This window comes from Onychomys torridus, chromosome 15 (assembly GCF_903995425.1).
Source record: "Onychomys torridus chromosome 15, mOncTor1.1, whole genome shotgun sequence".
Taxonomy (NCBI): domain Eukaryota; kingdom Metazoa; phylum Chordata; class Mammalia; order Rodentia; family Cricetidae; genus Onychomys; species Onychomys torridus.
The window spans coordinates 7,019,271-7,091,359 of NC_050457.1; positions in this window are offsets into that span (position 1 = coordinate 7,019,271).

Sequence of the window (72,089 nt, forward strand, 5' to 3'; positions counted from 1 at the left end):
GGAAAGGCGACCTACCCACAGCTAGAAAGTGGAAGTCACACTGTTTCCTATCAAATGACAAATTTTGGTATAATATTGAGAAGAGAAAAGTCATTTTTGGATCTAGAAGTTTATATGGACATGAGCTCTGTAAAGACAAACAAGAAGAACACAGTTCCTCATTGGGAAGAACTATGGGGGACCCAGACAAAGATGAATAGCTCCCCTTGGAAAGGTTAGCCTTGGTGAGGGCCAGAGCAACTTCACAGGGCAAGGATGATGTCACAAGGATGATAAATGATGAATCCTGGCCATGGTAGTGAATAATACAAGGAGTCCTGTTAATTGGAGCTCACATGAAGAATGAATCTTTGAATATATGTTTGCTGTTTTCTTATATCTAGTCATCTCTTCTATTAATCATCCAAGGAATTATTAGATATGGTAGAATCTATTACTTATGAGCCCTATATTGTGAGTAAAGAAAATACAGCTTCAACTCCACGGTGCAGTACTCTGTTCCTAGAGGACTTGTCAAATGGGAAAGTCTGATTCTGTCAGGATACAGTGGAGTGAGAGACTGCATCATTTCTAACATGACTAGTTCCTGCTCTTCTAACAAAGAAACTACCCCACATGTAAGGGAAATTAGAAAGAACAATCCATTGCCAACATAAAATAATTTCTGACTGATCCTTCTAAAATACTCAAGACAAATATTTTTTCTAGCTTTTGAAATTTATACTTAATTATGCATATAGATGGCATTGAGTAAATGCCACCAAGTGTTTAGAAGGCTCAGTCTGTGGAGTGACCATATTCTGAAACATTTTGAAGATGCCACCTAGCCATGTAAGATGCTGAGTTATTGGACGCTGTCACTGTTCTTTTGACCACTTCATATAATTAGCTCAAGATCCTCACAGATAGTCAGATAAACATCACCTTTCACCTACGGTATTCCCAGGCGAAAGTTAATAGAAACACTGAGTGGAGGAGTTATTTGTAGCAAACACATTTCTAGCAACTCAGAGTTTATGTCTTTATGTCATCATATATTTGAGGCAAAACATGAGCAAATGTTTGTAGGAGAGATAGCTTTTGTTGTATGTTGTATTGAAGGAAGTTTTACGTCTCCTGAGCTTTCGTGCAAACTTCATGTGATTCTGAAGAAGTAAATCTTGCAGCAGAAAGAGAAGGGCAAAGGTATACCAAAGTAACACCCGTGTATGCTTATCCCACCTTTCTCTGTGATCAATTCCAGGTGACATTGTAAAAATGAATTGGGGTTTCTTAAATAAGCGATTAAGTAAAGTGACTCTGTAAAGTTGTATTTCAGATGCCCATTTCTTCCTTTAGGAAACATGTTCCTAGTTTTTCCATATGAATGAGTCACTGATGTCCATGATGTATAGTCAGTTCAGTACTACTTGGAATTACTAACATGTATGAGATATATACCACCTTAGCATTCTGGGTTTTTCTCTGTCTCTACATGAATGTTTATGAACTTTTTCAATTTGTTTTTATTATTATGTTAGATCTATATTGGTCATTGTTTTCCATTACAGAGAAAAATCATTTCATTATTTACATATGCATATGTTTTGAAAGTGATGATTAAAAATACTCCCCTTAATTCATCAAATAGCATTTCTTTCATATGTGAATGGCTATATCTCATTAATGTATTCTGTCATGTAACTATTTAATTAATATTTATGTATTAGCTACAATATGTATTCTTATGGTAAAAAGAATTGTATATTATAAAACTGAATGCTTTAAAGCATTCAAGTAAACCAAAAATATTTCCCCAAAAATGTGTTGAAAGGATGTAACAATCCAGCATGTGATTTTAATTAATGTCCAAGTAACTAAAAATGTATTTAGTTCATAAAGAAAACATATTGACATCTAATTATGGATCATAGAATTTGGTGCAGCAAAACTGTAGTGCATCTGTTCAGTGAAAACATAATCATGGGGAACACAAAATGGCACAAAATATAATGAAAAACTAAATAACGCACAAATAAGAGCATTAAAAAGCACAGTGTGAAACTGAAGAGTCTGGATTTAGTAAGTCAGACCGAAGGCAGCCGTGGACTGTTGTCATCTCAAGGGTGATGCAAGGGAATATGCTTGTTTCAGTTGATGGAATTCAGCTGTGGAAAGGAGAAAGGGGGGCACTGATGATCAGTCCAGCTTTGCATTTTTACACCATGAGTACTAGAGATTGCAAGCTTTGAGGTAGATTTTTTTTTTAATTAGTAATGTCTATGACCACACAGCTAAGAGCACTGACTGCTTCCTACCACTTATGTGAACCACTTTCCTCTGTCCACACTAAAGTAGTTCAGCCCTGGAGCACGTGGGACTTCCGCATCCTACCCTTGGTTTCCTGTCTGCTTCACTAAGCTCCTGATGGATCTCAGACCTGTTTTTTGTCCCCTCCAACCATTGTCTACTTTGTAGCGGGAGGGAAGACTTGAACTTGCATTGGGATCACTTGGGCAACTTATAAAGCTTAGCGTACTGGGTCCCCAAGGGTTCTGACTCAGCTTATCTGACGAGAGTAATATGACAAAATTGAACATGTTATATTTGGGAATATATATATATACACACACACACACACATATATATATATGTATACATGTCCATGTCCATATATGCATATAAAAATAGTTAGTGAAAAAGAGGCCATGGATTTGAAAGGAGGGGTATATGGGAGGGTTTGCAGAAAGGAAAAGGAAGGGAGAAATTATTTAATCATACTATAATGTCAAAAAATAAAAGGAATAGTTTTAAAAAATGTAATCAAAGTTGAGAACCTCCAACAAGTATTCATGGCCAAATGTAAATGGTTGTACATAAAGAAAGATTATGTTATCAGGATCATAATAAAGATTTCCAAATAAGGAAAGAATAAACAAAGGAAGCCTACAAATTTGCATTTCTATAGGGCTGGAGTTGATGCTGATATACAGGGGTACAAAGATCACAGTTTGAGGAACACTGCCCTGATGTCTTAAAAATGGCCATAAGAGCAGTCTTAACCCAGCACTTCCACTTCCAAAGGCCTTCTTAGCTTTCCCTGGATTTTAGAGCATCTACTTAAGATATGTAGGGTCTGATAACATGTGCCCCTTTCATCTGTCTTTACCGGGGCACTTGATAGTTTAGCATGTAGGAAAACTCAGTAAATATTCTATACATTACCAATAGTCATCTCTTTTCTTATACCCTTTAAATTCACTTGGAATGTCATTTTACTTATCTCTGTGTGTTAGCACAGATACTGCCCTCTGTTGGGAACGGTTTTCTCATTAGCATAGGGTAGAGGTAATCTCATTTCTCTGAGCCCTTTGCATTTCATTTCTTGTACATTAATTTCTGCTTTGTGTACCTTTTATTATTTTTACTTCATTACACAACAAAAATCTTATTAGTTTGTAATACATTTCAGAGCAGGTTTTAAGTTTTATAATTTTTTTAGAATAATGTTTTTGAAATTCACAAAAATATACTAATTATTATGCAAGGGTTTCTGTCATTAAGTTGGTCATAAAATGGTAATTACAGAAATGATAAGCAATTAAATATTTATCATTCTGTCACTGTTATTTTAGCTGCATACTTTGTTATATTGAACCTCATCCTAATCCTTATTCCCATTTTATAGGTGCAGAAACTGAGGGCAAAAGTGATATGAATTCACAACATGCCCCCGCGGTAACTTGATTGTCTCTTGTGGAGGGGAGTAGCTCAGGAATGACCCCAGACAATACATTTTCAGAGTGGAGATTATTTTTCTGATTTCTTGGATAGCAAAGACTCTACAAAACAGAAATACATCAAATATGCACAAAGAACAATGAAAGTTATATGTGAAATACCTGACGTTGTAGATTTAAAAACTGACTAAAAACCAACTACCATTAAATCATATGCAGGAGCAGGGTAGCCCCAAATGTTTTTCCGTTTGTAACTCAATCCATTGATATGATATTTTATGTATATGACAAAACCACAAGAGACCCCACACACTCAGTGACAAGTGTTTTTAAGTTCTCACTCTCTGCGTCAGCACCTGAATGATTGTCCAAGAATTAAGCAAAATCAACTCTATATATGTTTCTCAAGCACCAGGTAAAGGTATACCACGGCTTTCACTCTCTCCTTAAATTTATGATGTTTTATAAGTTTACTAGAGTGAAACAGAAGATACTGAAGCAGGTCATACTGATGGCCAGCCAGAGTTAGCATTTTTTCAATAGAATCTTTTGAGACACTATGTGAAAACTTTATACACATATTCAACTCATTTTGATTATATTAAATATATTAAAATTCCTCCCCTACTCCCTATGTCAATCCCAGATCAACTCCTAGTGCAAGCCCCACCAGTCACTTCCCAAATGTTTTCTTTTCCTGTTTAAAATAGACCACGGAATCACATTTGTATTGGCCCTATTGTATACTCACGCATGTGGGGCCATTCACTGTGGAGTGGCTTATCTACCAGATGCCACATCTTTGAAGAAAACTGACCTTCCCTTGGCAGAATCAATCCACTGTCAATAGCTCCTCCTTTGGGTGGAGGCTTGTGAAGCCTCTTGGCCTTCCAAGCTAGAATGTTGGCTGGAATGGTCTTGTACAGGTCTCCTGCAGGAAACCACAGCTGTTGTGAGGTCATGAGTGCAGTGCTCCTGTTATGTTCAGAGGGCACTGTTTGTTCCAAACCTCTGGTCTTCCTACCTTTCTATGTTCTCTTTTGCAATGATCCCCAAGCCTTGGTGGAAATTCTGTGATTGACATGTCTCATTTGTGGATGAGCTCTGTGAACACTTATTCCTGTACTTTGACTAATTGTGTTTTCTTTATGAGGTGCACAAAGAAATTTGTCTGATAAGATCTGAAGGCTGAACTAGTCCAGGAGTCTAGAGATAATGGTTTAGAGAGCAATTTGATACCCTATCTACTTAGCAAAATAATAGTGGTAGCTTCCCTGCTGGAGCTCTCAAATGCGTTCTTGGCAGTACCAGACATGCATTTTCTCCATTATATCGGGCCTTACATTCAAGCAGAAGATGGCTGGATACCACCTGTGGTGGTTTGAATGAGATGCTCCCAGGAAGTTTCAGGGAACTGGATGCTTGCTCCCTAGGAGCTGGCTCTTCAGGGAGGATTAGGAGATGTGGCCTTGCTGGAGGAAGTATGCACTGACTTTGAGATTTCAAAAACCTCTTGCCATCACCATTCCCAGTTTGTTTTCTTTTCTTCCTGTTTGTGGATCAAGATGTGAGCTCTAGGCTGCTGCTTCAGCCACTCACTAGTTGCTGCCTCTGCTCTGCCATCAAAAGTTGTAACCTTTTGGAACCTTCTTCGGTAAGTTGCCTGAGTCATGCCATGATGGCACAATGATAGAAAAATAACAAATCCAGTCCTGTAGCCATCTTGCCACCACTGCACACACGAGCTTTCCTTGCCATGATGGTCATCACATCTCACAAGGATCACAGCTGTGTAAGACTATTGCTGTTCTCCCATCCTGCAGCAGCATGCACAGCAACTTCCAGCACTACTCGAACTAGCCAGCAAGTAGGGTGGTTCCTGATCAGTACGATTTTATTTCTCCATGTCCTATGACCAAAATGTGTGTTGTCGTCTGCAATACAGTCTTAGGAATAATTTTAATATGGTAGGAAGGCACACAACAACAAGGCCTTAACAATAATGATAACTTCTTTGAAAGTTAATAAAGAATATTTTAATTCAGTAACCAAATCTCTTTTCTTTGAAGAGATATAGAGGTATGTCCTAAAGGTGTTTCTTTGAGATAATGTGCTATGTCTTTAAAGGAAGAAAATGCAACATACCTCAGAGACTTCTCAAAGTTAGCAAGTAAATATGTGTTAAAACTGTAAAAGCATAAGTAAAGTATACATTTTACATAATTATAACATTAAAGCCTAAAACAAAGAAGTTAAAGAATATAAAATTCCATTTACAAACATTAAACTGAGAAAAGATCCTTATTGAAACTAAATTTCAGCCAATAAATTTAAATGCAACATACATGTATACACACACATACACACACACACACACACGTACACACATACACACATGTATATGTATATATAAATCTTTGTTTACTGTGTTGATTGTCATCTTAATAATCTTAACTTTTATGTTTTTGGACACACAACATTATATTCTGATTCTGTGAAGGCAATACAGACCCCATCTTAGGGTATGGCCACCATCTTAGACCACCAGCTTTAGTTAGTTCCAGGAAGGACCTCAGGAATGTGCCATGACAACTTGTACAGATAGACAGCAGTATCCTCCTGCAGACCTTTGTGGTTTCAGGCCCTTGAAGCTATCTAGATAATCCTGCTCAGCAAGTTGTGGTACTCTGCCAAAAATTCTAACCCAATGGTTTCAAAAGTGGTTTCACACCCAAAGTCTAGACCAATAGTTTCAAAAAATCACCTTGCCCCATATCCCTTCTGCCCAATCCCAAATTGTTAAAGCATGTAATTCCCAGCTTGTGGATTTTCCGTATAAAAACCCTAAACCTGGGCTCACAGCCTCTGCTGCCACATTTCCCTCCATCTGCCTAATGGTGGCCCAGGTTGAATCTGACAATAAAAGGACCCTTATGTGCTTGCATGAGAAACCAGATCTTTGGTGGTCTCTGGGGGTTTCATGAAATGGGTACAACAGTTCACCATTAGTATAATAATTTCTCCATTTTAATGAATTATTTTCCCTTAACTACTATTGAAACAACAATTTGAGAAAATGTACAAAATTGAAAATAGAATAATAAAAATGACAATTAAATGAAAAATCTCCAGAGCGTAGTCTTTTTTGTGTACTGATAGTGGATTCTTTACAGCATGACTCATAGTCAGATGAGCATCCTCAGGCTACCCTACAGTGTACACAGGGAATGTTCTTTCTAGTTATTATGTTTCCATAGCTATGAGCTTTTAAATAACTTGTTTCATAATAATGCTGTATGATATTCTGCCTTCAGCCATAAGTTATCTACACAAATGTGAAGTAATTACTCTAGTTTCTCAGTGTCCACAGAGCATTGGTGTTAGAAGCCCAAAGCCTGTGAATATATATCTTATATAAAACAGTGTCTAGTATGTGCAGATAACATAAGCATTTGTGTTTGATTCATGAATGGGTTATGATACCTAATATAATTTGAATTCTAGTATAGTGTATTATTATTATTTTTCTTCCTTTTTCCAGAGCTGAGGACTGAACCCAGGGCCTTGCGCTTGCTAGGCAAGTGCTCTACCACTGAGCTAAATCCCCAACCCCTATAGTATATTATTTAGGAAATGTTAATGAGGGAAAATATTTGTACATTTAGTGTACACACAGTTTAAAAGTATTTATGGTGTGCAGTTATTTGAATATAACTTTGAATATTGCTTCAAAGGATTGGCTGTACCAGGTCGAGGTTTGTCATGAGATGCGATGAGAAATGCTCTATCTGTGTCTTTTAGAAAATAAGATGCAAAAAGGAAATAAAGCTTTCAGAGCTTTAAACGAATGCACTTAGCTGAGAGGTAGTTTATGAAAACTGTCCACCACTTTTTGGGTCACTGGTTTGGCTTGAAGTGAATTGTACCTGGAGAACTTGATGTAAGAGAAGAAAAATTTGGATCACAAACACTTTAGAAGGTTGGAGCTTTACTACATACACACACACACACACACACACACACACACACACACACACACACACAAATACATAAATAAAAATCACACCTGTTTCTTCTGTGGATAAATTTAGAGAAAAGAGCAATTGGCCCTGTTCCCTCTTACTTTGTGCTTCCTGTTACTCTCCTTGCAGACCTGGAGATGTTCTTCAGTCAGACAGCTCCATGACATGCCCTGCACTGCTCTGTGTGATGTCGATGAAGAGAACAGCCTAGAGGCTCAAACTGACTTCACTTCTGTCTCTGGTCTCTGCGATCGCATGCACAAATAATCCTGTGCAAGACACATGCCCGATAATGTCACCCTGGATTTCTAATGGTAAAGTTCTTTGGAATGTTGTTATTTAATACATCAAATTAATGTCACATCCAGTAATAAAAAAAGCTTCATTTCCCTGATTTCATAACAAAAACCCTGCTCAAACATTTTAAGAAACAAATGTGAATTAATTCTAAAAAGTTCCACATTAAAAGTTTGAAGTTAGTTCGTTCTCAAAGCTTGTCTTGCTGTGTAACAACTTGCTTTCCTGTGTAGGCATCCTTCCTCAGAGCTAATCTAAACCCGCTGCACTACATTTTATTCTTTTCCTTTTGTTCTGGCTCTAGCAATGTGAAGAACAGATGGCCATCTTCTGTCAGTACTTGACTTTTTCTAAGAAGCAGTAAGCTTCCATCATGCCTTGCTAGTTAATGTAAAAATCCTTCTCAGGACAGAAGCTGGGGCACTCTGAAGTCATTTCATATCTTCTCTTCCAAACCTATGAAACTAGATTCAAATAGATAACTTTATTTGCTTTGAAATTAATTGAATACTAATTGAATACTAAAAAGTGGGCCATTGGGTAGATGTCTTAATTTTAGCTCAGTTGCTCAGTCTTTTTTTTTTTTTTACATTTGTGCTCTGATGTAGAACCACATACATATAAATTATGGTTACCACAGAGAATCACTATCCACATGTCTAAAGTCACCCCCTGTAGGTGATCAGTCCAAATGTCCCAAATACAGTGGTTCTCTTTAATTGTGATTGTTTTAAGCATTTTTGTATGAGAATTGAGTATTTGTAGTTTGATAAATGAAGTAATGGATTAGACAATATATTCAAGAAGTTATATTGTGGTTATAAACACAATAAATAATCATTCTGGACAAGGTATCAGAAACAATGCAGAGAATTAGAACACAGTGGGGAGACAGGAGAGTACCAAGCTACTTATTTCAATTTTGAGAATCAGAAAAGATTCCTGGGGGAAGTTGGCACTAAAATTGAGGTGTGAACAATAAAGTAGAGTTAGCCATAGGCAATGTTGCAAAATCAAGCTGGTAGGAGGAACATTAGTATGGACAATACCTGGATGGCTGGGGATCTATTTGGCACTGCAGCGGCTGGATCTTACTCAATGGGGGGAGACTGTAGAAAGGGTGATAGGGAAGGACCATGCAAAGTAGGACATTGGTATACTAGTGTAGGAACTTAAAACTTTATTCTCCATAAAATGGGAAGCTAGTGTGTGTGTGTGTGTGTGTGTGTGTGTGTGTGTGTGTGTGTACACGCACATGTGTGTGTAGGTGTGCTTGACCGTGTTGGTGTGTAGACTCTAGGTGTGTAGGTGTGTAGGTTGACATCTCTAAGCTTTGGGCTTGACTAGTTAAAGCTAGGTGGTTTATTTTTCATCATTTCATCAAGGGAAGAAGAAATGTGTCTAGAGACGAAATCACATATGGGAAATCATTGTTAGAGACACAGGCTTTGAGGGGTAGGCATACCTTGTTGAAAGCTTGGTGTAGGCACTTTCTAGTACTGTGATCTTGAGCATAGATGGTGATTAGTGTAGCTGTGCAATTTTGAAAATTGAGAAAAAATGATTAGAAAACTTAAAGAGAACATTTGGGTTAGAGTATTGTAGATCAATATTAACTTTGAAAGGAGAATTTGAAGTTTCCTTTTCACTGTTTTCTACTGTTCACTAATATTTGACATTATAACCCCAGGTATCAGCTCACAATCTAGGTTTCAAAATGAAGAAAAAGAGACATTACTGCTGACAGATTACTAAATTATTAAGTTATATTCTTTAAATATTCCACAGTGCTTTTATTTCGACCAGAGTAGTATGTTGTTGTTTGCTAATGACAAGGTCACATATGAAGATCTAGAAGATATGTATGGTATTATGCAGTACAAATACTGGCTATTTCTAAATCTTTCTTAGTCTATGTTATTTTCCTTAAAAACATTAAGAATCAGAAATTGTCTACATTTTTTCAAATAAAGTGACTCCATAGGTTTTATTTTTTAAATATAATATCTGAAATTTTATGTATTAAAGTTACCTTTTGCAATTTTGTTAATGGAAATGCTGCTGAAAAAACAATCACAAAAGAAAGATAAATCTTATATAACTCTGCCTCTCAATAATTATACTCTTAGTTATAATCCATTTATTTTGAATCAACTACCTGTATTGATAATGTAATTCCACTCTGAGAGTAGCCTTTGCATTCCACATATTTTAGTCATTAACATTCAACTCATTTAATAAGATCTACTTATGAATATGAATGAGACCATCAGAAAGCCAACTATAGAAATATGCATACTTCAATGCCTAGTGCATATTCCTTTCAGATGAAGTGGAAAGTGATTTTGATGGACGAACTAAGAATTTCAAAATGAAGGTAGGAAGTAAAAATTCCCCTAATAAACAGGAAATAATTGTGGTTGAAAGCATTAGAGGTCCAAGATTCTGAGGAGAGCAATAATTTTACATTTGCTTCAGAGAGACACTATTTATCTCTGTTGGCCAACACACATTGAAGTAACTGTTTGATTTTAATGGATATATATCTTGCCATTCTGCCATGAGTAATTTGAACAGCTTGACATACTTTATGTCATCTTGTGTTGCTTTCTGTTTGTAGCAGACACAATCGTTGGATTGTTTTAATTGATTTAAACACACTAACTTGTTGAAGTATTTGTGTGCATCTACGCATAACTCTTATCTCCTCTTCCTCAGCAAAGTCTGTGATAATTCTTTGGACTTTAAGCAGGTGTCATGCATCAGATCCAAGTGCTTAATAAATGCAAAAGGAGTGTATTTTTCTTAAGGTCTCATATTCATCCCATTTCCATTTGTCTCGTGGTATCTTTAATGCTTTTCTAAATCCTGGGAGAGAGCAGTTATAACATTCCTACTTAGCTAGCAGAGCTGTATATACAAGGTTCCCAACTTGTTTAGACCTCAACTAACTTAGTGATCGCTAGCCTATATGCTATAGAAGACTTGAAGAGTAACAGAGCTATTAGTAAGCAGCCATCTACAAATAGTACACCAGGTATCTTTATTTTGTAATACAAATAACTATATCTACATTTAAAAGTAGAGTTTCATTTCTAACTGCATATAAATGCTTCTGCAATCAATGAAACACACATACATAGAAAGTGATTCTTACATGCTGACTGGTTTTTTGTTAACTCAAACCACATAAAAAATTATGGGTAGTCCTATTGTGGTTATTTTATTTGTTGTAATGTAATTGACAAGAAGATTGTTGTTGTTGTTGTTGTTTTGTTTTTGTTTTTTGAGACAAAGTTGCACTGCAGCTCTGGCTGGGCTGGCCTTGAACTCACAAAGACTGGTCTGCTTCTGACTTCTGATTTGTGCCACTCTGCCCGGTCTATCAAATATACTTTTAAGATTTATTAAATCTTTAGTTATAAAGAACTTCAAATAAAAAATCACACATCAAAACCAGATCCCAAGTCTATATATTTCAATGAATTTGTATACATTTAGAGTAGTCATGCTGAAACTGTGGAATTTCACATTGGATTTTACACTTTCACTATTAAATACACCTTTATGTACTTATTTACCACCAAAAAATTAAAAAAAATTATGTCAGAGTTAAAACCAGATAAACAATTAGCTTTATTTGCTCTTTTATGACTCGTGTCCATTACCTACACTCAATGTTTCTTCCTCATCTATTATTACTCTTCTTATCCTCCTTTCTGCATGCAATATCACACACACACACTCACATACAACATACACACACACTCACACACACACTCATGCACTCACACACACTCACACATACACTCAGACACTCACACACTCATGCACATACTTACACACACACCATACACACACACTCACACACACACATACACCCTCACACACACTTTTGCTAGAATCTGTATATATATTCTGCATATATGTGGAGAACATTAATTTCCTTTCTTTTTTAATTGGGTGACAGTACTTAATATTACACATTCTAAGTTCATCCATTTTCCTGGACATTTTGTGATTTTATTTTTCTTTAGAGCTGAATAGTATTCATACATACATATATATATGTGTATGTATATATATATATATATATATATATACATATATACATATATACATATATACATATATATATATACAGCTATTCATATATATTCTGGTATGTATATAAATAAATATATATATGTATATATATGTGTATGTATTCTATACACCAGATTTTTATCCACTTATCTTTTGACAGAAGAGTATGTTAGTTACATTTCCTTGTTATAGTGATTAAGTCAGCAATAAATATAATAAATATAGGGGCACAAATATTTCTATGAGTTCTCTGCTTATATACCCAGGAGTGAAATAGCTGGATTAATGGGAGCTCTGCTTTTGATAATTTGAGGAAACTCCAAGGTTATTTCCAAAATTTGTGCAAAAGTCATTTCAACATGGATCAGTAACCTCTATTTAAATCCAGAAGCAATGAAGAGAACATGAGGACTCTCTTCAAGACCTGAGGGTGGGCAATAACTTTCCAGATTACTCAAGAATTAGCCCCCAGTATTAGCAGATGGGACTCCATGAAAAAACAAAAAGTTTCTATACAGGAAAGGAAAACACAGCAGAGCTAACAGTGAGATACCAAAAGGTGAGACCACTTCATCAGCTATACTTCTGAAACAAAGCTGGTATCCATAACTTACAAAGAGTTACACAAGTTAAATTCCAAGGAACCAAAGCTGCCAATCAACAAATGGTCCCATTAATTAAATAGACAGTTTTCAAATAAGAAACACAAATAGCCAATAATTTTTTAAAAAGTGTTCAGTATCACTAGCCATGAAAGAAATGCAAATTAAAACTACTCTGAGATTCCACTCCATCCCAGTCATTATGTCTAGTTCAAGAAATCTCACAAGTATTGAAAAGATGTGGAGAGAAAGGACTCATAGTTCACTATGCAATTACTAAGCCAAATAAATTCTTTTGATCATACTATTGTGAATTGGTTATCAGTAAGTTAATATTCACTTTGATAGCATACTAATAAATTAATTATATGACTAACAGTAATAGCTTTTGTATTGCATATTGGAAGTTATTTGCTCTTATAATATATAAGGCACATATCATCAGTTATTATTATTATTATCATTGCCATTTGTCTAAGAGGAAGCTAGGACTCCCAGAATTCAAGGATAATGTCTTAGGACCCACAGTCAGCTGGAAACAAGGTTTATTGGTCCTCTATTGACCACTTGGATAATTTATTCCTCTGCTGATGCTACTGAGCGGCAGCATACAACATAGGCATATTGCTGTTGAGCTTGATTCCAGAAGGCATGATTCATATAGATGCTCTGACTAGAACGTCCTTAAACTGTATTGAATCTAACCGACTGTGGTTCTTCAAGATAGTCAGTCTAGAAGACCTATTTGAAAAATCCATGGAAATGTGAATGCTATGCAAAGCAGGCAATGTGCAGTTTTCCCTTACTACAACTCAGCATCAACCCACTGAACTTGTCTAGTTTTCACCTATTGGTCCAAATAAAAGGCCAGGAAAAGAGGAGGTCTGGAAATTAAGAGGACAGGAAAGGAAATGAAGAAAGGACTACAATGAGTTTGTGAAGTTGAGGCACTATCTGTTGAGTTCTAGAGTAGCTGGGAGTTTCTAGCTGATTTTCAACCCCCACCCCATTCTTCTGGTGAATTAATGGCTAGCTTTAGTTCCTCCATATCTTCTCACTATCACCCCTCCACTGTGGAAAATCCTACTGTTTGTTTACAATCCATAGTTTTAAAGAGACTGAACTAAAATTGGCTGCTTCTGGGACATCCCTGCCAATGGACGGGATCCAAATTGGCTCTGCCGTGAGAGGCAGCTCTGCCCACATAAGGAGATTCTGGCTTTGTGCTTCCGTCATCTTGGAGCCAGGCAGACAATCATCCAGGAGTAGGAACATCCAGCCAGGGCAAATGGTTACGTCAAGAGTGGTCAGCTGGTTGAACACCAGTCTGAAGGAAAGGCTATCTGAACACCATGTTTAGCTCTTCATGAAAGGCAGTTATCAACACTGGGAAAAATCGTTTTAACCTCTTAGTTCCTATTTCATGAACAATGACCATAGTCCATATACTGTTTCTCTGTCCAGGCATATATATATAGTTATAAAGTGTATATTAAAGTATTTGGTTTGTTTTTTTCATCACTAGGTATAGTGGAGAACTTTCTGATCTAGAACAGAAAAACTGCAGCTTCTCAAATGGTATAGTTCTGGGGAAAGCATAATTTTCTGGGCTCTAGAAAAACATTCCCCTTCAGGTATTTGTCAGCAGCTCACATGTTACCTGAAGACAGGAAGGCATGGTGTGTACAAAAATCACATGGTAAAGCATATGTGTTAAAGTGGGATACACTCTGTATTTATGTAAAAATGTCTTTATCTAGACATCACAGCATGGCTTCTTGCTAAGCCACAGCTATTATGGCAGGAAAGCAAATCAGATTGGTTGACAATGGCTGTCTAAGTGGAGCAGCCACACAGATGGGAAAGAGGCATAGACAAATCACTTTGGCTCTGCTCTCCTTCATAACAACGCAGGTATTTTTAGTTCCTTTTTCTTTTCATGTGTTGTGCATGCTTCTGCCTCATATAGAAAGTCACTGCACATTGTCTCTGACCAGCTTTACCACCCTTCCTCTGCTATATCTTTTACCTTTAGGGTTCCTGAGTTCTAAAAGTGTAGCTTCAAAGTCCATTCTTCGGACCTAGATGATGGGCAGATAGCAAATAATTAGTATTGTGAAAGCATTTCTTCACAGAAAGGCAATTTTATATTAGGATCTAAATGTGGAAGAATGTTGTTTGTTAAAGGTAAATATCTAAACTCAATCATATCTCAGTTGCCTGAATAAGAATAAATATTTTCTATGACAGACATTGCGTCAACACAATGAACTTAACTTTATGCATCATTCACATGAGCCTCTCACAAGCTGACTACTTTATTGTCACCATCTTGAATTTCCATACAAATGCAAAGAGTTGCTGTTTTCCTATCGAGGGTCTAGTTAATTTAGTTACAGTGTCAGGGTGGAATGAAATAAGTAACATACTGATTTCATCAAGTATGCCAGCAGTCTGTCTAGCTACCATTATTCAGGAAGACTGACCTCTGGTCAAGGAACTAACAACTATATAATTCAAACTGTAGATAATTTAAAAATTATTCATAACAATCAATATACGGTTGGCCAAATACATTTATTCCTAGGTATTTAAAATTTGTGTCCATATAGGTACTTATTTGTTAATGCTTGTAGCATCATTATGCTGAGTGGGCCAAAGTTGAAACATTGCCAATGTCTACCAGTGAGTGCATGAATACAGAGAGTGGACTATCTGTGTCCAATGGAGCATAGCTTAGCAGCAAAGAGTGGCAAAAATACACAGGAGAAAAGAACATAATAGCCACAAAAACCTACCTAATGAAAGAAAACAAAAACTCAAAGCACACACTGTACCATGAAATTCAGATGATATTGCTAGAAATCAAATCTACTCTTAATCTCAATAAAGAGTTGTAATTTGGAGCTCAATTGAAAAGCATGTGTGGCACCTTGTTGGCTTCATGGGGCGTGGTGGGGGAGATGGAAAGATTTGATAGGTTTTGAGTTCAGCCTCATGTAATACAGGCTGACTGTGTAACTGAGGGTGACTTTAAACTCCTAAGTGTCTTCTTCCTCTGCATTCCGAGTGCTGGAATGATAGGTTGCAACACCACACTGTGCTTTGCTGGGAATGTTTTAAATTAAATGTTGATGAGAGTTACACACACACACATGATACACATACACTTACACATAAGCACATACACTCATTAGCTTAGTGTTATTGTTTGTAAACTAATAGATTCTGATGCTTATTTTCTCTTCCACCTCAGTCAAATTGTTCTTGTTATTCAGAGAAACTGGGGAATGCAGATGGGGACCATTATCTTCTTCCATAACTTGTTTTTAATACATGTTTTTTACATTAACCCAATTTTCTGTACCTACTATAACCTCTCTGGAATGTTCTTTCCTACACATTTCTTTCCTCTGAAGATAGCTTCTTTCAGGTGCTGCTAGTCTAACCTCCTCAGAGATCTTTGCTGAATTTTCAAAGAAAAATCTCACCTCCTATAGTTTTCAGTCCCTGTGGTGATCTGAATAAGAATGACCCCTACAGACTCATATATTTGAATACTTTGTGCCCCTCAATTGAGGAACTGGTAGGGAAAGAATGGGAGGTATGACCTAGTCAGAATGTGTTGGGAGAAGGGTATGGGCTTGGAGATTTCAGAAGCCTACACCATTCCCAGTTAGCTCTCTGCCTCACACTTGAGGATCAAGACATAAGCTCTCAGCTACTGCTCCAGTGCCATGCTTTGCCTGCTGGGTGACATGATTCCTACAATGACAGTCATGGATAGTCACCCTCAGAAACCAAAAAAAACCCAAACAAAGTCTTTCTTTGATAAGTTGTCTTGGTCATGCTGTCTTATCACAATAGAAATGTAACTTAGGCATTCCCTTATAAATTTCTTTCATTGAATTTAACCTGAGTTAAATTCATTTGTGTGCATGTACATTCAAGTTTATAGGTATATATTAGCATATTCCTTGATAAAATATAAATCTCTTATATACATATACACATATAAACACAAAAAATGTATAGGTAACCCCCCACATATATGGTAATATATGTGTGTGTGTGTGTGTGTGTGTGTGTGTGTGCGCGCGCGCGCGCGCGCGTGTGTGCACGTATGAACACATATCACCATTCCTACTACTATGTGGGTGCAGCTGAAATTTTCTTGTGTCTCACCTGGCCCATGTTCAGGACAAATCTTCCTCACCCTCTAGTCCTGCAGCCACTTGGACCCAAGTAAACACACAGAGGTTTATATTAATTAAAACTGCTTGACTATTAGCTCAGGCCTACCACTGACTAGCTCTTACATTTAAACTCAGCCCATTTCTGTTAATCCATATGATGGCAAATGTTCTGTGGCCTTACCTGTGCACTATATATTACATGCTGCTCCCTGGATGGCAGGCTGGCATCTCCTGACACCTTCCAGCCTTCCCACAATTCTTGTTTGCTTATCCCACCTATACTTCCTGCCTGGCTACTGGCCAATCAGCATTTGATTTATCAACCAGTCAGAGCAACACATTCACAGTATTGACATTCCCATCATGTGGGTATTTAATATTTTGTGGTTTATTAATATATGACTCCATATGACTCTTTTCCATAATAAGCCATGGGAAATTAAGAAAATTCTGGCTATATTAAGTGACCCAGTATCCTAGTTGTTCATATAAGTTCTAAATCATGATTTGGATTGCTTCATCTAGCATATACGGGCACTCCGGGGAGTATTGTGAGGTTGTGTGGCATTCTGGGAATCTTTGAGCAGAGAAAATTCTCAGAATCTATCTGGGACACCTAAAGCTTGCAAACTTTTCCTCCTGTAATCTTGCATGTTTATGCTACAAATAGAGACTCTAGATTTATTTACTGACCTTAAATTTCCAGTTGCTAAATATTGTTTTTGGACACCTCATCAAACACTTTTAAAATCCTATTTTTACAATTGAATCAGACCTCCCAATGTGCAAAGAATAATTCAGAACTAATGTACAGTAAACTATGGCCTAAATAATGAGGCTTCTTTCAAACCTAATCTTCCTCCCTCTCAGGAAGTAGCTTAAGCTCTGGAAAAATCTCGCTCATTACATAATCTGACAAAAGAATATAATATAGCTTTAATAGCACCAGTTAATACATTAAACATATGGTTTCTTCAATAATTACTAATTTTTACATTTCTCACTACTAATTATGGTATTAAATTGTTCACTTCTTAATTTGTTCTGTCATAAGTTTTTATTTATTCCATCCTGAATGGTTACAGAGCTGAGATTTCTGCACTTCTCACATTGGCTTAGCATCATGATATAAAGCTGCAATGTGTTGCAATGGTTTATTATCATATTATTTTTGGTGATTTAATTTTCCTGTGAAGATTGCCTCAATTTAGCCCTTCCAGATGTGAAATAGCTTCAATGGATATTTAAAAATCTTATCAAGACTGTTTCTATATCATTTCAACATCATTTTGGTAAGTACCAGTGGCAAACGTAAACCTTTCCTAACAGAACAAAGGATAATTTCACTAATCTGGTAGAATGGACATTGTGGTAGTAGAGAGCTGTCATGGGTTCCAAGACCCCCAGGAAATATTTAGATGGAAATAAGCAACTTTTCATTATTTTTTAGTGTGTGTGTATATATGAGATTCATGTGTCTCTGTACTTAGCACTGCAAGATTTATGGGGGATATGGCAGCTGTCTACATCCTTGTGGCTGTAAAGTTGCATATATTCAATATCTTCAACTTGGTGAAATGATGAAATCATCCACATGCAACCAAACCCATTAACCCATCTGTTATTTCACATATTTGTTTATTGTGTGATGAACAGAGTTATGATTTGCCCTGCTAGAGAATTTCAGGTATGGTAAGGTACCATTATTATTATTATCATCCTCATTCTGCTGTGTACTAAAGCTGCAGAATGCTTGTTCTCTGCTACTGATTCCCTGCACTCCTGGATCAGTCTCTCCTGTGTCTCATCTGTCATGGCTCTTGGTAACCACCTTTCTACTTTTTGCTTCCACAATTTAGCTGTTTTAGCTCTTCTATATTAAATAAGGTTACAAATTACTTGTCTTTCTTTATCTGACTTTTTTTACTCAATAATTATATCCTTCAGATTCACTCATGTGCCAAGTGACAAGGTGTCCTTCCTTTTAATAAACAGACACCATTCACATGTTTATATGAGTATATGCAAGATGAAGTATATAAAAAGCTTATCATTATATGAATAATAAATCTGTTACAATGTCTATTCCCCTTATTTCTCTGTTTGGCACTTAGGATATCTCCATATTTTAACTAAGCAATGCAAATACCTCATAAGATTTTTACTTTAATCCACTTAAATAAACATGCAGAAGTGGGAATATCAAGTAGTAGGAACCACTTCTATTATTATCTTTTCCCTTTCTTTTTGGTTGACTGTTTAAGTAATGAGTTTCAGTCGAGAAGAGTGGGCCTGTGTCTATAGCTCCAGTACTTGGTAAGCAGAATCAGGAAATGGCAAGAAGTCTGTGGCCACTCTGGCCTACTTGGAGACTTTCAGGCCACTCAGGCCTGTGTACTGAGAACTGGTCTCGGAAAAACGATGCCAGTGACACCACTAAATTATTTTTTGAAGTCCTAGTGTAACTCTCCAGTGAATCTAACTGGTCCTGGGCTTATATGAGTTAGAAAATGTTCATTGCTGCTTTAATCTTGTTGGTGGTATCTGGTTAGAATAGTGGTTCTCAACCTTCCCGATGCTGTGACCTTTAATACAGTTCTTAACATTGTGCTGACCCCAACCATAAAATTATTTTGTTGCTACTTCATAACTATAATTTTGGTACTGTTATGAGTCATAATATTAAAATCTGATATCAGAATATCTGATATGCAACCCTCAAAGGGGCACAACCCTCCAACCCTCAGGCCAAGAACCACTGTCCTAAATTATGTTTTCCTTCATGGTTTAAATTTGATAGGAATATCATATGTATCTAGAAATTCATCTGTTTCTTTTAGAGTTTCCAACTTAGTGGAATAGAGTTTTCTAAAATATGCCCCTACAGTTTTCTGAATCTTATTGGTATCTGTTGTAATATCTCTCCTTTCATTTCTAGTTTTATTAATTTTGGTATTCTCTTGGTTTTTTTTTTTTATAATTGCTTAGAGATTGTCAACATTGTCTGTCTTTTCAAAAATCAACTTTTTGAGTTTCTTGTTTCATTTATTCTTTGTATTTTTGGTTCCTATTTGATTAATGTCTGCCCTGATTTTGAATATTTCTTTTCATTTATTGCATGAGGTTTGGTTTGCCCTGGTTTTCCCAAAGACTTAAGGTCAGTCACTGATTGATCATGTTTAGAGCTCAAATTTTTACATGTTGGCACTTAAAGCTATAAGCTTTCCACCTTTGTTCAGTTCTTGGAATATATATATATATATATATATATATATATATATATATATATACACATATATCTTGATTTCCTTAGTGACTCAATTTTAACTTAATACTATATTACTTACTTTCCATGAATTGTATGTTTTCTGTAGTTTCTACATCTGTTTATATTTACCAGTGTTCCACTGTGGTCAGGTAGAACACAGGAAATCATTTAAATTGCCCTATCTTTCTGAGAGTTCTTTTATTTCTTAATATGTGGTCAGTTTTTGAGAAGCTTCATGTGCTGCAAAGAAGGCTGTGCTTTCTTTAAAATTCTGTCATTTTTATAAGAACTCTTTTAAATATGATAGTATTGTAGTGTATTTTAAATCCAGACCACATATTAAAACTATATTTCTTCTTTCTCAGTTACTTTGACTGTTAGAAGTATTTGTGGAGTCTTAAAAATTTAGAATTTCTTTATCTATTTTTGTTGTTGTTGCTGTTTTTCAAGACTGGGTTCCTCTGTGTAGCTCTGTCTGTCCTGAAACTCACTTTGTAGAACATGCCTTGAAGTCACAGAGATCTGCCTGCCACTACTTCCTGAGTGCTGAGTTTAAGGGCATGCACTACCATGCCCAGGTGTTTTGTCTATTTTTGTGACAAATATGTTGTTACTTTTCCTGCTATGTTAAGCTACAAGATTTTAAAATGTTTTATTTTGTTTATACTTTCTTGTATCATAGTGATTAATAAAAAAGCAAACAAATGATAATAAGAAAACAATACATGAGGAAAATTAAAAATCCAATAGTGAACTAGAATCCAACTTAAAATCAAAGCAGATAACCTGCAGCTAAAAATTCAATGACTATGGCGATATTTTGTGTATGCTCCAACAAATAAAGCTTTTCTGAAGATCAGAAGGCAAAGCCAGCCACAGAGTTAGCCATAGAGGCCACACAGTGGCGACACATACTTTTGCCCCAGTACTTAGGTATTGGTGAAATTATTAAGGCCACTCCATGCAGTTAAAAGGGAGGTTTATTTTGTGGGGTAACTTACAAATGAAGGGATAGGTTGTAGGGTCTGGCAAAGGTATGGCGCAGTCCAGTGGTGTTCTCTGGAGAACTCTGCTCAATCTACCTCCAGTGTCCAGGGTCCCAGAACCAAGAGAGACCTCTCCTCTCAATCCTGGGTCTTCAGCTTCCTCCCTCAGCCCCGCCTTGTGGGCGTGACCTCAATGGGGGTTGGAACTTCCAGGCCAATGCTGGGATGGCTACCCACTACACTTAGGAGCCACATGCCTTTAATCCCAACACTAGGAAGGTTGAGACAGGAAGTGATATGGCTGGGCAAAGAAAGGAATATAAGATAGGAAGAAACAGAAGTTCTGCCCCCTTTCAGCTGAGGACTCATGCATTCAGTCTGAGGATTCAAGTAGACAGGATCACCTCTTTCAGGTTGAGGAGTTGGTGAGGTAAGAGGTGGTGGCTATGGCTTGCTCTGCTGCTCTGATTTTTCAGCTTTCACCCTGATATCTGGCTCCCAGTTTTTATTAGTAAGACCAATTAAAATTCATGCTACAAATGATTGAAAAAAAAAAAAAAAACAGAGGAAGTCACGTGGGAAAACAGGAGAATTTAATCAAGTGGTGCTATGGTAGATCATTTTGAAATGATCCAATCAGACAAAAAGAGAAAAAGACTAAAAATCAATGGGGAAATACTGCAAGACTGCTGAGATACCAACAAGAAAAACTCTGTGCATTATGAGCATCCCAAAAGAAACAGAGGGAAGGATCCAGGCAGAAAGCTTAGTAATGTCTAGAAGTTAAATATCATACCATCATATACCATTGAGCTACCCATGTGTCACGAAGCAAATGCAAAGTATCTTGAAACAAAAATGGAAACATAAAATACCCAGAGCCCTAAAAATCAGCCCTAAGAGGGGATCTTGTAGAGATATCTCTTTTTAATTAATTAATGAATGAGCTAGCTTTATAACCCAAACATCCTGGAAAAAAAAAAAAAGAAAATTCTGAGCCCAAAGTTAGAAGAAAGAACAAAATAATAATGGTCAAGAGTGAAACAACTGAAATAAAGATTAGGAAAACAATAACAAAGATAAATGAATCTGTAATTTGTGTTTAATAAACGAACAAAGGCTGGCTAAATGAGATGGCTCAGTGGGAGAAAGCCAGCCACCACTAAGCCTGTTGATTCCCTGGGGCTCACATTGTAGGAGGAGAGAACTGACTCCGACTCCTACATGTTGTCTTCTGACCTCCATACATGTGCCATGGTACAGGTACACACACACACACACACACACACACACACACACACACACACACACAGTAAATACATAAAATAAAATTTAAAAAAAGCAAATGGACAGAACTTCAGCTGAATTAACTAAGAGAAAAATCAGAGGCTACATATCAAAAAAGAAGGAGGAGACCCAGGATACCACAAATTAGATTAATTCTAATTATCTCATTGTGCTGGTAAATTTCAATTGACAGCTTCTTCCAACCTAGAATCATCTGCAAAACCTAGTCTCAGTGAGGAATTCTCAACATTAGGTTGGTCTGTGGGCTTGTCTTTGATGTGGGAAGACCCAGTTTACTTGGGCAGTACTATTCCCAAGGCAGGGTTGCCTGTGCTGTGTAAGAAAGGGAAAACCGAGCAGGGCACAAGCGAACAAGCAAGTGAGCACACATACATGCTTTTCTATGTGGTGTTGACTGGGACTTGCTTGGAGTTTCTGCCTTGACTTCCCCACAATGATGATCTGTAACCTGGAAATGTAAGCTGAAATAAACTTCCTCTCCCGTAATCATCTGGTGTCACATCACTGGGACAGAAATGAAACTTTACTATTCTCCAGCTGTACTGATTCTTTCACTGATTTGAGTGGTACGCTGGTTAGTTTTTTGTCAACCTGACACAAGTCAGGCTAATTTGGTAAAGTGCTCCCGTCAGACGGCACTTTAAGCCAGTCCATAGGGCACTGTCTTAATTAACTATTGATGTGGAAGGGCCCAGGCCACTGGGTGTTGTCCACTCCTAGTCAGAATAAAAAGGCAAGTGGAGTGGGTCATTGGGAGCAATCAATAAGCAGCATTCCTCCAGGTTCTCTGCTTCACTTCCTTTCCAGGTTCCTACCCTGTTTTTAGTTCCCAGCTTGGCTTCCCTCAATGATTGACTGTAACATGTAAACCTAAAGAAACCCTTTCCTCCCTAAATGGCTTTTGATCACCATCTTTATCATAGCTGTAGGGGGAAACAAAAACAAAAAACAAAACAACAGAGTGTGTTGAGACAGACATTTTTCCTAGCATTCTTTGCCCCAGTGCCATCCTTATCAGGGACACTGTAGGTCATATTTCTGACTGGTTTCAGAGTGGGCAGTGATAACACTATCAGGCATGTAGCTCTGTGATTTCTTCTTCATTAACCTCATCTTCCCTCGGATAGTTACTTCCAAGTTTCCGAGCAGTCATCGTAAACTTCTTCTACCATCTCAGTTTAAGTATTCTTCTTTCTGGTCTTCTTTTGTCCTCAGCGTTGATATCTCGACTTCACAGGTATAAACATACAGTCAAGCTCGACATCCCCAGTGCTGGGCTGGAGTTTACTCCTCTGTTTTGTGCTCTTATTTCCCTTCACATCAGGCTTTGGAGTCCTGGTAGAAATTATAAGCATCATTTTATGCACACATTTATTGGTCTCACCTGTCTCTCTTTTCTAACATAGGAGTTAGGATTTAAACTCAATCAGACTAATTCCAGTGTTTGAGCTTTTAATCACTACAGCATACATATATTATCTCATTTGAGTCTTAAAACACACCTGGAAAAGTAAATTTAAAAAATAGGAGCTTGTAGATATTAAGTAAATATTTCAGAATCAGTAAGTGGTGAAGTAAGGTGTAAACTATTCCTGCTTTGTGCCTGAGCATAAGCAGCTGCACTGACATAGGGAAAACCCCAGCCAGGCTCATTTTACTTTAAATCCATTTCAACCAGACATTCAGTGCTATCAAGTAGACCTAAACTTAGTTTTCTTTGTTTTTACCATCTTTTCAAGCTTCAACTGTTCTTTCTCAATTTCTTCTAAGAGTCTTCTTTTCTAGTGCTCTGAGGACATACAAGTGACCAGTAACAGTTTTCTTCAGGGCCCTGTCACCATGTCAACCACCACATCTGCACTTACAGCCACATCTGTCACCTCCCATCTCCCTAATGTGAATCTGATGACTTTGTTCCCCGCATGTCCAAGCACTGCAGTGTGCACCTCATCCAGGAGATGTGCCTGGGCCCGTGTGGTGTCACAGCCTTCCTTGTCATCTGCTCTAGTTTGGCTACTTCTCCCGCTCAACCCAGAAGAGAACACGCTGCTAACTAACGTCTCTCACAAGCTGCTGCATTTCTCTGCTCACTGTTCACAACGCAACCCTTCAGAAGAGTTATTGATATCCACTGCTTCTCTGTTTCCTCCCACTGTTTTTCTTCTCTTCTCATAGTAAGTGGATTTCACTTCTATGACTGCACTAAAAGCAATTCCTTCCTTAAAATTAGCTCCTTCTGTTAGCTTCAAGGACAGACTCGGTCTTCGTTCGGTTTCTACTTCTTTGGTCACTCCTACACACCATAGCACTTGCAGTTCCCCATATCATATATCATTGTCTGTGCTCTATCCTTTAATTCCAGGATGCATTTTCAAGGCTTCAAACACCCACACTTTTTTTTTTTTTTTTTTTTGAGACAGGGTTTCTCTGTGTAGCTTTGCGCCTTTCCTGGAACTCACTCTGTAGACCAGGCTGGCCTTGAACTCATAGTGATTTACCTGGCTCTGCCTCCCAAGTGCTGGAATTAAAGGCGTGTGCCACCACTCCCCGGTCCCAAACCCCCACACTTCCTACAGTCCCATTCAAGAAGTTGGTACTCTTCAATTGCTTTGTTTTTCTTTCTTTTTTTTCACCCATAGACAACGAGCTTGTGGAGAGCCTATTGGCTCTACTGTGAACATATGGTGCAAATCTAGCATTTTATCACCTTTCCTCTGCTTCTTTTTCCTCACTCTACTTAAGGCCAGCATAAATTCTTGCCTGAACTATGTCTACAGCTTTCTTCAGCTTGACTGTGTTGTCTTTGTCCTTTTACTACACATTTTTATTTTTAAAAAGAAATTTTATGAGTATTAATTACAGAGGAACAAAAATGAATGAAATATTTCTTCCGGTTCTTCAGGAGGATTTTTGGTTCAAGAGATATATAAGAATTCAATTAATAGCTATAGAAAAACCTTTTATAATATTATGTATGTTTACAACACTGTACATACTTTCTTATGTAGTTGCAGACGACCTCAAATAAAATAAATTTGTACTGGCTTATGGATGGTGAAGATGATCCTTTGAATTATTTTTTAATTTTCTATAGCCCTTTCTACTGGTACTTATGTACAAACAGGACTATACCTTGCCTCCTTTCTATAAGCAGCCTCACGTCTCTTCCTGCTTCATATATTTATTGATCCCACTGATAACTGAATCATATAAATTTTCATTATGATCAGAAAAAATATTTAATCCCAGATATTTTATATTAACTCAAAAATTTTTACAAAAGACACATAAAAATGCTGCTTTGCTGTAAGATGCACTCTCTTTGTTAGAGTCCAAGGATATATGCAAATCTTGAAAATGATAGCTGTTTACTATTATGCAATTTTGTATTGACCCCCTCCCCAGAATTTACTGGAATGCAAGTGGCTAAGTGCTTGTGTCAAGGAAATCTACTCTAAGTCATAGAAAAGTTAGCTATTCTTGAACTATAACACTCTACTTTCACTAAATTATTTGCAACATACCTCCATACCATTTGAGACAGATTATTAGGCAGTGACACCAGAGTTTTAAAAACTGTTGAAGTCAGAGGATCTATTCCTCTCCTAGAAGATGTGAGGGATATTTATGATTTCTAAATTTATATTAATTTTTTCAGAATAACAGTGTATTGACAGGAACATAATATTTAGACTCAGAGGATGTTGGTCTGGTTCTTTGTTCCAAGATGCATTGTTTATGTACATTTTGCACAACCTACTTAAAATGTTAGGCTCAGTCAAACTCTGAGTATTCAATATTTTGGAGGTTTTATTGTTGGGACAGTAGTACTCTGTGTGGTCATGATGGAAGTCAGAGGCAAGAGAGTGTTGGGGTAAAAGTGGCCAGATTTCAGAGAAGCATATATACATGTACACAAATTCCAAACATTAAGTTTAACTGATACAATGCAATCATAGATTGAACTTCATATAAGTAGCAATGCTTGTTGATTCCTCACATGAACATTTATTTGGTTCCTGCTACATTTCAGGGGCCACAGTAGAGTGCACACCGACAATCCTGCTCTGGTGGATCTCACGTTGTAGAGCTGGTCTATCAGTAAATCTCCCTGAATGTTCACTGGGATTCTGCCTCCTCTTACTGTACCCCAGGGCATTGTTTGGATCATTGGTATGTAGCCTAAGCATGCCATTTTGATTTCTATTGATGTAAGGTTCCGTATTGAAAGATCATTGGGGAAGAAGTATTTGTGTGTTCTTAAGTCTACTACAAAATTGTTGTCCAAATGCCTCTCCCTTCTTCACAACTTACATGATTTATGTTTGTCCAGAGGAAGTTCTTTCTTCCTGAAACTAATCATGCTTTAAGATTGTGTGCTTCCTAAACACAGCCTGTTTGTGTTTCTTGTACTGTGAATGGTGGATACTGGTAGCTTCCAAGTTTCTGTAGCAGCTAGAATCAGTTCACTTAGAACTTTTGGACCAGAAATCAGAACATTCAACTCTGAGAATAAATTGCCAAAACATAGAAGTGCAAACAGAAGTCACTGATCATCAGGGAAGAAGGCTTCTGTGTCATGTGGTATTAAGTGTTTGGTTAAAAGAAGGTAAAACATGTCCCACTTCCTACAGTAAGAGCAAGGTAAAACATGGCCTACTTCCTAAAGTAAGAGCAAGGTAAAACATGGCCTACTTCCTACAGTACAAGGTAAAACATGGTCTACTTCCTACAGTAAGAGCAAGGTGAAACATGTCCTACTTCCTACAGTACAAGGTAAAACATGGCCTACTTCCTACAGTAAGAGCAAGGCTATTGTTTGTTCAGCTGTTAAACTTTTCATACAGTGAAGTGGGGTGGAGTCTTTTAAATGTCTCTCTATTTCCATTTTCATTAGTAATATAAGAAAGAAATTATAGCTTTGGGTTATATAGTTGACCCTAATCAAAACAACGTTTTTCTTTTATCCTGTAGTTCAGGAGAATAGGGGCAAAGGGTTTGACTATAGCAAGAGATGTAAACAGCATCTGAGTAGAGGTGGCTTTGTTGTTTTACCTTTCTCTTATGCTTATTTTGTTTTTAGTTTTTGAGACAGGCTCTGGGTAAGCATCTGTAGCTGGCATCAGTATATGATGAGGCTGACTAATCTTTGTGATAATCCTCCTGGCTCACTGTCTGCAACCAAACTCTCAGTAATGTCTTCAAAGAGAGGACATGATTTGTCCTGTACTCCTTCAACATTTACACAGTGGAATGAGGATCCAGTGAACATCCTATAACTCACCTGCAACTGCAGCTGGGGATTGCCCTAATAGACGGGGAAGCAGGTTTGGGTCACTTGTCACACCAGGACTTTAGGACCCATCCTAAAGTTAGTGGCTTTTTTAGCATTGGACTTCACAGCTTTGAGTTTGAGTAGCACAGCCTTTATCCTGAAAAACATGTTGATAGATAACCCAAATAAGGAAAAGAAGCATTTTAATAGCTTCTATCCCCCAGAAATTTTCTATTAATTGTGTATGTGTATGTCAGGGAATGTTCATACAGAAATGGCAGAGACTTCTGTGTGGATGAATCAGAGAAAAAGGACTCCTTCTGTAGCCCAGGATGAACTTGAACTCTAAGTCCTCTTGTCTGTGCCTCCTAAGGGTTGGAATTACAAGCATGTGTAGTTAAAAAAATGTCCTTTTTCATTGACAGACGTGTTTTTGAAAGTGGCGAAAAAGGAAACTTCTTGTAGAATATGAAATGCTCCTGATTTCTTAAGTTGTTATTCTGAGAACGGTAATAAGCTTGCTAGGATCTATGATGACTGCAAGTCCAAGTGGAAATGAAGAAAGCCTGAAAGTTGTATAAAGTAAGAAGAGTGCAGCTGCGCAGAGTCCAATGCCACATTCCCTCATTTCAGGCATCAGCGGAGTCTTTCTCAGCTCCAATAATGCAGCCATGCTTGCATGTTGTTGCCAAGTTTGTTTATTAGAATGTTGTTTGTGAACAAACAGGAAAAATTATTCCTCTCAATATTAACTAAATAATAACTTGATGAAGGGTTTAAAACAGTTTGGCTAGCATTTTTGTTTCTTTTTCTTTTTTCTTTCTCTCTTTTTCTCTGCTTCAAAGTGATGTTGCTGTGAAATGTGAGGATAACACTTCATGTGTTACTATTTGTTGTGAAGTGATTAAATAAATGTTTAAACAAGTCATTACCACGCTGACAGCATTTCTTATCATGGAGTTGTGACTTTGATCTTGAACGTTGTGCTAGGCTTCCCACCTACTTCCTCTACCCAGAAAAGGCATGGACACATGCCTGACCCTCAGAGGGTGCTAACAGACTGAATTAGCTGTCGAAGGCTGTTCTTAACTTCTCTTTTACATACCAAAGATGAAAAGACAAGCAGCCTCATTTTCACCCTGCTTCATGGTTAGTGCATTCCCATCCACTGGGGAGTGGCTAGCTCCTGTCTTTGGAGGATAACCCTACTGCTGATAGACAGGCAACCTCAAAAGAAACAGCACCCAGGGAAACACCTTTAGACTTTGTCTATTCAAGTATTGTCTTAGTTAGGGTTTCTATTACTATGAAAAGACACCATGAACTCCTCAATTCTTATAAAGGAAAACACTGAATTGGGGCTGGCCCACAGTTTCAGATGTTTAGCCCATTATTATTGTGGTAGGACATGTGGCATGAAGGTAGACATGGTGTTGGTGAGGAGCTGAGTGTGCCACATCTTGACTCTCAGGCAACAGGAAGTGCACTGAGACACTGGGTGTGGCTTGAGCATATGTGAGACTTCAAAGTCCATTCTCACAGTGACATACTTCCTCCAACCAGGCCATATCTACTCCAACAAAACCACATAAATTTCATAATTTTGCAGTTATGAACAAATACAATCTATACTAATGCTTGTGGTCTCTTGACATTTATAAATTCAAATCTTTACCCTCAAGGAGTTGGTCTTGGGGAGGCTATTGCGAATAATGAAGTCATAAATACAGAACCCTCAGAATTGATGGATGCCCTTGTGAAAGAGGCTCTTACCCCAGGGAGAAGTCAACATCTACGAACTTGGAAACAGGCTCTCATTATACACCAACTCTCCTGTTACTTTGAGTTTGAAATTTATAAGAATTCAGAACTTTGAGAAATAAATTTATGTGGCTTATAAGCCAATAAGACGAGAACAGCACCTGGGGAGGGTTAGAAGAATATTTGACACTCATTCATTTGTTAATAACTGTGAGGCACGACTATGAGGGTGGTTACTAAGGAGCTCAACGGGTGCTCTCTCCTGATGCTCACACTCAGCTTTCTGTAGCCCCTTCTTCTGTGTTGATTGACATCACTCAAGGATCCTCAGGCTACTCTGCCACCCACTTCTGTTCAGTTTCATCACTGAGAAATAAAAGGATCTTTATCTTTCCCAGCACGGGGGTTGCAATTATATTTGGAGTTCCTTTCTCCCTCTTCAAGTTCATAAACACACACACACACACACACACACACACACACACACACACACACACTCCCCCTTGAACACACATACACACAAGAACCAAGTTTCCCCTTAAAATAATAATTCTCAACTGGTCTCTGCTTTCTGTTGCTGTGATAAACACCATGACCAGAAGCAACATGGGAGGAAAGGGTTCCTTTTACTCCACCACCCACAGTCCATCCAGAGGAAGTTAGGGCAAGAACCCAAACAATGAACTTTGAAACATCATGGAAGAAAGCTGCTTTCTCCGTGCTCCTCATGTCTTGCTCAGCTTGCACTTTGTCTAACTCAAGTCTACTTGCCCAGTGGTGACACCACACACCAAGGGTTGGGGCCTCTCTCCTCAATCATTAATCTAGAAAATGTTACTCAGGCTTTCATACAGGCCAATCTGATGGAGCCATTCCTTAGTTGAAGTTCTGTTTTCCCAGATAACTTCAGCCCGTGTTAAGCTGACAAAGCAAAGTAAAATAAAACAAGAACAAGAAAATATTAGCTGGCACATAAACCATGAGTCATTTAGTAGTTAAAGCCTACAGAAATTGTGACTGGAATCTAATATATAAGTGACATGGATTATTGCTCGACTTCTTACAGTGTAAAGGATTTATCTCCAAAGGAAACAACAAATATTTGGCCCCAATGTCAAAATATTTTAGCTTGATGTAAGTGGATTCAGAAGATACAGAAGAAAACATTGAGTCAAAGAATGGACAAAAATGATATGAATGTTATCTTTCAGACGTGAACTCACAGCACATGTGACCAACACAAGATCAAGCTAACTCCAATTCAAGCATAGATGTGGTAGAGAATCCCCAGACCCCACCTCATACTAAAGAGCTACTGGCAGTGGATAGTCACTGGAGAGGGAGAATCACATTTCTGAAGGTGTGGCCACAAGGACATTTTCCATGTTCTAGTGGATGTCCTCACATCTTTGAATATATGGGCTGTACTAACTTAATTCATTGGATCCCCCCCCCCCCAAAAAAAAAGACATTGTGCTGACTAGTTTAATGTCAACTTGATACAAGCTAGAGTCATCTAAGAGAAGGGAATACCAATTGAGAAAATAACTCTAAGATTTCTTAACTAATGATTAATGAGGGAGGGGACAGGTCATTGTGGGTGATGCCACATTTGGACTGGTGATGCTGGATGCTAGAAGAAATCAGGCTGAGCATGAGGAGCAAGCCAGTAAGGAGCATCACTCCATGGTTTCTGCACAAGCCAGTGCCTCTGGGTTCAAGCATGCTTGAACTTCATCCCTGATTTCCTTCTATGATGGACTGTTCTGTGGAAGTGTATGAGAAAGAAACCAAGCCCTTCTCCTGTTGCTTATGCTCATGGTGTATTGTCACATGAACCATAGCTAAGACAGACATGGGGAAGGAAGATGTCTGTTGGGAGAGTCTGAGGGCAGTTGTAGAAGGCAAACAGGGATAGATAGAGTCATATTAACTTGTGCACATACATTAAATTCTCAAAAAATTTGGAAAACAATTAAAAAAACGTTTACATTAATTTTGAGGGTACTTTTAATATCATCTTTTAGACATATCTGGTTATATCCAGAGGTAATCCTGGTTACTAAATTATCTTTGATATGCTTGCTTTTTTCACTGGTTTAGTTATCACTAAAATTGCCATAGCCTTCTATGGGGACAGTAAGTGATAATGTGCCTTTGTCTCTCTTTACCATAAAATTCTGCATATATGAATTAAAATAATTGTGGTGTAAGGTAAAAACCTATTTAATAACACAAGAGAAGTGAGAGAGTAGCAGAGGATTTTGTGAGGCCTTGTTGTTTTTCTTTGGAGGATATATAAAGAATAAAGGAGGAGATTATATGAGCTAGGTCTTGAAGGATACTTCTGTTTGGACCATGGTTAGGAGAAAGAACAGCTGAAAAACAGAACAGTGTCAGATAGGCTCAAGAGACAGTCAGTGGACAGACACAAACAGCTCTTGGCTTGAGGTAGGGGTGTGAAAGTCAATAAATAAAAATGTGGCTAATAAAGTTCTTTTTCTCCTTACCCTACTGTTAATGCCAAGGGATAAACGATTGTTTACTTGTGGGGAAATATGCACACCTTGGATTATTATAGTAGTGTTTTATTTTCTGAGCAAAACTTCTTTCCAATTTTTATATTGTACGTTGAGCAAAACAGATTTTTTTTTTATAGCAGTCTGAGTTTGTCTGACACTGTCACACTGTCCTGAGTTTTCAGGAATGTTTTTACAGCTTTTCCATCAGCTGAGGTTCTTCATAATCAGTGGGGGAAAGTTTTTTTTCCCATCTTTGAATCTGAAAGTTCACCTTGAAAAAGCACAATTTCTTAGCTTAAGGGGTCACAATAACCTGAAAGTGAATAATTTAGAAGAAGGCTCAGTGATTCACTCCAGAGTTGAGAGTGAAGAAAATTCTAAACTGAGACAATAAAATCTGATATTTAATGCCTCTCAAAGCATTCTAAAGATGAGGCACCACAATGTGAGATCAGGACCCAAGCTCCCATGGCTGGCGAGAGACAACCCATTCCCCTGAGTGCTTGATTTAATGCCTGGGTCCCGGCTCCTTTCTATACTGGATATGTTGAGTCAAACAGGGAAGGAGAGAGTAGAAAATGACCTTTTCTTCTAGAAGATGGCAGAGACAGACCATCTAGGCTGTGATAAACACATTCTGGAGGCTGTGACCCAGAGTCCAGGTAATGGATGTAATCCCAGGAGGGCCGTAGCTCCATAGTGATGTGTGAGGCCTGAGAGAGTACATCAAATCAACAGAAAGAGATGGAGAGCAGAGAAACTATAGAGAATAAAAGTAACAATGTTTACTATCAGCATTACTGAGAGAGAATTACTACAGTTTTAAAAGTAAATATTAATTCTGCTATAACAGAAGAGACCTGTGAGTATAATTGTTACATATTTTATTAGATTTTTGTTATATGCCTGTACATAATTATTAAATGTCATGTTTACAGATTCTGAGCAAAGCAATGTTGAGACATACATGCCACTCATTTCTGTTTTGTTGAGCTAAAATATTCAGGAAAAGCTAAAAATATTCAGAATTTTTCATAGGAATTCTGTCTATATTTGCTTTATAATGAATATAATATTGAATGCTGTTTATTACAATTTCTCCTATTTTATCTTATTTTTAATCTAACTTATTTTATGGAACATAAATATTTTTCTATTTGCTTATACATTGAATTTATGCTTATTTTTGTTATTTTATGTAACTATTTTCATTATATTACATTTATTTCTAATACAGAATATTAAAATTATATATAAATGAAGTACAATACAAGTTTTCAATATGTGCCGAAATTATATAATGGTTAAGCTGAATTAAATATATATATTCAAATAGTTAAAAACTTTCAAAATCATTCCTCTCAGTACTTCATCAAAGTCCTTTGAAATGTTCAGTACATTGTCTTTAGGGCTGCCCAGTAAGCTGGATCAGTCCTGATGACAGCCTCTGCTTGCTCCTCCCAGAAACAGAACCTCCTGTTCTGTTAACCCCGCCCTCTACAGGTCCATCTGTTCTGTTAACCCCGCCCCCCCCAGGTCCTCTTCTGTTAACCCCGCCCCCCAGGTCCTCTTCTGTTAACCCCGCCCCCCACGGTTCCTCCTGTTCTCTGTTAACCCCGCCCCCCACGGTTCCTCCTGTTCTCTGTTAACCCCGCCCCCCACGGTTCCTCCTGTTCTCTGTTAACCCCGCCCCCCACGGTTCCTCCTGTTCTCTGTTAACCCCGCCCCCCCACAGTTCCTCCTGTTCTCTGTTAACCCCGCCCCCCACGGTTCCTCCTGTTCTCTGTTAACCCCGCCCCCCACGGTTCCTCCTGTTCTCTGTTAACCCCGCCCCCCACGGTTCCTCCTGTTCTCTGTTAACCCCGCCCCCCAGGTCCTCTTCTGTTAACCCCGCCCCCCAGGTCCTCTTCTGTTAACCCCGCCCCCCACGGTTCCTCCTGTTCTCTGTTAACCCCGCCCCCCACGGTTCCTCCTGTTCTCTGTTAACCCCGCCCCCCAGGTCCTCTTCTGTTAACCCCGCCCCCCAGGTCCTCTTCTGTTAACCCCGCCCCCCAGGTCCTCTTCTGTTAACCCCGCCCCCCAGGTCCTCTTCTGTTAACCCCGCCCCCAGGTCCTCTTCTGTTAACCCCGCCCCCCACGGTTCCTCCTGTTCTCTGTTAACCCCGCCCCCCACGGTTCCTCCTGTTCTTTGTTAACCCTACACCATCCCCACCCCCACCCCACCCTTCCACTCCCCATCCCTCCCATCCCCCCACCTCTCCGCACTTCCACCACAGTCCTTCTGCTTCCCTGCTAACACCCCGCCCCCATTAACAACCACTCCACACTTGGCTTCTGTGAGACTGACTTCCTCAGATTCCACACGTGGGAAAGACACATGGTGCTGGTTTTCTGTCCCTGGCTTAGTTTATTTGATGCAATAATTTCCAGTTCCATCTCTGTTGCTGCAAATGACATCGTCACTTTGTTATGTCTTTACTACATTTTCTTTATCCATTCATCAGCTGATGGATAATCTGGCTTCACTGTGGACTTTTTGTCAATAATGAAGTAGCAAAAGAGGTATGATAGGGGTCTGTTTGAAATACTGATCTCATTGCTTTTATATATATATATACGTATATATATATATATATATATATATATATATATGTGTGTGTGTGTATATATATATACGTGTATATATATATATACCCAGTACTGAGATTACTGAATCATATGATCTATTTTTAATTTTTTTAGGAGCTGCCATCTTATTTTTCTCAATAGCTGCACTAATTTTCAACCCCAGACTGGTGTGTAAGGAGTCCCATGTCCCTGCCAACACTTATTCACTCTCCTAGACAACAGCCATGCTTACTGGAGCAAAGTGAAATACAGTGGATTTGGTTTGCATTTTCCCCGTAAATGGTATTGTTGAACAACCTTGTAAGTCATGCACATCTTTTAATGGGAAATGTTTTCTCAGGTCTATAAATCATTTAAAAAATTGAGTTGTTTTTCTGATACTGAACTGTGTTGGTTCCTTAAACATTCTAGACTTCAATCCTCTTTTGATGTATAGTTAACAAATTTTTTTCCAATTATATAATTTGTTTATTTTCTCTGGCTATTGTTCCCTTAGTTCTTGAGAAGCATTGCAACTGTTCAAATCCTATTTGTCTCTTTTTGTTTCTTGGCCTTACCATGTTTTAAGATCTTGTACAGATGAATCTGTCTACTCCAGTGTTCTGAAACATTTACCCATCTGTTTCCCTAGTAATTTCAAGCATCTCACTTACACCTTTATCCTGTTTGTATCTGTATGTGTAACTGGTAAGGGATGGGGCATAATTTTATTTATCTGAATATAGATCTCCAGTTCTTCCAGCCATATTTATAAAAAAGAAGTTTTCCCTCCCACTGTGTGTTCTTAACACCTTTTAAAAGTTAATCCATTGACTTTAGATGTGTAGGTTCCACCTTGTTCCATCCCTATTCTGTTTATTCCTGTTACTCTGTTTGTGTAAACACTATACTGTTTTGAGGATTACTGCTTTGTAGTATTTTTCAGAATCAAGTAGAGGGGAAGCTAAGCTGCATGCTTTGCCTTTTAGCCCCAATGTGGCTATAACTTTTATTTGTTGGTCCCACATAAATGTTAAGATTGGTTTTAGTTTCTTTTTAAAGTATAATTAGGAGTTAGGAATGCCTCAAAGTCTGTCAACCACAAAGCAGAGCTATGCATATGTAGTTTTTGCTATACACATTTCAGGTTTATTTTTTTCTTATCAAGAAATTTTTTACTCATTTTACATACCAATCACAGATCCTCTCTCTTCCCGCCTCCTGCACTTCCTGTAGTCTTCTTCCCCCAACCTACCCACTAAGGTCAGAATCCATCCCTGGTGCATGAGCTGGCTTTTTGGAGCCCACTATGTGGGACACCTTGCACAGCCTTGGTGCAGGGGGAAGGTCTTGGACCTGCCTCAACTGAATGTACCAGGCTCTACATTTGAGTTCTTAATTAATCCTTTTGAGAAAGAGTATGGCTTCTCATGTACTTGATTTAAAGGCTTATGTTCACCTGTAGTTTAGTATGAGCTCTGGCATAGCATTGTTTCTCTTCAGCATTGCTGCTTTCCTTCGGATAACTGGAATGCTAACGTTCTTTATACTCTATACTGGAGGCTGTTGGAAGGCCTTATGAGAAGAATTTAACCTAGAAAGTTACCAGTAGGTATCACTCCACTTTTCTTCCATCATCCATGAAATAGAATTTGTTAAAAGCAGTTCTGACTTCTGCTTAGGGCACACTGTGAGTGGAAATTACTTATCATGAGATCTGAAATACTCATATGACATTCAGTGCTTGTCTCTGTTAGATATCTCTTCTTATTGGATGTGAACACACCCCTGTGCAATTCACTATAGCCCACACCATTCAACTAATGCTAACAAATGAAACAAGATGGGGAGGGATATGGTATTTCTGATCCCTGCTTTTTGGAACCGGTGCTATAATTTTCTTTTGTTGCACAGACATGTACTGCTTCAGACTGAAGTGCTTCATAGAGAGACTACCTCATCAGCTTGACTCCCAGAACAAAAGAGTGATCTCAGAATATGAAGGAGAAATAAAGCTGACACTCATTAAACACTAGTAATGAGTGCAATAAATTTTAGTCATGAACAACACAGAGAGGCTATGGTCCCTTCAGGTGGCATCAATAAATCCCACATGACTTTTCTGAGGCATAAACAGTTTTGATGAAATCTACCTGTCAGTGTTCATTAAGCCCACCTCACACCACCACCATGGAAATAAATCACTGCATTCCTTTTGATTCTTAAGCCTTCTCTGACCTCCCTGTCTAGCACCTGACCAAGCCAGCTCTCAGATGTTGTAATTTACTTAAGGAAATGTATATATGTTTATGACATTTTCAGAGAGGATGCATCCAACAGCTCTTTGATTAAGTTGTGTAGCGGTCATTTTTATCCAAATGGAAGCTAAGTTTTGGTGGATCAGGCCAACAGGCACTGCTCTGCATCTACAGTAACAGGAAACAAAGTCATTCATAAGTGTGTAGTTGCACACTGTGGGGAATGGAACAGACGTTCCCAGAGTCTTGCTTGGCTGTGACTGTGTCAGGAATGCCAGGTCCATTTGCTACTTTAAGGAACACAATTTCCTCATATTTTTTTGAGTTGCTCTTTTAGAGAAGTGCAGTATTTTCCCCGAGCCATTGGGCTACGAAAATAGAACTGTCCTAGGGATGTAAAACATGCAAGAAAATTTGAACCCATTCTTATAGCCAAGATGACCAGTTTTATTTTAACAAGAAGTATTAGTGGGATGTAAAGAGAGGCATTAGAAAACATGTATTTACACATCTGAACTGCTTTTGCTGTTTCTGATCTATATCATAGGAAGAGTCTGCTCATTATTCAGCATAAAGATCTGGAGCATCCTTACTATTACCTGTCTTCTGAAGTGAGGATTTTCCATAAGAATTACATAGTATTCATCACCCCCCTCATGAAAGTTAGATGAATTTAAGAATACTCAGTGTGTTAGATTTATGTGGTACCTACTTGTGTGTTCTGTTATAGGATATATACACTTATTTAGTAAGTTTATATTGAGCAGCTTGTACTTTTTAAATTGTATTCAAGTCCTTAGTAATTTATAAGTTTTACAAACATCTTTACCTACTTGTTGGCTACACTTTTCACTTTATTTTTCTTTAAGCTGTGTGTGTGTGTGTGTGTGTGTGTGTGTGTGTGTGTGTGTGTGTGTTGCCTCTTTCTACCTTGTAGAGGCAGGGTTGCTCTATTGCTCAGTTTCATTTGCTCCAGGCTAGCTGCTCTATGAACAGATTTCCTGTCTCAGCCCCACATCTGACACTGGAATGGCTAGGATCTGCATCTCACTTTGTTTTATTTTTTTGTAATAAGAACATTTTTTATTAAGAAATTTTTTGTTCATTTTACATACCAACCACAGATCCCCCTCTTCCCTCTTCCCTCTTCCCATCCAGCCAGCCTTTCCCCACCCACCCACTCCTATTCCCTCCTACATGAAGGTAAGTCCTTCCATGGGGAGTCAGCAAAGCCTGGTACATTCAGTAGAGGCAGATCAACCCCCCCCCCTCCCTGCCTCAAGACTGTGCTAGGTTTCCCACCATAGGTAGTGGGCTCCAAAAAGCCTGCTCACATACCAGGGATGGATCTGATCCTACTGCCAGGGGACCTCTTTCACAGATCAAGCTACACTGTCTCAAGCATGCAGAGGGCCTAGTTCAGTTCTGTGGAGGCTCCACAGATGTTGGCCTAAATTTCATGAGTTCTCACTAGTTTGGTTTGGTTGTATCTGTAGGTTTCTTCATCATGATCTTGATGCCCTTGCTCATAGAGTCCCTCTTCACTCTCTTGGACTGGACTTCTAGAGCTTGGCCCAGTGTTTGGCTGTGGATCTCTGCATCTGCTTCCATCAGTTACAGGAGAAAGGCTCTATGTGATGACAGAGTATTCACTGGTCTGATTACTGGGGTAAGCCAGTTCAGGCACCCTCCCCACTATTGCTAGTAGTCTAAGCTGGGGTCATCTTTGTGGATTCCTAGGAACTTCCCTAGCACCTTGTTTCTCCCTGTCTCCATGATGTCTCCCTCTATCATGGTGTCTCTCATTGTTCTCCCACTCCATCCCTTTTCCAGCTCAACCATCCTGTTCTCTTATGTTTTTAACCCCCATCCTCTACCCTCCATTGCCCCCCCCCCCACTCATTCCCAGTTTAGTCATGAAGATATCTCCTATTTCTCCTTCCCAGGGCGATCCTTGTGTCCCTCTTTGGATAATTCTTGTTAGCTAGCTTCTTTGGAGCTATGGATTGTAGTTTGGTTATCCTTTGCTTTACATCTAGTATCCACTTATGAGTGAGTACATACCATGCTTGTCCTTCTGAGTCTGGGTTATCTCAAAAGATGTTTTTTTTTTTTTTTAGGTCCATCCATTTGCCTTCAAATTTCATGATGCCATTGTTTTTAACAACTGAGTAATGCTCCACATTTTCTTTATCCATTCTTCGGTTGAGGAGCATCTAGGTTGTTTCCAGGTTCTGGCTATTATGATTAATGCTGCTATAAACATAGTTAAGCATGTGTCCTTGCAGTATGATTGAGCATTCTTTGGGTATGTGTCCAAGAGTGGTATAGCTGGGTCTTGAAGAAGATTGATTCCTCATTTTCTGGGAACTGCAATACTGATTTCCAAAGTGGCTATATTCCCACCAACAGTGGAGGAGTGTTCCTCTTGCTCCACATCCTCTCCAACATAAGATGTTATCAGTTTTTTTGATCTTAGCCATTCTGACAAGTGTAAGATGGTATCTCAGGGTTTGATTTGCATTTCCCTGATGACTAAGGATGTTGAGCTTTTATCACTTGTGATTGGAAGTCAAAATCCTAGGTAGAAGTTTGGGAGCAGTTTATGTTAACTCTAGTGCATGTTACAGCACACACAATGGAAACAGCAAGAGAACTGAAAGTGAGGCCCGGGTCCCTTAATGAATTGCAGTAAACTCATGTGGAGAATGGAATGGTTTTTTGTTGTTGTTTCTGCTTAGTCTTGTTACATCTTTGTTATGCCATGTTCAGTTGATATCCCTGAGAGGCCTGCTCTTTTCTGAAGGGAGACAGAGGAGGAGTGGATCTCAGTGAGAGAGGAGATGGGGTGAGGGACTGGGAGGGGAAGAAGGAAGGGACACTGTATTTGGGCTGTAATACATGAGAGAACAATAAATAAAATATTATATTTTAAAGCAGTGACTCTACAACCATCAGATATTTAACATGCCTATGAGGTTTTACCTGAGTTCCAGGGATTAAACTCGGGTCTTCAGGCTTGTGAAACAATAACTCTTACCTGTTGAGCCATGCATCAATCCCACCTTTTATTTTCTTCATGTGTGTTTTTATCCAAAGAAGCTCTTGATTAGAATGAATGGAATGCTACACAGCTGCACGCGAACCTCATCTGGTTAGGGTTTTCAAGTCCTTTTTAAAGAGGTCTTCATTTCTTAATAATCATTATTTAATGTTTCCATCTAGATTCCTTGCCATTGTTGCCTTTCACGTTTCTCTCCAGTACTATTTGTTTGTGAACCGAGATAGAGAATGAGTTACTTTCTTCCTGTATAGACATCTGATTGGATGAATTCTAGTTTTCAAAACTGCTGCTGTTTCCTCATTCTCCTTGAAGTTGACATCCTATGCTTATATTTGTGAGTTTGTTCACAGGCTTTTCACTGTGTTCATGTGATGTTGTGCTCTATGCCTTAATCAGCATTCCTAATTCATAATTACTGTATTTGGCATCCTGTCTTCTGCTAATATAAGTCATACTAATATCTCAGGTTATTACATAATTTCAGGATTTCTGGGTAAATTTTCATGCTGTCGTAAATTTCCTCCCTGTACAACAATATATTTCTGAGCCTTAATCTGTTCCATAAAGATACTTGTGAGAAATGGTCATTTTTATAGACACCATCTAAGCACTTCTACTAACAATGTTGATGTCATGATAAGACAGAACTTTAGGAACATTTCAAAAGAACACGACTCAAGGGAATTTGGAAGGTACCCATTTTTCATTCAAAGAGCTAAAAGTAGTTAGTGATGGAGGACTAGTCCATCTGAGTTAAGTCTCTGCAGAATGCCCAAGCTATGAATATATTGAGAACCTAGAGAGAGTGTGCATGATTTGCTTGCCAGCTTAGTAGGTATATTATGTCAGCATGGTAGGTATATATAATAACAGTATCTCAGCTTGTAACAAACTCTTAACTAATTCTGTTTGATTAAAATGCTGTATAGAGAAAAAAAAAATGTGCATTATGTTCCCACTACATGTTTGTGGAGGTTCAGCTTTCCTTGTGCATAGTTTCTCTGTATAATGCTTGGTGGAAATGTAATGCTTTCACTCTCACCTCCAAATATCATCACACCTTGGCAAATCTGCAGAGTTATATAACACTGTGATTAAACAGAATCACACCACTTTCATAGCAAAGGCTGTGGGTTTTGCTGATGTAGAAAATGCAGAATCTTAAGATCTGTAGCTGTCTTACCTAAAGTTTATGGAAGTAAAAAAGATGCACTAGCCACTAAACTGAAATTTCAGAACCACCCTATGTTATAAACCAGAGAAAATGGACAAAAATAAGTCAGGCTTCCCTATCACACTTGGAGTCCATCTCAGTGAATAATGTTTTCTTTATGTCTCAGCTTACTGCCATGAAGAAGTTCAGAACTAGAGTAAAGTCTATTTACTAAGAAATAAAGACTTAGTTTGGGAATGTGCAATGTAATTAGTGAGGAACAAGAGTGTTCCTAATCTATGAGATTTTCCTGAGATCTGAACGAGACCAGATTTGTAGATCATATGGTGCCACATGGGGGAAAAACACAGAAATTATTCTTTGTTTCAGGATAAAAATGTTATGTTTTTCATAGTTGACATTTCTGTCACACTTGAGTTACTGAAGCAAATTCCCTTTTCTTCATGATCTGTGAACACAGCTCTCATTAAACCTCAGCTATTTAAGCAGTGTGGCAGAAATCACTTACCCAGGTCAATTACAATCTCCAACAATGAAAAACAAGAAAGAAAAATGTTCATAGTTGCACATGATGCTGTCTAATTTGGTGATTCTCACACATTTTGAAACTGTGGCAAGAGGCTGGGTGCAAACAGCACAGACCTGGCTGACACATCCTGAGTTCCTGTGAATGCCGCTGGAGGAGTCACAGAACCTTCATCCTGGACCTGGCACCTGCTTCCAGAGAGAGTGTGCCTTCCACGCCCCCTCACAGAAAGCTTGCCGAGACTGTGGCTGTGTGTTCCGTGCTTGCCCTTATTTCACACTGGGAAGTAAAAGAGCGCTTGATAAATAAGTATTTGGCCACTAGTTTTCCATTCCATTTTCAAGTTTCTATTTTCTCCTGTAAACTGAGCTTCCTGTTATGGTCTTTGACTAATTATGCAGGTCATCAGGTTCTCTCACAAGGCAGGCAATGACAGGCTGCTGTTAGTTCAGGTGAACTCTCCAAAAAATATACCTCAAGAACAAGTAACTGCAGAAATTCAGTCTTAAGTGCCCGAGCTTGTGAGGAAATACCATCAGCTAATATTTCTATTCACAGCAGATCTTCATTACTTTTCCACTCTAATTTATTGCTGTGTGTGTATCTGTGTGTTTGTGTTTTATTGTTCTTGAAGCATTCTATTGGTTTTTCCTCACTCTTCCTAGGATGATGGGCGTGAGGAAAGGGTAGAGGATGGCTCCACGACCCAAGTTTTACTCCGTCATTTGGACTAGTCATCAAAATGTGCCAGGGAGGCCACTCTATACTCTGCTTAGCTTGTTCATTTTCAAGAGTGTTCTTATCATATAACTATAAGCCTGTTAGCCTTATTATTATTGTTATTATTATTACTTGGGAAGCAGAGGTTTAGCTTCTGTACTGACTTCTTTGATGATGTTCTAGCTATCCTTCATTGGTATTGATTGCTTCAGACTATGAAATTCATGAAAGAGAGTCAGCCATCTAGCCCCCAGAGTATATCTACTCTAATCTGTGCATTTGACTGGACTGAGGGATGTACAGATTCTTGGCGAAACATTTTTGGAGTGTGTCTATACACTATTTCTGAAAGATGTTAACATTTTATTTGCAAGAATGAGTTCAAACAATCATCTTCACTGAAGCAGACGGGCATCATTTAACCACTGGAACAATACAAGGAAAATAATTGAGATAGATGCCTCTCCTTTCAAGTAGAAGTGATCACATTATCTTAGCCTGAAACACAGGTCCACCTGCCTCTCAGAACCTTGGCTTTAGGCAGAAGCTGCATCCCTGGCTATCTGGGTCAACAACTTGTAGACTTCAGCACATGAGATGTCTGCTCTTAGATACAAAGTACATAAACCCACATGGCAAAATATAAGAGTAATCTTCATTATACACATTATATAAAAGAAGTGTTTAAAAGATTTATGCAAAGCCACTTACTTGTAAGAAGCTATGATATAATCAAATTCAGTTCCATGTGAAGGTGTGTGGGCCAGGCTTATCTCTCTGTTCTAAAAGATTTTTCAATGATTACTAGGAAGTGAAAATTTCTCAGAATTAACTTCCCAACACTGATTAATTGGTCAGGATGGTGCTTCTCAACCATGAGCTATATGAGAAAATGTTGGATTATAGCTACCAAGCCAAATATCAATTCAATTTGAATCTCTGGGCAGAAGAACTGAGAAACATCACAACACATGGAGCAGTAGAGGAATATTCTTCTGGCATTATTTAATTTCTATTTTGCTTCTGTCATTTTCCCCCATAAACTAATATGTCTGTCTGAAGACTCAGCACTGTCTAGTTCCTTTGCCAGTAATGATGGGCTGAAACTCTGTGCTCAATGAGGAACACAAGAGCCTTTACAGGTAAAGTGTATGAGAACACAGTACCTTCATGGCCCAAACAAAGTGCTATAGTTTTCTCTGAAGCATCTTTTATAGGTTGTGGGTTTGCATGAATGATCTGGCTAGTCCCCTGCCCATCTCTGCAACCCAAGAGTTGGTGGTTTGAAGAAAAATGGCCCCCAAAGGCATGGTGCTATTAGGAGGCGTGGCCTTGTTGGAGTAGGTGTGGCCTTCTTGGAGGAAGTGTGTCACTGTAGAGGTGAGCTTTGAGGTTTCATATATGCTCAAGCCATGTCCAGTGAGATAGACCTCTTCCCGTTGCCTGTAAAAGATATACCTACTTCTCCAGAACAATGTCTGCCTGCATGCTGCCATGTGCCACTAGGATAACGAACTGTTAGCTTTCCCAGGGACATGTTTTCCTTTATAAGAGTTCCCATGATTATAGTGTCTCTTCACAGCAAGAAACCCTAAGAAGTTGGCACCACATGTGGGGTATTGCTGTAATAGTCTTAACCTTGTTTTTGTTTGAAGGAATTTGGACTTTGGTATTTTGGATTAGGAGAGCAGTGGAATGCTTTAAGTACTGCTTAATGGGCCATACTAGTAGGAGCATGGGAGACGATGGTGCTGAGAGTGATTTGAAATGTGGGGAGCTGGCTTAATAGGTTTCAGGGGAGAAAAATTTTAGTATGTGGCCTACAGATGTTCTTGTGATGTTTTGATGATGAAAAAGGTTGCTTTTCACCCTTGTCTGAAGAGTCTGCCTGAGAGCACAGTGAAGGGATTTGGATTAATTCCATTGGTGGAGGAGATCTCCAAAATACCTACTGTAGACTCTGTTGCGTGGCTATTCATGCTTATAAAGATTGATAATGACAAGGAGCCAGCTGAGGAGAAGAGGAGCACTGGGGGAGGGACGGAGCTAAGTCTTGTATTTAAGGCAACAAACAGATCAAGAAATACCAAAGGGAGTGGTGACCTCAGGGCAAGATCCAATCTAGCCAAGTTTCCAATTTGTGAGAGGGAATTAAAGAAAATCTTAAGCCAGAGCTGGTGGAGCACACCTTTTTTCCAGCATTGAGAAGATAGAGGCTGGTAGATCTTTGAGTTTCAGGCCAACATGGTCTACAAAGCAAGTAAAAGGATAGTTAAGCTTAAGCAATGAATGTAACAATTGAAAACAGAAAGCTGGTAAAGATGTTGTTATAATTTAAAAATGACAGGAAGGAATCACACCATAGAACAAGGCCCATGTGGGAGGTTTATTGAGGGGAAAAGACAGAAAGGGCAGAGAAGAGGGCAGAGACCGGTCCCTGGGGATAAGAGCAGAGGAAGAGGAAGAGAAAGTCATGGGAGTTGGGCAAGACCCACCTTTTATAAGGAAACTTAGCGAATGCACACCAGAGGTGCTCTTAGTGGCTGCAGCTGAGGATATATCCTGTCAGGACCCTAAGGGCAGGCCAGTACAGATGCCTAAATGCTAACAGGTGTAATTGAGCAAGGGGGCCATGTTTCAACCTCAGCAAGCAGCAGGACTTGGTAGCTTCAGCCATGTGATTCTGGCTTTAGAGTTAAGGATAGAGGAAAGATGTTATGGAATATTTCTGTGGCTAAGAAATGCCACTGATGCCAGGCATGCATTGGGGTGTCCCTAAATGGAGGCCTAGAGAGGCTATAGTGTGAAGCTGAGTAACTGAAGCCTGGATTGTCTTGGAGACTGCAAGACTTTGGAGATGCAAGAACCATGGGATACCTGCTGAGGAGAGCTGCCAAGGGAGTGGAACCAGGCAAAGAGATAGAAGTGTGTTACAGCCAACAAAACTAAAAGGAATTGGAGACCTGAAGAGTGTTTTGACACCAAACATGAAGATGTAGAGTTTGGAGTTTGCCCAACTAGTTTTTTGTCTTGCTTTGGTCTAGTGTTTCCTCACTATGCTCTATGAATGGAATAGTAATGAATATCCTGTGTTTGAAGTATTTCATCTAATTTTTATTTTGATTTCACAGGGGATTACAGTTTAGAGAGTACATTAAGTTCAGAAAAGACTTTTAACTTTACACTTTTAAATAAGTTTAAGAGTGTGGTGACTTTTGAAGTTGGGCTGAGTGCCTTTTTGCATTATGATATGACTACATGCCTTTGGGGGCCAGGGAGTGAAATATGGTGGTTTGAAAGAAAATGATCCCTAAAGGGAATGGGACTATTAGGAGGTGTGGCCTTTTGGGAGTGGGTGTGGCCTTTTGGGAATGGGTGTGGCCTTGTTGGAGGAAGTGTGTCACTATGGAGGTAGGTTTTGAGGTCTCATATGTGTTCAAGCCATGTACAGTGAGATGGACCACTTCCTGTTGCTTGTAGAAGATGTAGAACTCCCAGCTACCTCTCTAGAACCATGTCTGCCTACATGCTGCCATGTCCCACCATGATGATAATGTACTGAACCTCTGAACTGTAAGTCACCCAGTTAAATGTTTTCCTTTGTAAGAGTGGTGATGGTGTCTTTTCACAGAAATTGAAATCCTAACTAAGAAACTTAGGGTAGACTCAGCTTAGAGAACTTGTGTACAGAAAGTATGGGTGAATCTTCCAAAACCAAATTCTCACTTAAGAAAAGGAAATATTTTATTCAAACTTATGTCTAATAAACAAATATATTCACTTAAGGATGTTTAAAAATATACCCTGCCATCTTTCAAACACTCACTGGACTTTCATGTGTCCACCTAGCTTTGAATGTCACACATTCCCATCTCTACTGGCATTATCCATATCTTTTGAGAAGTGGCTCTCTGCAATGAAATCTCCCTGTAAAAATCTCCCCGCTAAGCAGTGGCTAATTTTTTTCTCATAAAAACAAAACAATAACAAAAACAAAAACAAAAAAACCCAAACAAAAAAAATAACCAAAGCAAAATAAAAAATATTACACACTATCTAATCTATTGCAGATAAAATTTCAACAGGGTCAACAAACTCAGTTACTATGGCTCATCTACCAGGATTAACTTTATGGACCTCAAATTTTCTCTAGAAAAAAAATGGTGAAATGAAGTTAGATAATTTCAGAGTCTTCAAAGTACTTATAAGGTTCTATAAAATTTTACTCTATTATCACTGTTCATAACCTATTTTTATCATAGTAATCATAAAACTAATGAGATTGGGTGCCAAAGTGTGGCAGCATGGTATTGTTTAGCTGAGGCTGTTAAGGGTTTCACTTCTGCTCTCATGAAGTTTTTAATCACACATGATTTCATTATTAGAAGATTCATAGTTTGAGTCATAAATGATATGTTCATTGTAGGAATTATGGTATTTGAAATGACAGACCATCATACACTAGTAGTAACAATTACTGAATATCTGCCATGTGCTAGATCATATTGTCACTAAACTAAATATTTTAATTCTTCCAGTTCTCATAACTAGTATTTGGGTCAAGTACTCTCACCAGTTTTGTTCAAATCTTAAATGGTCTTTTAATAAAAACAAAAACAAAAACAAACAAACAAAAAAACAGAACTAGATATCAGGGTGAAAGCTGAAAGATCAGACAAGCAGAATATCCAGACATGAGTCTTTACCTCTACTAAATCCTCAGTCTACAGAGAGTGAGTTCTATTTCTTCATGCCTTATATACCTTTCTCTGCCCAGACATCAGTTCCTGGGACTAAAAGCATGTGTGCTTCCCAGTATTGGGATTGAAGATGTGTGCCACCACTGCCCTACCTCTATGTCTAATCTAGTGGCTGACTCTGTCCTCTGATCCTCAGGCAAGTTTATTAGAGTACACAATATATCACCACATTTCCCCTTTTTTGTCTAAAATAATGAAAGAAGGTTATAACTAATATAAGAAAAAACAATATAAAACAAGTACAATAAGTATATTCAATATATACAGTTCAGAATTACATTAACTATGTCTAGTCCATTAACATTTCACAGATTTAGAGCAAATTCTTCATTATTCATCCTATTTTGGTGAGTCCAAAAATATACCTAACTCATTTTCCATCCTAACTTGCATTACCAACTGAAAACTATCTTTTGAAGTCTTTCAAACTTATACACTTTACACCTCTTTAGTGAGTTTCTTTTCTGAATTTGTTAACAAAGAAAACTATAACTATCTAATCTTCAACTCCCTCAGAGACCCAAGAAGGAAATAATATTAACTGAGTAAACAGGAAATACAAAGAAGCAACTTCCAAAAAATGTGAGAAATGACAGTTTTATTCTAAGGACTAACTACTAACTTGCATTTGTTTATATTTTAATTAGTTGGTATGAATAAATTTCAAGGACTAGCAATTTTTGTGCTAGAAAAACAAAAAAATTATATTACATTGTTAAATGACCTGTATAGATACAATACCTTGAACAAGATTAGAAATATGTGTACAGTATTTTCTAACAAAATTAATCTAAAAGTTGTATCAATATATATAATTTGCATACAATATACAAAAATCCAATCTAATATAAAATATTTAAAACAATTTTTTTAAGTAGAGTCAATAATCTACCTTTTAAATTTATCATATCTATATCCTCCCTCTCTTCTTTTCAGAATAGATTCAATAGTCTACCTCTTATCTATATCCCGTTTTTTTTTTTTTTTTAAACAAGAACCCTGAATATAATCTCCTTTGTAGTCAAGTAACCTAAGCAATGGCAATTATCTATAGCTTACTGAACGACCCAAAATTACCTACTCTACCTCTTAGGAATGTGGATGTTGTGTTCTTAAAATTACTTTCTACTGATTGGGGGTGAAAGCATCTTTAAGAAAATTTTGGGTTACTTGTCAAGTTCTCAGAGGGTAGCTGTATCATTTGTTGTCTAATCTCTACATAATGGGAAAGTGCAGGGCTTGTCTGAAGTCCTTGCTCAAGTAGTCTGTCAGGTTGGATCATCTCAGCTAGCCATCTCAAAATTGTCCTGAGTTGTTTGTAGTCCAAAGCAAATCTTTGGATGGTGTTTGTCAGTTTGATGTCATTATCATTATTCATGTGAAGTCATTGTTGTGTAATCCAATCATCTTTTTGGATGTGGTCATGGATCACTGCAGAAAATCTTTTTCATGGGACATTTTTTTTTTTCTGGATGATGTCCTTTTACTTCAGATTTCTTGGGTGGATACATTCATTCTCCTGAAAGACAAAAACAAAACCCTTCCCCAACTCTAACTTTGGGGAGTTTCCAAATCTAATCTTTATCAATTTTAATTCATGGTTTCTCCTGATTTTTTTGTTATCTCTTATAGAGCAGTTCTGTCACCCCAAGCAGTATCATTTTTTACAATAGTCATTAGGTTCTTTAATTGCTCTGGGAAGAGGTTTCTTCTATGATGGCAGGAAAGGACTAAACCAAATTTGTCATGGGGGCCTGTAAGATACCCCTCAGAGAGTTTCCCAATGGCAAAGGCAAAGGATTACTGTAGCTGGAGAACTTCTCTCCAGCCCCCACCAAACCCTGTCAGTCCGACAACCCACTTATAAAATAAACACACACTTAATTTATTTAAACTGTTTGGCCATTAGCTCAGGCCTACCATTGTCCAGCTCTTACTCTTATGTTTAGCCCATTTCTGTTAATCTATACTTTGCCATGTGGATTGTGGCTTACCAGTACCTTACATCTTGCTTTTCATGGTGGTGGCTGACAGTGTCTCTCCCCTCAGCCTTCCTGTTCCCAGCATTCTCTTCTCTGCTTGTCCCGCCTATACTTCTTGCCTGGCTACTGACCAATCAGCATTTTATTTACACAGAGCGATATCCACAGCACTTCCCCTTTTCTTTTGTTTTTAAAGGAAGGTTTTAACTTTTACATAGCAAAATTACATATAACAAAATAATCATTAAGTAAGAATTACAATTATAATATTAAGGAAGATGTCCTATCTATCTTATATTTGTGAGTCTAAAGTTTTTATATCTAATTTATCTTTTATCATAACTAAAGAAAATTGTAACTATCTAGTCTTCAACCACATCAAAGACCTCAGAAGGATATAATATTACCTGAGAACTGGGAGAAGGATGCAAGCAACTTTTGGGAGTCTTGCAGGGTAGACAGAGACAGCTGGCAGTCTGGACAGTCACCTAATGTTCCTTTAAAAAGTTGGGGCATCTGTCTTCAGCCCACAGGGCTAGAGTCTCTTGGTCACTTTTCTCAGTGTCCTGTAGAATGTCTGGCAGTTTCCTCTGCAAAGCAGGAACCTGAAGGACATTTTGTCAAGCAAAGTTCAGTTGTCACCTTTCTATGGGTCCTGCATGTCCAGTTGATCAAGCAGTCCAGGCAAGGACAGTTTCTTGCCCAAATGTCTATTTTTGCCAACATGAAAATAAACTCCATATGGAGTGTCTTCAAAGCCCATCCTCATCTCTGAAGTAAATTGGTGCTGCCAGGAGCAGACATGTCTCACTGACCAGAATGTCTAAATTTTTAAAAATATTTTAAATGCTATGTTCTGTAGGTCTTTGAAGTATTTGAAGATTACCTATCTATCTGAAATATATCTATGTATACCTAGAAGACTTAACTAACATGGCTATGAGTATGATTATCATAGATGACTAATTATTAATCTATTTTAATTATCCATTACAAGTTTAAATGAGCTGTACAAACATAATACCTTAAACAGTAGTAGAAATATACACACAGCATAACAAAATTAATTTTAAGTTTGTATCAATAGACTAAAATCCATACCAATGTAAAACATTTTAAATAAGTTGTTGCTCTTTAAAAGTAAGTTCATTAATCTCCCCTTTATCCTATTATATCTATATCATATCCCCTTTTTTTCTTTAAAAAGAGATCATATTTATAATCAACCTGATTTAAATAAAAACATTGTTGTTGTTGTTGTTGTTGTTTTTTCTGTCCCACACCAGAGGACTCTTCTGATTTGGGACATAAGAATCTTTTAACCTTTTTTTTTTTTTTTAAGCAATATGCCTGGGTTTAGAGAAGGAGTGAGCCAATTCCATCTCCAAAGCCAGCTTGATAATTTTGGGAATTGGGGCATAGTTTCTCTTACTACTTCTTGCTGGAGAGGTGCACTGTATCTTATAGGGACACAAAGAAAATTTTAGGATTATGGAGTAGTCCGTGAGTGTAAACCTCTGAGCCAGTTCCTTGAAACCATTGTGGATGTTGGATCATCTGGGCCATGGTGTCATGGAGACCTTTCAGGTGGTCTTGGCTGATCAAACCTGATATATTTTAATCTGTAACAAATCCACAGCCTCTGGCTTTCTGTGGAAACAAAAGCAGAGCCTCTTTTCCAAAGCAGCATATCCTTATATCCAAATTTTGAAGTCAAGGTGTCTTTAAAATATACAGATTGGCTTAACTTCTCTGCCTTTACAATCAAATATCTCTCTTTCGTTAAAAATCCCAAAGACAACATAATCCAGATTCTCTGTGTAATATCCATCTTTTGTGGCTTTTTTTAAAAAAATATTACCTTTATTGTCTCTTTAAAGACTTTATTTTTAAAAACTACCTATTTGTTTATATAACTGCATATATTCCTTTTTTTTCTCTCTTTCAAGCCTATGTACATTTTTACACACACTGTAAAGCATTTAAAGTCTTGTTCCATCTGAATTTGTCTTATTCTGAATCAATTTCTTTAAAGTGCAGCATTTCTAAGACTGAAACAGTGCTGTGGCTGCTGGCTCTGCCCCTGTCAGCTTCCCAACATGGCAGTGGTACAGTCTACCACCAGCTCTGGGTCTGGAGCCATGTGTACCATCAACTATCAGAAGCAGTTCTATCAAAGCAGTGCATAGCCCAGAAACACTTTTTTTTTTTTTTTTTTTTTTTTTTTTTTTTTTTTTAACTAGCAAAGGCTAAATCCACCATGCAGCAAAGTAAAGTGCCACTGCAGGTCAGATGCACATGCCAGGAACCCTCCATAGTAGCTCAAACAGGCTGCTGCTAACTTGAGAGAGACAACCAGGGAGCTGATTTTAGCTCCGTTTTAGAATCTTTTTTCTCAGGTTTTAGGTGGAAACTCTTGCTCCACATTGGGCGCCATTTGTAGTTAGAGTTTTTTTTGCCGGACCCACAGTCAGGACAAATCTCTCTTACCCGCCAGTCCCACAGTTGCTCAGACCCAACCAAGTAAGCACACAGAGACTTATATTGTTTACAAACTGTGTGGCCATGGCAGGCTTCTTGTTATCTAGTTCTTCTATCTTAAATTAACCCATTTCTATTAGTCTATAAGTTACCACGTGGCACGTGGCTTACCATACATCTTCCTTTTCATGGTGGTGGCTGGCAGTGTCTTTCCCCTCAGCCTTTCTGTTCCCAGCATTCTCTTCTCTGGTTGTCCCACCTATACTTCCTGCCTGGCTACTGACGAATCAGCATTTTACTTACTCAGAGCGATATCCACAGCAGATTACCTTGTCTGTCTCTTGTTGATCTACATTCATTACTCCAATGTTTGCCTTTGCCACACCCTCTGCATAAACCAGAAGGGAGTGGCATTCTGCTGTCATTGTTCCTTGAAAAAAACATTGTTTCTAGGAATGCCCTGTTTATAGTCCCTTTTTAGGTAACCTTATTTACCACATTTGAACCATCTGACATGACTATTTTTCTTCAAATCTCTAGAAATCAATTCTATCTAAATATCATCGTGACCATGAGATTCAATGTTCATTGTATCTCAGATCCATTACTCCAAGGGAGCTGATCTTGCCTTTAAGGGCCTAATTATTCTTTTGTATAGTGCATTAGCATTTTCAAAAGCCAGAGATTCAACTATTATCTGTCTAGATTCTGAATTTGGTATCATTCTATTTACTATGGAAAAGACAGCCTTTGTAAGAAATCAGTGAAGGTTTCTTTTGGGCATTGTATAACTTTTGTAAATGACTCTATTTTCTTTCCTATTTCTTCAATTCTGTTCCAAGCATTCAAGGCTGCCATTTGGCATAAAGCTAGGGTGTGATAATCATATAAAGATTATCTTTGCATATCAGCATAATCACCTTCTTCAAGAAGTTGACCTTGGGAAATTTCAATACCTCTAGCCCAACTTCATTGTTCAGTGGTCTTAGCCTCATCTTTCTACCAGGTCCTCCACTATAATTGTGGACCATCCTCAAAGACAGTTATAACCAAATCTTTCCAGTCTTGAGGGATAATTCTATTACAAGTTGACCACGAGTTTAACATCTGTTTCACAAATGGGGAATGCATACCATATCAGACTACAGAGCCTTTGAATATCTTCAAATCTAACATTTACACAGGAGTCCAGTCAGCTCTTACACAACCTTGAGCATTTGATGGTTCCTATAAGGTTACTGGATTGATTAAGGTTGGCTGTTTGAAAGCATTAGGCTGTTTCTCTGTAACCTTACAATGCAATGTTGTGATTGGTTCACCTTTAAATTAATCTTTCTGGGTCTGAATTTCTTTATGATCTGTTTTAACAAGTTTTCCTAAAATTTTTATCTTGGCACTCATATTAACCAACTTTTTAAATGATAAAATAGAAATGGTCACATAAATAATATTTATAATTGACATTATATAAATCCCACCAACATTAATTATTCTCTCATTTAATTGTTCCATTTTCAGACCATTAATGGTATTATCCAACAGAGACCAAATTCCTTCCATTGTAAAAATGTTTTCCATTTTTTCAATGTAGGGAAAAAATTTTTTAAACTAATTTCTTCCTTTAAGAAATCCCAACTGTCTCACCAAACCTACTGACAATGACAATTCAGATGTAAGGCTGACTGCTGCTGTGTAGAACAGTAGAAGCCAAGGTAGTTTCAAGCAGCTACCTAGTATGGTAGCAGCCCAAGATGGAGAACCAAGGAGAGCCCACATCCCCCCAGGAGAGAAGAAGACAAAGACCCAGCCTTCTGCATGAGGGAATGTAATTTCTCATTGGAGCCCCCAAACCTATGGAGTTTGCTGCAGAGAGGCTGTAACAAAAACTTAGCCAGTGGGTGAGGGGCTCTGGCCCATGTTGGGTGGATACTCCAGCTGTGTGCAGCTCAGGCTTGATCCAGGGCTTGCAAGGCCACAGGCAGGTGACTTTTTGGTGAATTCATGCCCCACAAGTTGGATGCCCGATTGTTTTTCAAATCTTAAATGGTCTTTTAATAAAAACCCCAGAACCGGATATCAGGGTGAAAGCTGAAAGATCAGAGAAGCAGAACAACCAGCCATTAGTTCTTACCTCTACTAAATCCTCAAGTCTAATCAGAGTGACTTCTTATTTCCTCAAGTCTTGTATACTTTTGTCTGCCCAGATATCATTTCCTGGGATTAAAGGCATGGGTGCTTCCCAGTACTGGGATTAAAGGTGTGTGCTACCACTGCCCTACCTCTATGTCTAATCTAGTGGCTGACTCTGTCCTCTGATCCTCAGGCAAGTTTATTAGGGTAAACAATATATCACCACATACCAACCCATTTTATAGATGAATAATATCTATCATCTCTGGACACTCATATATTTAGTAAGCTTACTACTTACATTAATTTACTATTAAAATCAATATAATGGCATCAGTAGAAGTAATAAATGAGGACAAAGTTTTAGAACTCAAATATTAACTGTAATTGAGGATTATAAATTCAAGCTAGAAGATGCCAACTATTAAAAACTTAGTATAGGAAAAATTCTACAAAAGGTATTAGAAGAAAATGCAACACATTTTATATGTATTGTGTTCTCTGTGGAAACCATTTCTATTATCTACCCTTTTATCTCAAACCATGAAGTTTAGTGGCAATCAGTTGTAATATATGTATTATGCAACACATATTGTATATAAATTTACTTAGTGTAACTTTAGTAATATGTATCTTTATGATTTTTATTTTTAAATTAGCATGATAAAAATGAAAAATGAATTTCACTATAATATTTTCATACATGCCTGTGGTGATTTGAAGAAGAATGGCTCCTCTTAGCTCACTCAGTTGAATACTTGGTCACCAGGGAGTGGCCCTACTTAGAAAGATTTGGAGGTGTGTAGCCTTTTTGGAGGAGGAGGTATGTTTCTCGGGGTGGCCTTGGAAGTCTCAGAAGTCCAAGCCAGGCCCAGTGGCTCTCTCTTCTTGCTACCTGCAGATGCAGATGTAGAACTCTCAGCTACTTACTTCTCTAGCACCATGTCTGCATGCATACCACTTTGCTCCCACTATGATGATAACAGACTAACTCTCTGAAATTCTTAGCAAGTCCCAATGAAATGCTTTCCTTTTAAGAGTTACCACAGGCACGGTCTCTTTACAGTAATAGAACACTGACTAAGACACTTGTGTGTCATGTAATTTGATTAGTTTCGTGATCCCATTGTCTGTCTGCTTCTAGTTCTTACCTCTCTCCAAAATGTGTATTTATCAGATATTTCCCTGTTTTTTACTAAATTGAAAACTCTCTATTCCTTTAACTTCTAAAATTCTTTATTCCTCTCTATAACTTTGTGTCTTGCTTAAAGAAACATATTTAGAACTCTTTCAGTTACTGTAAAGTTATGTTTCTTTCTGATGCTTCTGCTTTAATGGTTGAATATTCATTCCTCTTATGTTAAAAATACTAGTAAGTACTTAAGTCTCATGGATCATGTTTTCTTATTCATTCATTCATTCATTCATTCATTCATTCATTATTTTTAGATGTTCCACATGCTTGTCTGATTCTAACTGGTGTATGGGATCTCCAGCTGTGAGTCCTGCTTTGACTCCAGGGGAGAACCCTCGTAATGGGTGTCTGTGACAATGATGACAAATGAATTTTCAGATCATGACCACAGAAGCAAGAATATAAACAACTCCTTTATACTAAGGAAACTTTCTGTAATATTGAAGAATATACAATTCTAAAATAAATTTTGTTTGGAAGAATCTTGGAAAAAACAAGATAAAATCCCATGAAAAGAGTTACTAAATTTATTTACATAATGACAAGATTCTACTTATAAACAGAATAAATAGATTTATATTTTAGCAAGTGAGCTCACATGAAATCCAACTTAGAATTCAAGTCCATAGTAAGCTTACAAAATTTCCTAGAGCACAGTGGGGTTTTTATTTGAGTTTATTGGCATTGATACTCAACAGTAAAAAATATTGTCAGGTGTATAGTTTTACTCTAATAATTTATATTAAAATGGCTAGAAATATTTTAACTTATCAGGTTTTCTACTATTAAATATGAAAATATACATTCATTTTATTAAACTTGTTAGAAAACAAATTGGAGCATCTTTGTGTATTTTAACAACACAAACTACTTTGTTATTGATGTGATTCATTCAAACTGTAAATTTTGTCACTTTTGCCACAAAGTCACAAGTCTGTCACATTTCCCTATGATTGACAGAGAGCCCTTGATCCAGGCCAGCTGTTGGAATGCTATACACACACTGCCAACATTTTCTGGAGGCCTTGGCTATCACGTTTTCATCGAATGTGAATCCTTTCTGTACGTGTACATATTGTACGGAGAACAGAAGAGCTCACAGCAGCCCCTTAGAGGCATCTGTTCTTTATAGTGAGATAAAGAAGCTGCAGAAGGTTTGTGGAAACTTGCTGAAGCTTGTTGTCACTTAGCAGGAAGTGTTTAGAAGTTTGCAAAGAACAGAATTACAATTTGTCAAATGCTGCAAACTCCAGAGCAAGCACACAAGGTTCCATTTCACCGTTGCTCTAAATAGTGCTGCATTTCATGTACTTTCAAGATGACCAACTTTCTTTTTTGGTAAAACACTAAAAATTCCAGCACAGGAATTCACAGTCACTCAGGTGAGACTGGATGCTTTTACTTATCTTTTTTTCTTTTCCCCAGTGAGGGAGGCAGAGGGAACTTGAGGACAAGTAAAATCACAAACACTTCAGTCAGGGTGGCATCTTTTGTGTTTAAGTAAGTTTTTTATTGTTATTTGGTCTGCACTGGTGTTTTTGCCTGCATGTATGCCTGTTGGAGAGTGTCAGATCCTTTGGAACTGGAGTTTCAGACAGTTGTGAGCTGCCATGTGGGTGCTGGGAATTGAACCAGGGTCCTCTGGAAGAGCAATCAGTGCTCTTAACCAGTGAGCCATCTCTTCAGCCTGGGGTGGCATCTTTTATTTAATTATAAACTGATCTTTCCACTTACAAGAAGTTCTTTAAAGAAAACAAGGGAATGCTGGAGCCAAGGCTTGTCCACAAGTCTGTGCCTCGCGGTCCCTTCTATTAAAACTTTCAATCCAAATTCTCAGAATCCAGCATGTAGTCCTTCCCTATACTGGAGTAGGTAGAATCTGTAAGAATCTAGCAAGTATAGGTGGGGATTGACTTAAGCTTTGTGTGTACTAGGCAGTGCTTTCCCATTGAATTATACACAATATTTTAACATTTTAAATATGGAAGCACTTCCTTACATTTTGTCTCCCTTCCTGTGCGGGATTTCTAACTCCTCAGTATGTTTTTTCTTTTAAAAACCTATTCATTGCACATTTTATTTTCTCTATAAGGGAAAGAGGCTCTCTTACATGTACCAGTGTGCCTGATATTCATAAAATGTTATACAAGTACTTAGGAGGATTCAGTGAACAACAAAGTGGTAAAACCTAAATGGTGACATGGTAGTTTGAACAAGAAATGGTAATTATGAGTAAATAAATAAAATGCATTAGGAAACTGAAGGCAGAGAAACCTGATGTCAATAAAGTCTGTGGATATGCATGCTCTTTGCCTCAACTCTATTTTGAAGATGAGATTAATTCTTTTTCCTTGTGTAAAGGGTGTATTTTATATGGGAGATTGCTCCCATATTTATTAATACAGGAAACTTGAAGAACCTGCATTGTATTGAATGTGAAGCAAGTTCTGTAAAGTTAGAGTAATCCTTATAACAAAGTAACATATATTTTGGGAACATATCAGAATGTTTTCCCAGCTTTATGTTTAAATTTTTGTGTAGTTTGGCTGGGTTGAGGGATGTTTAGATAACCAGTAAAATATTATTTTTGGTGATTTCTGTGGCTTTTTTGAAATTATATTAATTTCTGAATTGGCAATCTCAGAAAAGATTATCAAAATGAGGAGACAGTACTCTGTCCATTGAAGGTCCAAATAAAACAAAAGACAAGGAAGGAACAACTTCCTCCCCTCCTGACTTGTGAACACACCTCCTACCTTCAACATTTTCGGACTTCAGGCTTTAATGTTGACAGAAGTATACCACCAGTATTCCTGGTTCTCCAGCTTGTGGAGGGCTGACATTGACCTTTTTGTCTCTATAATTACACAAGTCAATTTATGTCTAGTATACAACCTATCATAAAATAAACTTTTAATATTCAAACAGCTCTATGTTCATTGAAATCAATTATAGGAAGGAAATAATTACCAGTAATTGGAATCTGATATATTTGTGAGACAATTAAGTATAATTTAGCAATATTAAACAATATTTTTGAAAATTTCACGTATGCATGAAATGTATTTAGGTCATATGTATCCCCTACTCCCTTCCTTCAGACTCTACTCCAATATATTTCCCACCCCCTTCCAACTTCATAGCCTTTTCTTTTGGAGAAAAACATTATTGTTTGAGATTGTAATTATTATTGCTCCCCCCGCCCCCTGCAGTTCCTCCTCTACCCTCCATCACTTCCCTCTCTTCACTTCATGGACTCTGTATTTTAAGCTCACTGAGTACACTGAGTGCTGCCTGTATGTGTATGATTTAGGATCATACACTGGACATTGGGTAGTCTGCCACTTGCCACATCTATGAAGAAAACTGTTTCCATACAGGATATTTTATCATGTTTTCCCTCTTTCTCTCCACCTCCCTACCCATACCACTTCATGCACTCTCACTCATTCTTAAAAATAACAACAACAACAAAACAAAAAGGAAAAAAGCAAAAGCAAAAACAAAAACAAACACAAAACCAGTAGGACAAATGCCAAAATGAAACAGCAGAATAAAACACAAAGGAAATGGAATTTGTTTTGTTGGCATGCCCAGAAAGAGTTGGCCAAAAAAACATGAAAAAAAAAAAAAAAGTAAGTAAGTCTAGGTAGTGCTTCCCATATGGGCGTGTATTTGTCATTCAATGGGACAAGAACAACCTCCAAATAGATGCCTCTAGGGAAAAGGGATCAGCCAAAGAAACCCACTGGGACCCTGAAACCAGAGTTAGTGGAAAAAAAAAAAAAACAAAACAAAAACAACCCACCCTGGATCTGAGACTTGAGCCAGTGAAAGAAACACTTTAACCTTGCTTGAGTCCAGAAACCCTGAAACCAGAGCCACAGAAACACACTTTGACCCTAGAACCAGAGCCAGTGAAAGAAATACACCTTGGCTCTAAAATTGGAGCCAAGAGGCTAAAAATGACCAGTGAAAGAAGCACAGTTTGACCCTGAAATCAGAGCCACCTCTGCCCTTGATCAACAAAAGTAACCAATCCCTGAGCAGGAAAACTAACCAATCTCTGAGCAGGAAATCTCCCTGGAGAAACTCGACCCCTAAGAAGGCCTATATAAGCCCCTCTGCCTGTTCCGTTGTGGACTGTCCTTTCCCACCTTGGCAGAGGCAGCCACTCTCTTGGACTCCTTCCAAAATAAATCTTTCTCAAGAGTCTTGGGTGAAGATCATCATTGGCTGGTGCAGAGCAGGAGAACCTTTCTGAGACCTTCCTTAGTGGGGCTGAGCAAAGGCAGAGCTGAAAAAGTAACAACTTTTCGAAGGAGCCGGAGGAGATTGCTACATTTCCACAGGGGTTTCCCCTTTAGCAGAGTGAAGCAAAAGAAGCAACATCCTGGGCTAGAGAGAAGCCGGGCTCTATTGGGAAGCCACCTTAAGCCGAGAGCAGAACAAAGGTCAAGTGTAATGGCTCTCAAGGAGAGGAGCAGGGCTGTTACATCCTGTGGTGGGCAGTGGGGAGATCATCCCCCACCACACCCCAGTTTCAAGTATCACCTGACTTCCGGACAAGTCAGGATACCTCTCCCTTCGAACTGTCTTATTGCAGCTCCAGGTAGAGCTTGGCTTCCTGGTAAGTCTAGACACCTTTTCCCCAAGATCTATAACACTTGCTTATAATGTCCCCATCCTAAGTTAGTGATATTTCCTTCCTCAGCAGCCACTGACCACCATTAGCTCCCCAGTTAGGGGTGTGTACTGGGAACCCTTGCCTTCCCCACGCTGGGAATTTTAACTTTCCTTTTTTTTTTTTTGTGAAGGTCATATGGAGGTTGTCACAGTTGCTGTGAGTGCCTGTACGTAACTATCGTGTCATGTACAGATACCAGATTGTACAACATTCATTTCCATCCTTTAATTTCCTCTTCTATGATGTTTCTCGAGCTTTGGGAATTCAGATGATATGCAAATGTCCGACAGACAGATTAAAAAGTTTTAATATCATTATTGGAAAAAAGCATATAAAATACACTGGATACTTTATGCCTTACTTGTTATTTGTCTCATTATTATGACAAAATATTTTAATCGAAGCAAATTAAGAAGCAAAGGCTTATTTTGGTTTTCAGTTTGAGGGCACTTTTCATCATGGCAGGAATGTCATGAGATAGAAGCTCGAAGAAGCAGGTTGCACTGTGTCCATGAGAGAAAACAGACGGGGATAAATGCTCATTCTCAACAATTATTTTCATTTTAAAATAGTCCAGGACCCAAGGCTAAGGAACGGTGCTGTCTGCTGTCAGGGTGGGTCTTCCCCCTCCCCCAGTCAATATAATGAAGATAACCCTTTGTAAGCAACTCCAGAAGCCTGTTGTCTCCGTGATTCTAGATCCTGTCAACTCTGTCAATCAATATTAGTCATCACACACTTCACCCTAGTGAGAATATCTATTATTACAATCCACAAAAAAAACCAATTGGCATATTTAGGAATGTGTGTGTATATGCATATATGTATGCAACAGTGATTAATAAAAAATGAGGCCAAGAATTTGAAAGATTGCCAGGGCAGGTATATGGAAAGATTTGAAATTAGAAAAGGGAAGGATGAAATAATGTAATGATATTACAATCTCAACAAGTGAAAGAAATAATTTTTAAGAAATCACAGAATATAACAGATGCTAGAAATGATAAAGAATGAATAATATTTAGCAGTTTTGGTGGAAATGTAAATTAATGCATCCAATTGGATAGATAACAGTATGGGTCTGTCGAAAAACAAGAAAAAGAAAAGTACAGCTACCATGTGGTCCAGTGATCGCACCACTGGGTATATAGAGAAAGGTAACAACAACAACATACTGAAAAGACAACTCACTCTCACATCAGCCATGTGTGGTCAAGCTGAGTATCCACGAAAACTGTATAGATAAAGAAAATGTGGTAGAGTATATACATGGTACTACTGAGATATAAAAACAAATGCAGTCTCTAATTTACCATACTGTGGATGAAGATGGAAAACACTGTGCTGTAAATCAAACCTAGAAGGAGGAGCGCCACATGATCTCATCTATCAGGGAAATCTTAAATCCATTTACTATGAGATAAAAGCAGAGGAATGGCGGCTAAAGAGTGAGGCATCCAGGAGTGCGTAGGGAGGGGACAGTGTAATTGTTCCGTGGGAGTAATAATTTCTAGTATACTGTGACAATAGGGGAATTTATAATAACCAACAATAACATATTACTCTTTTCCAAAAGAGAAGAATTGAAAAATACCTACCATAAAGAAGTGGTAACATTTTAAGCTCATATGTGCTTATTACCTTGAGTTGACCATTATGAAACATGTATGTTAATTAAAAATTAAATATTTATGGCTCAAAAATGCACACAAATATTATAATTCAATAAAATAATAATAAATAAAAACAAGTATATTTTCTAATTATTATTAGTCATTAGTCATTTTTTATTGCTGTGACAACCCTTCATAATAGCAACTTAAGAAGAGATGATTTTTCCTTGCAGATTGAGGAGACACAGTCCATCATGGTAGATTGTCATGGCATCAGGAGACTGGTCACATTGCATCAGCAATCAGACACCAGAGAGAACAGGAAGTCGGCTTTTCTGGGCAGTGAACTCTTAAGGCCCACCCAGCCACTTGACTCACTTTCTCCAGTAAGATTCGACTTCCAAAAGTTTTCACAACCTTCCAAAGCAAGGCCACCAGCTGGAGACCCAGTATTCAAACGCGTGGGCCTATGATAGACACTTTACATTCAAATTACGATGTGCATTTTAGTATAAATATTAGTAAGCCATGAAATATTGGGTACATTAGGGAATTTTCCATTGCTATAATAGCAAAGCTGGGAAAGTTTATAAAGGAAGGTTTATTAAGCTCACAGTTATTAAATTTTGATTCTAGATTAGACAGATCTATTTTTTGAGCATTTTTTGGTTCCAGGAGAAGACAGCATAGAGTGTATAGAAGCACAAACCTGCATACAACTTGAGTATGGAAGCAGAAATTACAAATCATGCATACAGTGTTTTGTATCTGATAGTCTCTGTTGAGTGAGGATCTTCCATAAGACTGTATCTCCTAAAGCAGTGGTTCTTAACCTTCCTAATGCTGTGGCCCTTTAATACAGTTCTTCGTGTTTTGGTGATTCCCCAACCATAAAATCATTTTCATTGTTACTTCATAACTGTAATTTTGCTACTGTAATGATTCATAGTGTTTTCAATGGTTTTAGGCAACTTATGAAAGGTTCATTCAACTTGACCCACAAGTTAAGAACCACTGTCCTAAAGGTTCTGAGGATTTCCTCATAGCACCACCCTAGACATTAAGCTTTAGCATATGAACTTTTTGAGAACTTTTAATGTAAACAATATTTAACATCTACATGTAATTGATTCCTCTCTCATTGCTTGGTTATTTTATAAATGTCAAAATAAAAACAAAGAAAAGAAATAATGAGTAGCAACTTGATGAATAACTTAAGCAAGGATTAAAGTGGAGAAATCTCTTATATTTATTAAATTTGGCCATTTGAACATTTTTACTGAGGAAAGAATATTGGCAGGAATCTCCTCAACTAAGCAGGACAAATCATTTTTGCTGCCATTTGTTGTTCACATTATTAACTTTTTTTGTTGCTGGGAATAAATAACTGACAAAAATTATTTCAGCTCATGGTTTTAGGGGAATACAATTGACATGGTAGAAAAAACATGACTGCAATTGTTTGTAAAAAGAAGCAGAATGATCAGGCCGTAACTGAGGCCAATAATATTTAAACTCCTCTCTCCCAGTGACCTATTTCCTCCACCTAAGACTTGTCTCCTGAAGGGCCTACAATTGTTCAAGACAGCACTACAAGCTGGGGACCAAATGTTTCAGCACATCAGCCTGTGGGGTCATTTTATATGCAAACCGTATTTCATCTTCTGTAGGCTTATGGCCATATCATGATGTAAAAATGCATTTAGATTAACTTCAAAAGTCCTTGTCACCTCACAGTTCAAATGACGTTCATGAGCCCAAAAGTTCAGTCTCTTCTTAGACTAAAGGCAATGCATTAACTCTTAGGCTCTTTCAAAAATTAAATGAAAAGTTATGCAATCCCAGTATACAATGACATAAACTTTTGATTCTTTAAGGGAAGAATGGGCAAAAATGCCTCAGGGCAGAGCCAGACAAAGCTGAGCAGGACAAGCACTAAAGCCTGATGCTCCATGTCCAGCTTCAGTGGGTCTGCACAGCTTGTGTAGTATATGGTCCCTCTATTGGGCTGTCTCCTCTCTGTGGAGCCTTCCACTGTAAACAAATTGAATCTCTAGCATCTTCCATATCCTGCAATCTCATCTGGCTTTGCTATCATGAGTTGCTATGGAAGAAACAGACAGACACATTTGTCTTGCATGTATTATTAACTAACAGTACATTCAAAAGTTGTATCTGTTTCATTGGCAGTAAAGTGCAATATAAGCCCAATTTCTTTCAATAGCTGGTCATTTGCAAACACAGGTGTTTTATTATAATATTAGTAACATTAATTCTTAGATGACACATTTCTTATCACATAATAATTACATTGATCACCTACTTGTCTTTTATCTTAATCTGTCTGTCATCTAGTCATTCATTTATGTATATATGTGGATTACAGAATGGCTGCAGAGGAGGGAAAGATTCTGTAGGAGAGTTAAAGTGTTCCTCACAATAGGCAGAACAAGAGGGCTACTGCAGGGAAGTTGCTGGAATGACCTGCAGAGTCAGGCAGCAGAGTGATGGTGGTGTTGAGTTAAAGTGCACAGGTGAGCTGTAGGACCACGAAGGAGACACAGATGAGGCACAGAACTTCAGGATGTTGGAGGAAAGGTGTAGATACAGGCCAGGCAGACAGATAGATGAAGAGAGAACAATTTGAGTAGATCTTGTCAGCAATGGAGACCAAGCTGAGCTAAAGTTCACAGGGCAGACAGGAATATTCTGCCTGTCAGTCTCTTCTTGAACACACTGAGTGCTCAGAAAATATGTCAGTGGGGGCCATAATTGTTGGAGTATTAGATTTCCTCCTCCTTATGTAGTGAACTACATAAAGTGGGAATGTTGTACTCTTCCTTGGTCTGGTGTGTGTGATAAGTTCTCAGCACAAGTTCCATTGATATGATATTAATATGGTAATATTCTCATAGGATTCAAATCAATTTTGAAAATTTGTATGGTGATTCCCTTTACATTTAGATATAAGTTTGTTTTTTATCAATCTGTGTCTCATATGAGGTGCTGGGCATGTGGTGGTGTTTGCATGCATAAGGAGGTGCAAAGGCATTTGCCTTGGTATTTGCACTAAAAATGGAGCTAAATCATGCTTGTAAAATGGATACACCCAGCCTGAAAACTACCAATTTACAAAATAAGTACACACTAGCTTAGAGCAGGGCACACTGATCTCAACATTCACCCTCATAGCTTCATTCACAACCCACTCAGCAGCTCCACTCAGGGGAAACAAACCTATCACATATTATCATCTGGCCTCAGTGCTTTCTAGAACCCTAGTTGCCTACAAAAAAAAAAAAAATCACAAAAACATGAGACTCTGTTGACAGCTAGAGATGTAACCTGACCCCCTTGGGCTACAGCAGCAACAGTAATCCAAGGTAGCCTTCCTGGCTCATTGGGAAAACACTTCCCTAGGTATCTCTGCTGGAGCAGGATGCTGAAAGCACTATTTGTTTATGCACTTTCTGTCCAAATGTAAGCTTTCTATTGTCTTTGAATGGTCACACCCTTGAACATTTGATGAGTAGGATCTAGCCCCCAAGTCAGTTTTCCAATGATCTCAATGCAAAGTACTGTATCTAGTTTTTATAGCAGAAATCTCGTTGCCAATTACAGCCACATTTTCCATACATGCCTTTTCTGCGGCTTTGACTGAGAAGGGCCTTTCATCTTTCTGCTTCATTTCTACTTAGATTTCTCGGCATTACACCTCATTAAATGTAGGCGCAATAGCCATCCCATAACTTGAATGTTATGTGGTCCTAATTTCCATCACCAAACAGATCTGTTGGTCACTCTAAATTCAGCTTCACTCGAGTTAAGATGAGGACAGAGCACACAAGGGTTCCTTGACAGACTACAGCGCAGTGTTACAGCATTATGCTGCTAATTGTCACCCTGCCTAGAATAACCTGGGGACAGGAAATGGCACCGGGTGAATTGCTTCCATCAGACTGTCCTGTAGGCCATGACTATGGGACATTTTCTTGGCTAATGATTAATTAATGATTAAATCACCCAGACTGCTGTGGGTGATGCCACCCTAGACAGTTGGTCCTGGGTTGTATCTGAAAGCAAGCTGAGCCAGCCACGCAAAGCAAGCCAGTAAGCAGTGTTCCTCCATGGTCTCTGCTTCAGTTCATGCCTTGAGTGACACCCAACTTCTTTCAGTGATGAAGTATGACCCAGTATCTGTAAAATGAAACAAACTGCTTTCTCCCTTAAGTTGTTTTTGGTCAATGTGTTATCACAGCAAACAAAAACTAAGACTGATAGTCTCTAGTTCAGTGCTCAACAGAGGCCTTGTGTTCCTCTGAGTCCTTATAGGTCAAGCGTTTCCTGTCTGCCTTTATTTGGTATTCTGGTCTTGAGAACTCCTACCAGGATACTCCACTCAACTCTGCTTACACCAATAGAAGGTTTCTTAGTCACCAGCTCCAAATTCTTCCACATTTCTTCTACAAGTCACTGCTGTGGACATCGCTCTGTATAAATAAAGTGCTGATTGGCCAGTGGCCAGGCAGGAAGGATAGGTGGGACAAGAGAGAAGAGAATTATGGGAATAGGAAGGCTGAGTAGACAGATGCTGCCAGCTGCCGCCATGACAAGATGCAAGGTAATGGTAAGCCACGAGCCATGTGGCTAAGTATGAATTAACAGAAATGGGTTAATTTAAGATAGAAGAAGTAGATAACAAGAAGCCTGCCATGGGCATACAGTTTCTAAACAATGTAAGTTTCTGTGTGTTTACTTGGTTGGGTCTGAGCCTCTATGGGCCTGGTGGGTGAGCGAGATTTGACCTGACTGTGGTCAAGGCAGGAAAACTAACTACAAGTCATTTTTGAAAGCTTTGTTCTATGTCTAGAATTATCACCATAACAATCTGAGAATAATCTATGTAACTCTCCCATAATAATTTATGTCATAGTGACCCCTTTTCATCACTGTGAGCAAATATCTGGGAAAGTGAATTTAAAGGAAGAAGAATTTTATTTGGTTCATCAGACAAGGACATCATGGTGGTGAGTACTCACATCTCAACAGACTAGAAAACAGACATCAGGCAAGATCTGGGTCTAGGCTGTAATTAGGGACCCACTTTTCCCATGTATATTGTACCTTGTCACGTTCCCCAAGTTTTTCCTCTAGAGAAGAATAAAATATTCAAATACAGAAGCCTTTAGGAACAGTCGTAGTCACACTGTAGCTGCATTCCATTATAGAAACAGCTACAATTTACCATACAATATACCACACAAGTATACTTCTTCCTGATAAGCACTCATATCAGCTATAGATATTCTAATGTATATCTTTAGTGAACACATTTATTTATGTTTATGTACATATGACAAGCCATGGAATTCTTAGGCCATAGAAGATTGCTAGGCTCTGATGAAAAAACCTATTTATTTTTTAAATTACTTATCAATAAATGGTTGTTCTGCCTTGAATTATGTTAGCAAATGCTGAGAATTATGTTGCTGTTTTTATTTATTGCATCCTGGGAAATTAGCACTACATATACTACCATTAACAACTCTTTGGTCCAACACTTTCTCTGTCCAGTTTCAATCTGAGATTTCAGAAGAAACAATGTGCATGTCTTTTCTAGTCTATGCCACAGTGTCAGGCATTTAAGACTGAATCAAAGGTTGCAAATATACTGAAATATTTGGTATAGCTTGTATATGGTTTTAAAAATGGGTAAGCCCAAAGAAACACTTTTCTCCATGAAGGAAGCCTTAAAATACTTAAAGTTTGCTCATTTGTCAACATATAAGCACATTACCTAAAACTCTTTATCTTTCTGTTTCAAATTTTCTTACTTTAACTGGACAACAAGGACACATTTTTCATAGAGAACAGAATCACTGCATTGTACTGTATACCTGTGTGTATGGAGACAGTTGTTTTGATTTCTCAGGCCATGCACTTTATATTCAAGTAACTATCCGTGAGCCTGAAGCCCTATAATTCACTGACATATTGATTAGAGACAGTTCCAAGTTATTGCCAAAAATGCTTCTGTCTTCTCGGTAGATCTAAGCTATGTTTTGAACAGCATGCTGGAAACAAAAGAGAAGAAATAGGCCCTGGGTTTGAGTCACATATACATAAACATTTTTAAAGCTGTGTTTTAATGCAGGCACTCTTGTCTGAAGCAGTGCAAACCTTTACAAGTCAGATAAAACTTTTTCTGAGCCATGAGTAAAGCTAACATACAATATTCATATCAGAGAATCAAACACATCATGGGGTAGCTGAGAGCCATATCTAGATGAGTGTGCATGTCAGAAAACCCCAATAATGGTGGATTGCTTCCTCTCAAATATGTGTGTGAAAACTTCTGAGAACTGACTCATAGTTTTTTATGTAAGAGTCAGGAGATGCAGACAAAATGTTATAATTTGTACAGGTACAAGAATTTACACTGTGTTATGAAAAAAAAATCTCGTTAGCTTGTGCACTTTTTTTTTCTTCACAGTTGGCGTAGAGCTGGAAGATCTGAATCAGGAGTGTAAATGCTTTGCAGTGTAACAGAAAATTGAGAAACAGCAAGGAAATACAGATTAATCACTCAGGGCTCCATTAGCACATTCCTCTCAAATTACCATTACACAATGTGTCCTGGGTAGTTTATTTACGACCTAATACCTGCTAGGTTAGAAAACTCAAGGAGAAAATCCATCTCAAAATGTCTAAGAAGTCTTTATGTTCACTGAACTATTTCAAAGAATAATCTGCAGACACAGTGGACTATGGAGTGGGGGCAGGTGCCTGCCTCCTCACACTGCAATTCCTGAAGCAGAGCTCCAAGTAGATTGATTTCATCCTTAGCTTATTCAGTGAGCAAATATCGAGTACTCGCCATAATGATTCAATGCAACAATAGTGGCATTTGCACGGTAGTCCTCCCAATCAAGAGTGATTAAGTTTTCAAGTTAGTGTCAAGGTTAAATGCTTGTAGGCCTCCTAGAGTGTCAGTTCCTGACTCCTAACTCCTAACTCTCTTATTTTCTTCCCACAATATATGCCTTGCTTCCTTAGATCAGAATATGTAAGCAGTCTTCTGTGTCATCAGATACTAACTACTCTACTAGAATAAAGCATGGAGCTCAAGTAAGCTATTTTACCTTTAGCGGATCATTCTGACTGTTCTTCATTTACATGGCCATTAGGCATGTTCTTGAAATTCTGTTGGCCCATACCAGTAAGTGACGTTTGATTGGTGTCATCTGATGTCACCATAATGATATCATAGATCACAAAAGGAGAATATGAATCATATTTTTAATGTGTATATTATGCTTAGTGAAAATGTGTGGCTTATATTCTGGGATGTATTTCAGTGTAAATATTTCATATGAAAGCGGTAGTAAGTACAATAAAATCTATTTTAACTTACCCAAGTATTCATATTAGTTTATTTCTTATTTTAAAGTACTAGATGGTCTGTCTTACTCCTTTATTTATGCTCAGAATATATTTATTTTTCTTTATTTTAAACCATGAAAGAGATTACCTCGGAATATCTTTCTGTTTATATAGCACTAGTAAAAACTATTAAAGAAACACTTTTCTGTTTTGCTTAGTGCTCTGATAGAAGATCAGCCCTGAAGCTGCAAGACCCTGAACATTCCAGACACACACACATACACACGAACATGTACACTCACAGACACACTTTATTAAAAACTCTGTCACGTCTACTATTTGAAACAGAGGGCATCACAACTTAGCATTCTGATGAGCCTTTTCCCCTGATGAGCAAAAAAAAAAATTTGTCAGGACCCAGACAAATACTTTCACACCTTACCTTTTTTTTTTTTTAATTTTTCATCTTTTACATTTTATTTCCTGAAGTGTATTTTGTTTACTGAGGTTAATCTTCCATAAATGAAGCCACTATGGCAATCTCTACACAGCTCTTATTTTCTCTTGTGGTCATGTAACAAGACTTGCTGGCAGAAACAACTTCAGGGAACAGGTGATATCCCCTCCTTGTCAGGACTCTCAGTGTTCACAGCATGGTAGGCGGGTTGTCAGGACTCTCAGTGTTCACAGCATGGTAGGCAGATGGGAAGCTTAAATATAGTGGGCAGGAAGTAGAGCCAGGATACCTCAGGAAGTGGCTTCCTCCTTTCCTGCCTTTTACTCCATCCAGACCCACATTCCTAGAATGACTCCACCCATTCTGATAATTTTCCTTGGGTGTGGTTTATGAATCTCCTAAATTCTTCTCAGTTCCATCACTTTGATTGACAAGATTTAGCTTCACAATACCTAATAGTTTGCATCAACCACTGGTGAGTACTGTCTTCAAACGTTGATCTTCCATACTACAAAGTGATATGTTGTCCTGGTTTCCAAGAGGTGCAGAATATTAAAAAAAAACTACAGGGAGAAGAAGCTATGGATGGTCACTCTCTACCCCACCCCACCCATTTTTTTTTTTTTTTTCTTAAAAGCTGTTTACTGAGTGTATGTGGTGAATCTGACTGTAAGTGTAGGTTTGGACATGACAAAGCCTGTGTGTGGGTATCAGAGAAAACTATGTGGGAGTCGATCCTATCATCCCACCAAATGAGAACTGATTATTGAATTCCTGTCATCAGACATCATGGCAGGCAGCTCTACCCACTGAGTTATCTCACCAGCTCCCAATTTTTTAAGCACTGTTTATTATCCCTCCCGATTGGTTTAAGCATCCTATCTTCATTCCTTTGCATTTCTCTTTGTGCTGCAATTCATGGTTCTGAAGAAAAGAGAGATCCACGAGCATGTTCATCTCTGCAATATCACCTAGAAACCTTGTGAAGACAGAACAGACAACATTTCCTTTATGCAATTTTAACTTGATTTAGGGTATATGATCTTTTGGATACTCTTACTGTGACCCACAAGTGCAAGACTCTTTTAACTTCTGCTTGGAACTTATCATGCTAGAAAATGCTGATTTTCAAAGGAGAACAGAGAGCTGGGAGGAAACAAGAATGTCAGTGAGCACTTAATGGCTCCTTGGATAGTCCCGGATGTCTTCTCAGCCTGTTCTTTCTCTTATTAACTTCATCTTTGGGGCAAGGAGTACAGCTCCTGATGTTTTAGAGGTGCTGCTATACCAGACTATAAGTTAGATGTTCAGAGGCTATTTGTTTAGTCAAAACAAACTGTTTAGCTAAAAAGTATGTCAGCGAATGTGTGTAGGAAGCTTTATGTCCTGTTCCTATCAGCACGCAGAAAATACGTTTTCTACTACGGTTCTCTTGGAATTCATGGCTTATGGTTTGGGCAGCCAGCCTTGCTGACTTCACTTGTTCTTACCCCTACACTGGGGATGTGGAAACTTGTTTCTGCCCCTCTCTAACACATCACAAAGCACAGAGGCAATAGGCTTTAGGGTTTCTTTTTCCTTTGTTTTTTTGTTTTTTGTTTTTTTGTTTTTTTGAGCTGTCTACTCAAGCATCACTTACTTTTTTGCTCCCTTTATCATCTGCAAAGATAAGGCATCACTGAAATTGCTATGTTAGCAAAGCGCTGGGGTGTCAACACAGTGAGATGTTAGACATTACCTGAGGGAGGTCAGTGATATGAAGTCACAACATTCCCCCATGGTTGGGCATGCCCGGTGGACCTAGACACTTCCGCCTAGTTGTTTTTGGTTAAAAATAGCCATTTCCGGGTCAAAACATCTACTGTGATGAGGACTCTGTGGCTTTGTGTGGTTGTGTAAAGCTTGCAAGCTCAGCCATGTGATCCACGCGCATGCATGGAGTAGCCACATGAGTTCCTGTAAGCACTCGTGGCCCACCTTTTAAAGCCGGCGCCATGTTCCCTGGTCTCACTCTCCACCTTGACCACGTGTGTTTCCCACAGGCCTGTTCATGTCTGTCTCTTTCTTTCCTGTCTCAATAAAAACTCTTGTGGTTTTGTCGTGTTTCGGGACATTTCCTCGCAAATAACTAACAGTCAGCATAACTACATCTTAACCTGAAATTTTATAGTCTTTGCTCATTGATGTGATCAAACACCCAACAAAAGCCACTTAAGGAACAAAAAATTTCACTTCCTTATAGTTCAAGGAGACAGTCCATTCTGGCAGTGACAATATGGTGGCCAGAGTGAGAAGCAGCTGTCACAAGACATCATAATCATGAAGGAAAGAAAGCAATATTGTTCAGTTTACACTTTCCTTTTTATTCAGTCTGAGACCCAAGACCGTGGATGGTCCCCCCTCCCCCCCGCCCCGCCAATTCTTAGTGTGTCCTTCTTACACAATTAAATCACTCAGCCACTCACAGGTGTGAGGCCATGGTGATTCTTAAGCCCATCATGTTTACAATGATGATTAACCCCCACAACTGAATTAATAAATAAATCTTTTTTTTTTTAAGCTGAGTATCAAACCCAGGACCTTGCGCTTGCTAGGCGAGCGCTCTACCATTGAACTAACTCCCCAAACCTTTTTAATAAATTTATCCTAAATGATTCCCAAGACAACAACAAGTGTCCTCAAATACACATAAATGAGCTTCATTTGTAGGCAGTGTGCTAAACCAAATCATATACTAATTCCAAAGGAGGTTGTTAAAAGGACAAGGATGCCAGGGAAGGAAGCATATAAGTAGACTTTGCCTGAATTTTAAGGACTGCCCATATACACTGCCAAAATAAAAAGTAATGTTAACCCGAAGATGGCACTTTCCATATAAAAATTCTGGAAAATATTGTTGATTTTTAAATAGCAAAAGGTGGATAATTTTGCAATGAAAGTTACAAAAATAAAACACGTTACACACTTATTTAAACACAGAGCACTTGGAAGTATAAATTTCAGGGATAAA